Source organism: Marmota marmota, unplaced genomic scaffold (genome assembly GCF_001458135.2).
Source record: "Marmota marmota marmota unplaced genomic scaffold, marMar, whole genome shotgun sequence".
Classification (NCBI taxonomy): domain Eukaryota; kingdom Metazoa; phylum Chordata; class Mammalia; order Rodentia; family Sciuridae; genus Marmota; species Marmota marmota.
In genome coordinates, this window is record NW_026000185.1 from 17,807,971 (window position 1) to 17,880,059 (window position 72,089).

Consider the following 72,089-nt stretch of genomic DNA (forward strand, 5'->3'; position numbering starts at 1 on the left):
TGTTGGGCTCCTTCAGCATCCATGTGGAGAGCAGACTCACCTCCTCCATGTGGCCTTTCTTCCCTGATGAGTGACTGAGACTGCACCCCTGACATTGAACTTCCCAACCTTCCTAGAGATTGGGGTGCACTTTGCTGTGGCCCCCTGACTCCATTTCTATTATTACTTCACACTGACTTAGGGCTGAGCTACGACTTCTCTTACTAACTTACCCAAACTGGAAAATACATCCAGTCAACTTGGCTTTCTCTCTGTCCAGAGCCATCTCCCCCTGGCATCCCACCAGCCCATGTGCCAGATCAGTGTCTCTGACACTTCCCAGTTGATGGGCCTTCCATTCCCCATCTAGCATGCAGACCACCCTCCTCTGGGCACTGACTGCTACAGCCCTGCCCTTGGAGCAGAGCCAGAGGGATCACCGTGGTGCTTTGGAGGGTCACTCTGTTTCTCTCCTGGCGACACCACCCTGCAACAGAAGAAAGAGCTGTGGTGTCAAGGGGACAGAGATGGTGGAGCTGATGCTCTCGCAGACTGTGCAGGATTCTTCAAAATTGTGCAGTCTTGTCCTAGTGACCCGGTGCTCATTTTCAACACCTGCCAAAGCTCCCTCTCGTTTTGTCACACAGAGGTGGATTGAGGGCCTGTGTCTTCCTAGGTCTGACAGTGACCAAGGAGCAGCTGCCTAGAGGTGGAGGTGGGGGGTATGTGGACAGCACTTGGCCATGCAGGCCAGGATGCCCACATGTGCACATGAGGATGTTGTGTTATAGCTGGGAGTGGACCAACGGCCAAGAAAGAGCCGGCTTTCCCTTAGCGTGGAGTGAGGCTGAAAATTCTACAAGAGGTCTCAACTGGCTAGGTGCATGTTGGGAGGAAAGCATTTCTTCTTCCCCCCTGCTGAAGCTCACAGTGTGAATGAACCAGCAGCAGCAGGCGCCATGAGAAGGTTTATTTAGAGGTGCATGAAGGAATACTCAGAGCTGAGCAATTCACCGAGTGGCCAGAGATCAAGGTTTATCTACCACTTTAATTTAAATAAATAAGTAAATAAAAAGGTGAGGGTGGGCTTAGGATTTCAATGGAAAATATGGAAGTTTCTTTTGGGCTTTTGGATGCTAAGGGGCAGCTGAACTCATGCATCCCGGGGCTAAGGGTCAGTCTCTTCCCAAGTAGAGAACGGGCCTCGGAGGGGGTTAAATAGCAGCTGAGGTTGTGGGGCCTTTGCTTGTATTCAGAGAACGTTCTGGTAGCTGCTGATGGTTGAAATGTTTTCAGTTTCAAGTAATTTTCATGCCACTTTGGTGAGCTGTTAATTCCTTCATATATCTATCAAGGAAGGAGACTGGGACCTATTTTATCTCATCATCAATAGCTTGATTTTCATTTTACAACTTATTAGACTTATAGGCTTCCATTTTTTCGACTCTCGCCCTAGGTCTGTCAACTTTTGGAGGACTGGAGGTTTAGATGGTTATCTTTCACGAAGGGAAGGAAATCTGGCCCATCTTAATTTCTAACAGGGGAAAGTGTTTCATGGTATGTGTCTTGCCAACATGATGATGCTTATGCTGAGCATAGTCACGTGATGCTAGGTGGTACCAGGGCACCAAATTGCTAAACACTAGTGAACCATGCCACTTAAATATTGCAGAATCCTGGGAGCTTTTCTGTGAGTATCCAGGGGCTACCTCCTTTGTAGCTCATAGTGCTTACCTAGCATGTGTGAGATATGTGGTATCCTGAGTCCAATTGAGAGAGAGAGAGAGAGAGAGAGAGAGAGAGAGAGAGAGAGAGAAAGGTAGGATCACATATGAAGTCAGCGACAAATCTATCTCTCAAAGATCACCCCTCCCACATTATATCACAGATCTTGAACATAAAGCAGGAATTATAATGAGCCAAGCATTTTCACTCACAAAATCATGTGGATGATATTTGATGGAATATTGTTGGGTAGCATATCACTCAATCTCTTGGAAATAGTCCACACACACATTAGTCTTATCACTGTGCTTTTGTTAAGAGATATTGTATTTGTTATATACTGCTACATACAAATTACCCCAAAACTTAGTCATTGAAAACAACTTATTTTAGAAATTTTTAAAAAAGTACACAATGGAATACCATTCAGCCTTAAAAAATAGCAAAATGCCGTTGTTTGCGACAACGTGGATGAGCACATTATCTTAAATGAAATAAGCCATGTGCATGACCTCACTTATGCATGGAATCTAAAAAAGTCAAACTCAGAGGAGCAGAAAATAAAATAGAGCTTACCAGAGAGAGAGGAGATACTGGCCAAGGGACACAGAATTAGACCAGAGGAATAAGTTCAAGAGATCTATTGTACCTCATGGTGACAATAAAACGGTACTATATATTTGAAGTTCATAGAAGTATATTTTATATGAAAGTTATAAAAGTGTATTATATATTTGAAGATTGCCAAGAATAAGTTATTTTAAATTAAATTTATTTTTTTAAATGTTGAGGCAGGGTCTTGCTAAGTTGCTTAGGGACTCTCTAAATTGCTGAAGCAAAATTTGTAGTCCTCCTGCCTCAGTCTACCAAGTTGCTAGGATTACAGGCATGCACCACCACACCTGAGAATAAGTTTTAAGTCTTTCCAACAATTTATTATCTCACAGTTTCTGTAGGTCAGGATCTGGGTGGGGACTGGCGAGGTCCTCTCCCAGCTGAGGAGTCAGCCAGGGTTGCAGCTACCATAAGGCTTGGCTGGGGGAGGAACCTCTTCCAAGCCCACTACTATGGTGGTTGGTAGGAGCCAGTTCCTTGTGGGCTGTTGCACTGAGGGCCTCAGCTCCTCACAGGCTATTGGCTGGAGAATGTCCAGTTCTAAGATGTTCCCCTGATGGACACGTCCTGCATCATCCCAGAACTGTGAGTATGATGGGACATCCTTTCCTTGATTAGGTCACATTATACGGTCAAAGAGATTTCGTAAATGCAGCGAAGGTCTCAGTTGGCCTAAGGTGGGAAATGGCTTTGTCACAAAGGCCCTTTCGAACTCGACTCAACCCATATGGATTGAGTCTGGGTCCTGAAGTCAGAGAGGAGGGAGGTCAGAGCTTCAGAGCCTGAGAAGGATTTGCCCAGCACCACTGCCTTGCAGATGGAGGGTACCATGTGGCAAGTCCTGCAGGTGACCACAGCCCCTGGGAGCGTTCATCTCTCAGATGAGAGCCAGCAAGGAGACCGTCCTAGAGCCACCAGGAACCCACATCTGCCAACACAAAGAATGAGTTTGGAAGAGCACTCCCTGGATGAAACTCAGCCTGGCTGATTTCGGATGCGTGACAATTTGAGCAGACAGCCCAGCCAACCTGTCCTCAAGCTCCTGGCCCAGGCAAACAGTGCGATGACACATTTGTATTGTTTTAGTACATTTGTTATATTTGTTCAAATTCTTATGCAGAATTATAGACTGGATTGTGTCCCCCTTCAAATGCATGTGTTGAAGCCTTAACTGTACTGGGTGACCGTATTTGGAGCCAGGGCCTTTAAGGATAGAATTAAGATTAAATGATGTCATGGGTTAGGGTCCAGATCTGAGGGATTAGTGTCCTTATTAGAAGAGACACCAAAGTGCATGCTCTCTCTCTCTGTCTCTCTTTCTCTCCTTCTATGTACATTTACCAAGGAAAGTCCAGGACGATAGCCCTCACCAGATATCAAGCTGACCAGAAACTCAGTCTTGGACTTCTGGTTTCCAGAAATGTGAGAAAATACATTTCTATTGTTGAAAATACCCAGTCTATGGTATTTTTGTTATAGAAGCTCAAGTGGACTAATACATGCAGAGATAGAAAACTAATGAAGTAACATCCCATCATTTCACTGTAGTCTATTGATTAAAATGATGCTCATTTTACTTTCCAAGGAGGGCATTTCATGAAACCATATGAGAACCCCTGGGGACCATCTTAGAAGTCTTCCCACCACGATATATTTACAAAAAAGTCACTTAGCACGTGTGCCAATCATCAGGTAGGTGAACTACTCATGGAAACTGAGAATTTAGAGGCCTCCAATATGCAAAAGCATCTGCAGGATGGTTGTATCTTGCAATAAACATGAGAAGCCTTGGTAACGTGCTCCTCTGTTCAGCCGTCTGGCAACGTGGTACTCCCACATGTTATGTGGATGGCCCTGAGCAAATTATGGGCGTCTTATGAACCCCCATTTTCTTTTGTGTGCAAAGCATAAGGATTTTATGCTCATTGTTTGTAATAAGTAATGCTTTCCTGTCTTGTTTATCATTCTAGTATGATCCCTGCCCTATCTATGTCTTGTCAAGTCACCCACCAACTGCCACCATGGACCTCTGAACTGACAATGCCCTTAAGTGTCCATACCCCATGGAGAGCAAGGACTTTGGGTCAATTCCCCCAGCTTTGCCCTCTCTCAGCAGGAAGCGGCTTTCAGATGTCCTTACCTGTTTTTTTTTCCATAGAAATGGAATGTAGGAACTGGTGGGGAAATGTCACAGTGGTCCACCTCGTGCTTTGAAGACAGCCCTTGCCGCTCTCCTCTGGGACTTATTTTAAAATTGATCATGTTTCTTTCTCTTCCTCTCTCCCTGCTCCTCCCCAATCTCTCTCTCCCTTGTTCATCTTAGGGGGGACCCCATCACCTCTCTTCTCCATCCTTGGCAAAGTTACCTGTCCTCCAGCCCACACTCACTACGGGAAGGAAAGAACCCAGACCCAGGGATGGCACCAAGAACGGACTGTGTCCCCAATTAACAACTGAATGACAACAGAGAACATCTAGAATGTAGCCTGGAATCATCTCTGTAGTGGAATGAATCGGACCAAATCCTATGGACATACCTGAATACACCACAGCGAATCCCAACACCAAGTACATCCACCAGACTCTAATAGAAAGAAAGAAAAAAAGAAAGAAAGGAAGGAAGGAAGGAAGGAAGAAAGAAAACTATCATAATTGCAGAAAGATCTGTAGAGTAGAGAGAGTGGATTGGGGAGAGAGAGGAAAGTGCTGGGGTCAGAATTGCAGCCAATGACGCTCCATGCTTTTGTGATTCTGTCAAAATGTATCCCAATGTTACGTAGAACTAAAAAGAATCAATGAATCAAAAAAACTTAAAAAAAAAAAAATCCCTGTTCCCCGGGATGGGCAGAATCACAGCCTCTGGGACAGGAGTCCTCTGTGTTTCTCCTTTGCTAGCCAAGTGAGAAAACGTCTTTATCCTTTTTCTCAAAGAAATAAAGGAATGAAATAAAATCCTTCACCCACAGTATCATTAGAAGCATTGAGTATACTCCTGCGTGCAGAGATCAAAGCCCTGGGCCTAGCCCTTGGCCAACGCTTCCTAAATATCGCTTCCTAAATATCAACGATTATGATCATCACCATCGGGAAGGTGTCTTGGATGATCTACAATGCTGTGTGTGTGTTGCTATCTGCTCTTCTGTATTTTATATTGTTTAATCTTCACATCCCACTCTATGAGCTAGCTATCCATTTCCCTGAATCTACAAGTAACAAAACTCACTCAACCCCAGAGAGGTTAAGGGAATGGAGAACGCCTCACAGCCACCCGGACACAAAGCCAGGATTTGAGCCCAGATGCTCCCCGCTTTTGGCCCCGCTGAGCTGATAGAATGAAAGTGACCCTGGACTTCAGTACCGCAGCCCCAGGTGGCAAGAACATTCTCATTTTTTTTTTCCTTCCTTTGGGCCTAAGCAGAGGCTCTCCTACATCCAGGATTCCCAGGACGCCAGGACAATAGAGAGGATTAAGGTTTTGACTATTCTCCACTTTTCCTTTGTAAATTCGGACACTGCGCACCACCGGAAAAGCCAGGCCCACCTTAGGGGATGCCCACAGCTCTGTGTGAGAGAGCGTGGAGGGGCCTGGGAGGGTGGTTTTGCAGCCACGTTCTCCAGGTCTCTACCAGCCTGGCCTTTTTGTGTCTGGGGCTGAATCAATCACAGGCCGAGGGACAGCGCTGGGTGCAAGTTCCCCCAACCGCATCCGAGAGAAACACTGGGCCTCTGCAGAGATGTAGTCCATTAAGGAATTACCCCTTGCTAATGCTCTCCACTGTGAAGTGCTGTTCTGCTGAGACCTCCTGAGGGGCAGCTGAAAGTGTTTTCTTTCTATTCATTCCAGTCCCCCGGATTCCTCTATTTAATGAGGTCTTTGCTTTTGTCTTTAAAGAGTGCCCTCACTGTTAGCTGGAATGCCACTACTACAGGGAGCAGGGAAAGAGCCAGACAAGAGGGACAAGAAAGCCAACCCACTCACCCTTAGAAGACGCTCGCTGTCTCGGCCGGCCACCTCCTCTCTGGCTGGCCCCATCTCTGTCCTTCCTGACGTTTCCAATTTGGTGTTTCAGAGGCCTGCCACCTACTTGTTGAACCTGCCCTAGTTCCAGAGCCGACTCCCTCGGGGACACAGAGTTTATTAATAGTCTCCACCCCCAGGGACCAGCAGGGATCAGAATGCATTCAGGTTTCTCAGAAAATAGAGCTCACAGAACTGGCTAGGCCACTGGCTGCCTCCCCCACCCCTGCCTCTTCTTGAGCTCCGGTGCTGGGGATCAGACCCCGTCAGAGGACTCCCCCGGGAGACCCACATAGTCTCCAAGGCAGCACTTATGGGGACATGGGGCTGGCCTTAGTTCATCTTCTGTTGCTAAAACGGAATAGAAGTTCACGTGGCTCATGGTTCCAGAGGCTGGGAAACCCAAGATCTTCGTGGTACCTGGTGAGGGCCTCCCTGCTGCACCCTAACCTGCGGAGGGTATCACACAGGGAGACAGAACAGGCCAGCCAGCTTGGGTCTCTCTTCCTCTTCTCCTAAAGGCCACTAATGCCACTGGAGAGGCCCCACCCACATGATCCCATCTAGTCCTAATTACCTCCCCAAAGTCCCACCTCTAAATGCCATTAACTCATGAACTTGGAGATTCAATTTCCAACACATGGAATTTGCGCAGTGTGGGGGGGCACATCCAGACCATAGTGTGTTCCACTTAATGTCTATTTCCATCCCAGAGACGGGGCCTCCTTCTTGACCAGCCAGGCTACGGTCTTCCCCGTGACCCCCTTAAAGGCCCTAACCCCAGCCCCAAGCTCAACATTGACCCTAACCCTTCTTAATGTCCCTGGCTGTCCTCTGAGGCTAAATCTGTAGGGCTCCATTCTGGCTGCACGTTGGGACTGCCCAGGGAATCGAGATCCTTGGTCTCCACACCCAGAGATGATGATTCCACTGGTCTGGAGTAGGGTCTGAGATTTTAGCACTTTTGAAATGACTCCTCAAGTCATTCCAATGACCAAGTATTGATATTAAAAAAACAAAACGAAACAAAACATCATTTTAAAGAGAATTGAATGTAGAGACCTCAAGGCTGAGGACTCCATCTTTCTCAGGGAACATGAAATGTGAAAACAGAACTCTTTCACAGAGACCAGGTTATCTTCCATCGATTTGATGATTCCTCCCAGACCTGTTACCCTCTGTCCCCGATCCTTCCTCGGCCACCCAGCGGCTGAGGCTGAGGTTGCTGGTGGGTCTCCAGAAGAGGCCCCTGATTGGTCAGTTTTCCTTAGAGGACTGGATTAAACGGAATCTAGGATTGAGGGGCCTTCCTGATCAAACCTGGAAGAATCAGAGGCTGACATTTTGCGAACCTCACTATTCCCAGTCAAAGGACATCCTCGATATTATTCTGACATAAAACCCCTTCGGAAGACTCTCCTAAAGGGTCGTAATAAGAGGGACCCACGGAGCTGGGATTCTGGGAAGATAAAACGAACCGTCTAAGAGCCTCTGTGTTTTTGTTTTTATTTTTGCACGAAATGGGCCAAATGCATTCTTTTTTTTTTTTTTTTTTTTTTTACAAAGTCAACCAGGAAAGAAAGCCATCTGAAAATAAACCCTGGGAATGATGGTGATGTGCAGAGAGGGGACAGAGCCTGGAACGCGGGGTAGGAGGGAGCCTGCTAATGGCCAAAACGATGATCCATTTGCAAAGCTGAGCGACTATCGTGTTTGCTACCAACCATGTCCAAGTGAGAGCTCTTCCGGGACACCCAGTGGCTGTCGGTCCTTGGAATCAAGCCGTGTGTGTGAGGCTGCTGGTGCCTTTGGCCGATTTCAATGAGCAGATGTCGCCTCACTGTAGCTCAGCCGCATTTCCATACCAGCAGCCCAGACCCTGCCCCAGGCCACCTCTGAGCAAAGGGGCTGCGTGTCCCCAGAACTCACAGAGCCTCCCTGTTCCAGGTGAGAAGGGAGAATGGCTGCTTTGAAAACTGCTGTTGGGAAGGGAATAAATAAACCCCCTAATCCTACATTTCCCTCGCCTGCCTGTCGCTGACATGCTGTCTTGAACAGCTTGCTTTTTGCTGGGGCAATGTAAAGAATCTGATGTTCATTCATATTTGTCAGGTGCCTACTTTAGGTGTGAGATTTTTTTGTTGTTTTTTTGGAAGCAGTGATTACAACACCAAACTTCTTGCCTGCAGAATGCTTAGAGTCTCGTGGGAAACAAGTATACCAAAAGATAAATAAAATTTCAGGTAAGCATAAAAACGAGGCGCGAAACCATACAGGCTAGCTTGGGTACCAAACAAGAAGTCAGCACAAGCCACGAAAAAGACAAATAATTGAATGTAATCAAAATTAAGTTATTTGTGTGTTGCTATGGAAATGATACATGAAAAAGACAAACTGATTTTTTTAAAAAGGGCCAAGGATCAGAATAGATATTTCTCCAAAGAAAATATTCAAATGATCCATCAGCATTGATAAGTTTCCCAGCATCACCAGCCATCAGTCAAATGTCACTCAAAACCACAATAACACTTCATAGCCACTACGATGGCTGTAATCAAAGGACAGATGATAAGTGTGGACAAGGATGTGGAACAATTGGAGCCCTCATACACTGCTGGTATAAAATGCAAAAGATCCAGTGACTTTGGAAGATAGGTTGGTCTCAAAACTGAAACAGAGAGTTACCATATCCAACAGGTCCATTGCTAGGTATATATACCCAAGAGAAATGAAAAAAAATGTTCACATGAAGTTATATGTGAACGTTCATGTCAGCATTAGCCACAGCAGTCAAACAGCACAAACAACTCAGGTGACCACCAACTGATCAATGGGTAAATAAATGTGGCATATCCATACAATGGAGTATTATTTGGCAATGAAAAGTGATGAAGGGCTGATACAAGCTACCATATAGATGAACCTTGGAAACATTATGTCAAGTGAAATAAGCCACTCACAAAAGATCTATTGTATGACACCATTTTCATCAAGTGTTCAAAAAGGACAAATCTATAAAGACAGGGAGTAGATTAGTTGTTGCATACGGATATGGGGAGGCCAGAAAGTAGGTGACTGCTATTTTGGGAGTGGATTTGGGGAAGTGATAAAAGTGTTCTAAAGTTGATGGTTGCACAACTTTGTAAATATAGTAAGACCCATTTTATCAACCTTTTTGATTGTGTGTGTAAGGCAGAGAAGCCTTTTCTTCTTTCTGGAGGAAGGAAGAGAAAGAGCAAGTGGAAGAAGAGAAGGAAGGATCTCCTTTTCTGTTCTCAGCCATAGAAGAATTCAGGATTTGCGGGAAGCGGTCTGTGCAGAGAGAACAGATGATATAATGTCCCTAGATTTTTTTCTTTAATACTTCATGGTATAATAAAAAGAGCCATGGCTTGCCATCCAGGAGCATCAGAAATATGAGATGTTTTGCCAATAGATTCACATACATTTATGTATCATCCTTGTAAAGAATTCTGAACGAGGTGTTTATGATCCTTCTTTATAGGAAGCTGATATTCAAAGGACCTTTAACAACCACGCTACACTGAAGGAGTGACCTGGGATATGCACATTGCTTCTTTAACTCTGATGAGTCTCATTTATGAAATGGAAATAATACCTCCACCTGATGGTCCTGTAGATTAGGAACCTGTGTGTTTAGGAATTGTGCCTATAATCCTTGCAAGAATTTATAAGTTGTTTTATTTTAAACTACTTTTCTAGGGTTATTTCATCTTAATGTTTTACTTCCACCTTAGATTGTGAACATTTTTAGATTGTTGTTGAATGCTAATAATTTATATAACTTTTTAACTTTAACCTCATCTACACAAAACCACATTTTGTCTTTGTAGTCTATTGGAAAATGGTCCCCCCCCCCAAATACATCCAACTCCTAATATCTGGGCCCCAGGAATGTTACTTCACTTGGAAAAAGGATCTTTTCAGGTGTAATTTAGTTAAAGAATTTGAGATATTTCATCCTGGACTGCTCATATGAGATCAAAACCTAACAAACATGTCCGTAAATCTGGAAGAGGGAGAGAAAGATGGTCTTTCAGAGCCGTCAGTTTGACACAACCACCACCTTGATTTCAGACTCTCTTCTCCAGAACCGTGAGAGGATAAATTGTTGTGTTCATTTAGTCTACAAGTTTATGGTAATTTGTGCTGGTAGCCAAAGGGAACTGATCCTTAGGTGTTGTATCTTGTAATTCATTTTGAACATGTTTTCCTTTACCACATTGAGCATAGTTATACCAGCTGTTTTAAAGTCCTTATCTGATAATTTTAACATTTGACATGTTTCAGGGTTGGTCTCTGTTGATTGTGTTTTCTTTTGAGAATGGGTCACATATTCTTTAGTCTTCCTATGTTGAGTGTGGGTCCTATGGGATTGTATCCAGGACACAGTTAATGTGATGTTCTGGAGTCTGTTATGTTCCTCCAGAGAATGTTGCTGTTTTGGAGTTGCATTAACTTAGTTAGGCAGCTGGGCAATAGCTCAAATCTCAGTTTCAACATTCTAACTTGATCTGAACTGCTTGTAGTCTATCTCACGCATGCCTGGTCCAGGTATCAGTCAGAAACTTGAGCAGGGTTTGTAAACAGAATTTAGGTTTCTTCCTTTCTGATTCTCTCTATTTTTTGAGATCCCTATCACTTTTTGGGAGGTCCTGGCTGTGCCATGTTTCATTCCCTTGCTTCTTAGGTCAAAAGCTCAGTGACTTTTCTATAGTTTTAGCCTCACTACACCATGACTGAGGTCTGCCACCAGGGCAAAATCTCCCAAATGAGAAACTCATCTAATGAAAAAAATCTTTTGACTCCCCTCCAAAATCTCTCGCTTTTCCCCCAAACTCCAGAGCTCTGAGGTGATTGATTGTTTGGGGAGCATTTTGCCCAGAGTTTATAGCTATTATCTCGGGGAGGATCAGTATTTTTGACTCTACTTTTCCATCCTGGAAATGGAACCTTGCCTTTAATCTATAGGTGGAAAGTATACAAAGCACTTAGATAATATCCCAAAGTAGCCTTCAACAACAATCATCTCTGATGATCCCCATCACAACAATGTATTAGGTAAATATTATTATAATCCCCATTGTTTAGACGACGAGAGATAGAGTTTGAGGGTTCTGAGAAGTTGACTCATCTGTCAGCACCTTGCAGCTAGTAATGGAAGCTTTATCAAGTGGAGTGGGTTTCAATTTGAAGACTTGGCTAGGTATTTCTATTCCTGTTCTCCCTTGGGATTTTTCATGACCTTGAATATCTAAGCTTCATTGATTTCCATCCATAAATGGGCATTCCTAATTGCATTTATGAACCCCGATGGTTTCTTTTTATTAGAAGAAATGAACTTGAAGAAGTTCTTGAAGAGTGTGTGGCTCAGGTTCAGTTTGGGAGCAGATACAGTAGCCAACAATAATTACTATTTAAGTGCAGAACAAAAAAATTTAAAAAAGACCCACAGACTCTCCAAATCCTCTAGTAAACTACCACAAAAACACCTAGCCCTTTACTAACTATAGAGCTCTGATTAGTAATTTCCCTTTGAATCTCAGTTTTTTTTTTCTTCCAACTACAAATTGGGTACAATAATTAATAATTCCTAATCGCAAACTGGGGAACCCTTGGGGGAGAAAGCCGACCTTCACTGACATTGTACTTCACAACGGCAGGAAATGGATTCACATCGACAGGACTTGAATGGTGGTCTCCAGAAACCGACCAAAGAGAGAGGAGACGAAACTCGGTAGCAGAGATGGATAGGGAGTCCCTAGAGAGGACTTGGGCTTTGGTCAATGATCAGTCCTCTGACAAAGTTGCACATGATTTTTGGAAAAGTGGCTTCTTCTTATTATTTGATGTTTCATTTTTATTTTTAATTTTCCTACCCTGGGGAAAAAAGAAAAAAAGACCCCTCAGCCACACTAGAGTACTAAGTTGTTACAATGGAACAAGCCACAAGAAAATAGAATGTGTAATTCCCCAGTTTCTCTAGGGACAGACTTGAATAGACAGAGCGGGTTGTTTATCGTCAGTTGATTTACAGTTAGAAGTGGACGTCACTTGAATGTGTCTTCCCAACACCTTGCGTTAATCCCCTAGGCAACCGTGTTGGGAAGAGGGGTCTAAGGGGGTGCTCCACTCTCACGAGAGGGTCAGTGCCAGTTATTAAAAAGCTCGGGGTCGCAAGTTTGATCTCTTGTGTTCTCTCACCCATTCAATGTCTTCTGCCATGTTTTGAGCAGCAGGAAGGCCCTCACCAGAGGCCGCCCCTTGATCTTGGGCTTCTAGCCTTCAGAACTGTAAGACATGAATTTTTTTTTTCTTTCTTCTTACTCTTTGCTTAATTGAGATACAACCTCACCATGTTGCCTGGGCTAGTCTGGAACTTGTGATTCTCCAGTCTAGTCTCCAGCTGGGATTATAGGTATGCATCTCCTCTCTCGTAGCAATAAACCTAGTCTCTGGTCTACTTTCAGAGCAAGCACAGAATGGAACAAGACACATTGGCTCCAGGATTCTCTCTTGGGGTTGTTTGTATGGGAACTTGGGAGGGTGAGAGCCAAGTGTGTGGATTCATTTTCGTCAACTGTCAATGTGATGGTGGGGCTATCCAGGAAGTCACTCCTACTCAAGTGTCGATTTCATGTCTGTTCATGTGGCCATTCTCTCTCTAGCACCTCTTTTTCTATGACATTGGTACTGCCTCTTCCCCAGAACAATTATTTCCTGTCTCCTATGTGTCCAAGGAGCACATCCACAAGCAAACACAGAGCAGAGCATGTGCAGTTGGTGCCTTACGAAAGTTTAAGTGAACTCCCTCTAGCTGGGAAAATCCCAGTTCCCCGGTCAGACCCACCTCTACCCTACACGGCACAGCTGACAATGGTTTGTCTGGGAAGGTCTCCATCACTGCGTCTGGTGACAGCTGTCCAAATGCAAGAGGTATTATGCATTTGGAAAATGAAGTTATTTGGCCAAATTGATGGTGTGTGACTGTGAGTGGCAGATGACTGTCGCTTCTTATGGTTTCCAAAGCCGACATGTTGGAGAGAAGTGGATTTCATGCCGACACCCTTTCCCTGTGTAGGGAAGAATAATGTTATTGTAAGTGTGGTCAGTCCTGCCATGAGACTAAAAGCTGGTCATGGTCTTCTGCCTTTGTGATGTTTTTTTTTGTTTGTTTCTCCTTGAACTCTCTGTCCACAGAAGTCCAGAAGACCCATGACCATTGAAGGATCCCCTTGCAAGCCATCTCTCACTGAATCTGCCCAAAGTGGTTACCAACCTTTAAAAAAAAATTGTTCTTTTTAGTTATAACAACAGTAGAATGTGTTTTGACATATCCTACATACATGGAGTGTAACTTCCCATTCTTGTAGTGGTACATGATGTGGAGATACACTTGTTGTGTATTCATATATGATTACAGGAAAGTGATGTCCGATTCATTCTACTGTCTTTCCTATTCCCATCTCTTCTCTTCCCCTCATTCCCCTTTGTCTAATCCAAAGTACTTCTATCCTTCTCTATTTACCCCCTGCTTATGGTGTGTTAGCATATGCACATCAGAGAGAATATCTGGCCTTTGGTTTGAGGGGATTGGCTTATTTCACTTATGATAGTCTTCAGTTCCATTCATTCATGGGAAAATGCCACAATTTCATTCTTCTTTTTGGCTGAGTAATATTTCATTGTGTGTGTGTGTGTGTGTGTGTGTGTATCACATTTTCTTTATCCACTCGTCTGTCGAAGGGCACCTCCCATAGCTTAGCTATTGTGAATTGAGCTGCTATAAGCATTGATGTGGCCATGTGAACACAGCATGCTGATTTTAAGCCCTTTGGGTGTATACCAAGGAGTGGGATAATTGGGTTAAATTGTGATGGCTACTTACCTTTGAAACTATGGTACCCGTTACAGCCTTGGTCTGGTATGGGTTATTCTGGATGGATTTATATACACGTGGAGCAGTGGCCAATGGGAATCAAAGTCCACTCATTCTCATTATTAGGACTGGTGCCGGACAACCCAGTGCAAACCTTCCAAAGAAGCTAGGCAACCGTATATGGCCAACTCTATTTCCTAAGGTAAACTCTCTTTTGGTCTCTCTCTGTCTTATAAAACCAAAAACTCTCACCTTGAAGCTTATGTTTTCTGATCAATAAGATCAGAGTGAGGTCAGCTGGAGAAGCCCAGAGGGAGCTTGCTGCTTCAGCCTGAGAGCGACGTAAGGAACAGAGGCCGTGAACTCCTGCGTGGCTCTGATCACGAGCACTCTGCTCATGACCAACCATGACCAGGCAATGTCCTTGACTCTGGCCCCAGGTGATTGGCATTTCTCCATTCTGAGGAGGAATGAGGGTAGGGATGGGAGAAGGGAGTGTCAGTCGCTGCTTCCCCAGTGGCCCAAGCATTCCCAGGTCTTCACTGATGAATCAAAGGAATCTTAAAACAGGAGAAAAATTCACCGTAGCATAGAACTTGGGGAGGATGCTACCCATGATGGAGACACTCAAGGACTTTCTCCTAAATAGAGAAAGGATCAAAGTGAAGGGGGTCACTAAGACCTCGTCCAGCTCTTCTTCCTAACATCAAAGTGGAAGACAAACAGAAGGAAGGTTTTCAGAACTCTGCTGTCATCCGCTGGTTTGGGAGAACAATGGTTGGAGGCGAGAAGAAGCTGAGACACACTCCATGAGACTTCTTTTCACGGCTGTTGAACTCTGTGGATCTGGGGGCCGGGGGCGGGCAAAGGCTGAGTGGAAATAGAGCATCAGGAAAGACTGCAGCTAATCCCACACTGGGTGCTCAGAACCAGGACAGGCCAAGTAGATGTTGTCCAATCCTGGATGACGTTAATTTTAAAGAACATTGGCTTGATAGTCAAGGGATTGGACCGCATGGCTTCTTCCTACCCTAAGAATAGTGGATGGGATGCATTAAACCTAAATTCATTCAACTACGTTTCAGACTCGGCACTCTGACAATCTGTGGATTTTTGATCCACTTCCCCAAGGGAATGAAGTAGAATTTACGCTAGAAACGTGCTTTCAGGGACAGAGTGAGGGATGGAGGTTGGATCTGATCCAACACGTCACCTACATTGGAACATTGTAGAGTAAGAGGAATGCATCCTCGAGTTTCAGAAAGGCTCAGAATCGGGTGGGGACCGAGGGGCACAAACTAGGGTTACAGTGTGATTAAGTACAGTCCTAGACCACTGCTCCAAGTGCTTGGCACAGCTCAAGGGAAGCTACAGAGAGGGAATGATTTTTGAACTTGGCCTTCAGTATTCACTCTTGGTATTAACGTTCCAGATACTATGAAAAGAGAGTGAATAATCTAGAAGGATTGAAAAGGCGGGAAGAATCCAGGGAACTGTGGTAGGTCACCAAACTGGAAAGGTTGGATAAAGTCAAACCATTTACCCTGCCAAAGAATTTATTTACTTCATTCTGCAGGAATTCAGAAGCCATTATATGTATCTCTCTTTTTTTTTTTTTTTGAAACTACACCCAGACAACAAAATGGATTGAAGACTTCTAGACAAGGTGATAGAATGAGCACATGCAAAGGTCTCAGCTCTCCAATCCTAAAATGTTGAAATGATCAACAATCTGCTCCGAAAGTGCAAAACACATAGATGCATTCCAAATAAGTAATAACAAACAACAACAACAACAAACAAAATCCCTCTCTCCCAAAACCACCTCTGAGTTTCTTCCATGGACCAAAAATAGAGTGGAAGCCCACTGTGTCAGGAGGAGCTCATCCCACCAAGGTTAGGGGGCACAGGAACACAACTTCCTGGAATCAGTGAGGACTGAATGTTCACTCACTTGGTGGGAGCTGGGGACATGGTCTCTCTGGATTGATGCACCCTGAGCCACGAGAGAGGGTACGTACTCGGACCTTGAGGCCAACCTTCCTGAGATTCCTAACTAGTGACCTTGACAGATCACTCGTCCTTCCTGAGCTTCAGTTTTCTCGTCTTTAGGATGGGGATGCTGTTGGTATCATTGTGATTCTGTTATGGAGATTAAATTGTTCAACCATGTACGGTGATGGGCCCTTGTTGAACATAGTAGGAGCTTTGTAAGTTTAAGCCATTATTAGGGGGAAACCCTATATAGGTTGTCTGAGAGTATATCAAAGGAGAGACAAGGGAGTATATTGGTCTAACGTGCATGTGGTTGGTAGTATATTCATTCTGATTCCTACGGCTTCTTATCGAGGCATTGAAGAGGCCAAAAACCATTCAAAACTAGTAGGAGTAATAATACCTATTATTTTTTTAAAAAATAATTTATTTTGCCATGTAGCATGAGTTGCCCCTTTCTTTCTTTCTGGTACTGGGGATTAAACTCAGGGACACTCGACCACTGAGCCCCATCCCCAGCCCTATTTTGTATTTTATTTAGAGACAGGGTCTCACTGATTTGCTTAGCACCTCGCTGTTTCTGAGGCTTCCTTTGAACTCACAATCCTACTGTCTCAGCCTCCCAAGCTGCTGAGATTACAGGTGTGCTCCATCATGCCCAGTAGGAGTAATGATTATTAACCATTCTCTGTTCCATGCAGATCTAGTGAAGATTAATAGGTCTTTTTCCACGTTCTATGTTTCTGATTTCTACAGTAAAAGTGTTAGACCGTGGGTAGCCTCTTTGGGAGTTTAGTGAAACCTATAAATTCAGTCTCAAAATAATGTACTTAAAAAGCTTAAAATAAAATACATAAAGGAAACAAATTATATCAAATTACAGTTATCAAAATATGTATTTTGGGAAGAATCCAAATGTGCAATATGATAATACATGTGGTTTTTATTAACACACTATATAAAAATGATCTATCAGAGGGTCTAATAGTTACTTTAATTTCAAAGTGAAGATGCATATAAATAATACATATGCAGTAACATTAAGATGATATGAAAATATTTGTGATTTTTATTAGTGACAAAATTATGGATACCAGAGTCATATTCAGAATTCAAGTTTACTTCTTTAATATAAGAATTTTCTTCTTCTTCTTCTTCTTCTTCTTCTTTTTTGGTACTGAGGGTTAAACCCAGGGCACTTTATCACTGAATGACATCCCAAGCCCTTTTTATTTTTTTATTTTGAGACAGGGTCTCACTAAGTTGTTTAGAGCCTTGCTAAATTGCTGAGGCTGGTCTCAATCTTGCGATCCTCCTCCCTTAGCCTCCGAAGCTGCTAGGATTACAGGTGTGTGGTACTGCGCCTGGCTTAATGTAAGAATTAAGCCTCATGTAAGACATCTATGAAATCATTTTCAAAATCGATCCAATAGATCTTATAATACCTAGATATGGTGGTGGGGGTTATCCAACCACTATCTGATTATGTGGCACGGAGAATGTGCTCAATAAATATTTATTAATGAATGAATGAGTGAACAAATGAACAGAGTTGGTTAACCTGAGAAACATCAAATGTTTATGCCCAACATTCCCTGTTTTCCTTCTTCTTACTATTTCTTTTCATTCCCATTCATACATGCATTCATTCACGGCTTTTCTTTATTTATTTTGCAGCACTGGGAATCAAATCAAAGTGCTTTACCACCAAGCTTCATCTCCAGTTCTTTTTTTAAAAAATATTTTATTTTGAGACAAGACATCACTAGGTTGCTGAGACTGGCCTCAAAATAGAGATCCTCCTGCCTTGGCCTTCGGAGTGGTTGAGATTACAGGAGTGCACTACTGCACCTGGCTCACTGCATTAATATTTCTTGAGCAGCTACTACATGAAAGACACTAAGATCTGTGGAGGACACCAACAGGAATGTGAATAAGGTGTGCATCTGGCCCTGAACGAGGACATTGCCTGGGAAGATTGATAGGAACCAGAAAAACCTCACATGTGTTCAGCACGTGACCTTTTTTTTTTTTAAATCAATTGCCTATTTTTTTCCCCCTTAAGAGTTCCCTTTAAAGCCTGGGAAACCATCATGGCTAATTTCAAAGTTGGCAATAATGAAATAGCAGCCAGGTTGCAGTATCTGAAAAAGAAACCTGTCACACACAGGGCTTGTTCAAACCACGCAATTTACAGAGCCGAGTTTGGAAGAAGTAGGTCAGTTTGCAGAGTTAGCAGCCATAAGATTCTGCAAACAGCTGCCTTCGCTGGAATCTATGTTTGCTAAGGGGGGAAAAAAAAAAGTCACAGATGGGACCTCTTTAAAATATTCTACAGAGTGGTGCTCGCCGTTGCATTTTTCAAAGATTGTTTTATGAGATGTTTCCATATTGACTTATGGAGAATTAGGTCACTTCTTCCACCAAGTCTGATATAACACCTGACTGGGATGTGCAAAGACTATTCTCCGTGTGGCTCCTAGGCTCTCGATAAACCCTGCTGTGCTGATGGCTGAAGGAGTCAGCTGTTCAGCACCCTTGAGATGCTGGTTGGTAGTGTGGGAAGATCTCCTCCTTCCAAAATGGCCAGCTGGCCTGTGATGTGTGTGCCCACAGCTGAACACAGAATCCTTCCTATGTTCCACTTTCCTACTGGAGAAGTCCACCATCTATAATAGGGAGTTGGCCACCTACAACCTGCTGGCTGCTGCCTGTTTTTATAAATAAAGTTTTATTGAAACTTTATTTATAAAAACAGGCAGCAGCCAGCAGGTTGTAGGTGGCCTCACCCATTCATTTATGGATTGCCTATGAAGCCTGCCATGCCTCAACAGCAGGGTTAAGCAGATGTAATGCTCTCTAGCCTGCCGAACCTAAAATACTCAATGTTTGACCTTTTTTAAAGGAATTTGCCCACTCTTTGTTGCAAAGGCCAGGAGTTCAAGTGTGTCTTTGAGCTCCCGGGATGGCGAAGATTTCCAGGACATGCTGAGAGATGGTGGGAGTCAACTCTGTGGGCTGGCAATTCCCACCAGCCTCTTTGTTTTTTCAATCTTAAATCCCATAAACATGCTAGAGGGGATCCAAGGCGGCTCCATCTAGAGAGGAAGTATTTTTGTCTTGTTGATGGCATGGGTGAAATAAGACAGGTCCATAAATAACTATAATACAAAGATGAAAGTAGGAAGAGAAATACTGAGAAAATGCTTTGGGAGCTCAGTGTGGCTAAAACTACCTTAGACCTAGTTGAGTAGAAAATCTTTACAGGAAAAAAAAGGTATTTAATCAAGGCTTTGAGGCAGGAAGAGCATGTGAATAAGAACTCCATCAGAGGAGTCAGAAGGTGTGGAAGGACTTGGGACATCACCCAGTGTCTTGGGTCTTTTTTAATCCACCTATCCATGTATCCAGTGAAGATAGGTTCATTTTCCTCTATGTTACAGGAATGGCTTTATGGACACTCAAGACCAACTCTTTCTCTGATCTAAAATGTCCCGAGGAATATATAAAGAGTTCTACAAGAGAAAGTGGAGAAGATGATATATACACATGCTACCGGCTTCAAGGAATTTCTCCTAGAGTTAGAGAAGCTGGGACTAGATTTAAGGAAGACAGTAAGGTCCATAACGGGAGATGGCAAAAGTTAGAAGAGGAGCAGAGCTGCTGTCGTTCTCAAACTCAGAGGAGTGATGTCTAGAAGGAAGGATCCATCATGGTACCCGTGGGAAGCTCCACGTGGATTTCATTCATCCATCAAGAAGCAGCTGCCTCCACAGTCCACAATGTTAACATCCAGCAGGGAGCTGCTAAACAGTGTCTTCTCTGTGACAATATTTCCCTGATAGAGTGGGCAGGCACACTAGGAAGGTTAGCAGAGTCATACTGTCTACTGGAAGCCGAGGTCACATTTCATCAAACAGAGAATAAAGATAACTGGTGTCCAGCTCAGTGACTTCACCAAACACAAAGTAAAAACAAGGTAGAGACCTCCCATAACACTGGCTTCCTATCCAATACAACCCATTAGGTCCTGTCATGATTAAGATACGAGGTGACCCCTGAAAGTTCACGTGTGAGAAAATGCAGGGATGTTCAGAGGTGAAATGATTAGAATAAGAGAGCTGTAATCTAATCGGTGGATTAATCCATTTACTGGATTAGTAATTGGAATGGATTTATGGGAGCTAACTGTAGGTAGGTAGGAGGTGGCTGGAAAATTTTGGTCGCTGGCTGTTTGAGTCAGCTTTCTCATTGCTGTGACCAAGGGATTATGGTTTCAGAGGTCTCCGTCCACAGATGGCCAACTCCATGCCTCAGGGCCCAAGGTGAGGCAGAACATCATGGCGGAAGAGTGCGGTGGAAGAAAGTGGCTCAGGGCATTGCACCAAGAAGCAGAGAGAGCTCTGCTAACTAGGACAAAGTATATACCCAAAGGCACAGCCCCAATGACCAACCTCCTACAGCCACACCCCACCTGACAACAGTCAAGTCCTGTCAGGGGATTAGTCCACTGATTGGATCAAGGTTCTCATAACCCTATCATTTCACCTCCAAACCTTCATGGGTTGTCTCACACATGAGCTTTTGGTGGGGGAGATACATCATATCTAAACCATAAAAAAACCTGACTAATGCAGGTCCTTAATTGATCAAGAAACTATCATGACACTCTTTATGCATGCAGGTGGTTGATGGCCATGTGGAATAAGTCCCTCCACGATCATTTTCATACATATAAAATGTATGACAAGGATGGAAGTCTCTTCAATCGAGGCTCAAAAAATAAGGGAAAAAAAGTCAGTTGGATTCCATAGAAAGATAATTCAACATAGAAAAGATAATATAGGATCCCCAAAACAAGGTATCTCAGAAAAATAGAAGTTCATCTTATGTAACGTGGATTTTCACTCTGTGAAAATAGAAAAGGGATCTCTCAGCAGTCCGAGATGAAACATGGTGGCCCGAGACAAAGAAAAAATATAAGGAAACCAATCACTGGCCACACAGAATTTTAAATGGCACAAGAAAGCTCAGGCCGTGGTAAATATTCATGAACTTGGGAAGCTCGAGAAGGCAGAGTTCAAGAAAATGTGTTGGATCGACGAGAGAGAGCGTAGGTCCGAAGGACAGAAGAGGGAAAATTCAAGGAATTCAGATCTGGTCTTTGGCAAGAAAGGGAGAGGAATAACTGTTATGTAATAATCAAAGACAAAATCCAGCACAGCACTCCTGAACAGAATAAAAAAAAAAAACAAAAAAAAACCCAACCTCCAGGGTTCAGCTAGTTGTGGGCAAATTTCACAGAAAGAAACCAACTCTGAGCAGCTATCTATATATATATTCTTTATATTTAAGGATGAAGGAAGAATTCTTTGGGCATGGAGTCTCTATGAAATCGGTTACCTACAAAAACAGTTGGTTAACTGGCAAGATTTTTTCCTCTCTTTTTTAAGTGTGTCCCACGTGTCCCCTTTCCCTTTCCTCATTCTTGAAAAGGAAGAAATCTGTCCAGACTCCTGCCCACCACTTCCTCCTGGATCCTTGCTGTGGTTCCTTGTGGTCCCCCATATTTCCTAGTACCTACTGCCCATACCATATGGGTCACACTGCAGGCTCCTGGATTCCTGGTTCATAAACGTGTTTTTTTTTTCCTGTTTACTTTGACAGTATTTAAATCTCATCCCTCCCTCCCTCCCTCCCTGCCTCTGTCCATCCAACAAGTATTTATTGAGCATCTACTTTGCAAACTACTGCCTCAAGCACCACCCATATATTGACAACCAAAATAGACTGAGTTTCTACTTTTCATAGAACTGAAACTTGTTTAGGAACTTTCTTTTAGTGGGGAGGGGGGTTGGTTGTGAATATCATTAATAAATATTAATAAATTGATAGCCAATAAGTCATAAAGAAAGGAACAAATATATGATTGATTCTGTGATAAGTTCTGTGGAGGAAAAATAAAGAGAATGGGGAGGAGGCAAAGAACGCTTCTCTGATAAGTTGATATTTGCACAGAAACTCATAGTAACTGAGGAAACAACCCAGGCAAAACTGTGGGAGAGGAGGAACTGTGATTATACAAGATCTGAACTTGAACTTGAGGAAGAGGAGCAGGCAGGCTTCTCTGGCTGAAGCAGAGTGGGGAGGGGACAGGGGTTTGGGATAGGTGCTCAGACTCGAAGGTAGGTAGGGCTGAGACCCCCAGGGCTATAAAACAATGGTAAGAGATTGAATTTTGCATCTGTGTGAGATGGGAATTGACTGCAGCATTTTGAGCAGAGGAGTACATTTTGCATTTACATTTTAAAGTAAATTGCATCCACTCCGTGGCTGCCATGTGAAAGACTATGTGGGCAGGCAAGGGGAGAACCGGGGAGAGCAGGAGGGAGGTATGCAAAGATCCAAGAGAGCCGGGCACCTGTAATCCCAGCGACTCGGGAGGCTGAGGCAGGAGGATTGCAAGTTCAAGGCCAGCCTCAGCCACTTAGCCAGGCACACGAGAAAAGGGTGCAATCCAGAGACCAGGTAACCGTGCATTATTTCAAGGTTGCTGCTGGTAAACTTTTTTAATAAGTAGAAGACGCACACTGACTTAATGATAAAAGCATAATAGAGTAAATCCGCAAACCAGGAACCACGTGGGATCCGTTATCAAGGTTAAGTATTGGGCACTGCACATAATTCTGCGAGCTAAACTTTTGCGCAACGGGTGGCGCGGTGGGTTCCCTTTTGTGAGCATCAGCACCGACACAGGTGTGAGGTGTGACAGCGTTAGTGTGGCCACAAAGTCACCAGGCAGTCAGAGGAAGCTGCAGCTCCATTGTAATCTCAAGGGACCTTGATGTGTGTGCAGCCCGACGTCAGCTGGAAGGTCACGCAGTGCAAGATGCACCAAGCAGTTGTTCAGTCCTGCGCTTCCTTCCCCCTGAACCCCTTTCCCCTGAAGTGGCTCCTCCTCCCGCCCCCACTGCCAAGTCCCACACATCCAGGAACTTTCTGAAAGCAGCTGCAGGAATTCCATTCGCCTCCGACGGGCCCCTGGGGTTGGCTTTCTGAGTGAATGTGGATATGGGCCTGGGAGTCCCTCCAGGAGGGTGCACCCTGCTCTTATTCTCTGATTACAGCAGCCCTCACTTCTTATGCGCAGAGGAGAGTCACCGGACTCCAAAAGAGTGTTCTTGCTTTCCTGAATCAACAAAAAGAAAATCCCAGCAAGTCTCAGTTTTTATTGTTTTCATTTGTTCTTCTTAGGTACACAAGACAGCCGAGTGTATTTGGACATACTACACACACATGGAGTATAACTTCTTCTAATTAGGATCCCATTCTTGTGGTTATTCATGAGGTGGAGTGTTACTGGTGATGTATTCATATATGAACATACCAACGTTATTTTCAATTTATTCCACTGTCTTTCCTATTCCTATCCCTTTGTTCCCCTTTGTATGATGCACTGAGCTTCTATTCTTTGCCCCCCTCTTGTTGTGTTTTAGCATCTGAGTATCAGAGAGAACATTTGACCTTGGGTTACTTAGGATTGGTTCATTTCACTTAGTGTGATAGTCTCCAGATCCATTCATTTACTGACAAAAGTCCTAAAGTCATTCTTTTTTATGGCTGAGTAATATTCCATGTTGCTAAACCACATTATCTATATCCATTCATCCGTTGAAGGGCACCTAGGTTGGTTCCATAGATTAGCTATTGTGAGTTGAGCTGCTATAAACATTGATGTAGCCTTGTCACTGTAGGAGGCTGGTTTTAAAGCCTTTGAACATATACCAAGGAGTTGTACAACCAGATTAAATGGTGGTTCCATTCCTAGTTTTTTCAGGAATCTCCATATGGATTTCCAGAGTGGCTGCACCAATTTGAAGTATAGTTGTACCCTGTTCCCCACATCCTCACCTACATTTATTGCTTGTATTTTTGGTAATTCTGCCTAATCCAAGATAGGGAGATCTTTCCATCTTCTAAGCTCTTCTTCAATTTCTTTCCTTGGTGTTCCATAGTTTTCATTATAGAGGTCTTTCACTTCTTTTGTTAAATTGGTTCTTAAGTATTTTATTTTATTTTTTTTTGAGGCTATTGTGAATGGGATTGTTTTCCTAATTTCTCTTTCAGCCGATTCATCTTTGGTGTATAGGAATACAACTGATTTATGGGTGTTAAGTTTATATCTTGTTGCTTTGCTGAATTTGTTTAAGAGTTCTAGAAGTTTTCTGATAGAGATTTGGGTCTTTTAATATAGGATCATGTCATTGGCAAATAGGGATAGTTTGAGCTCTTCTTTAATTTCTTCCTTCCTCCCTCCCTCCCTCTAATTGCTCTGGCAAGACTTTCAAGGACTAGGTTGAAGTGGTGAAAGAGGTCATCTCTGTCTTGTTCCAACTTTTAGAGGGAATTCTTCAATTTTTCTCCATTCAGAATGATGTTGACTGTGGGTTTAACATACATAGCTTTTACAATGTTGTATGTTTCTACTATCTTTAGTTTTTCTAGTGTTTTGAATATAAATGGATGTTCTGTTTCACCAAATGCCTTTTCTGCATCGATTGAGATGATCACATGATTCTTTAAGCCTACTGATGTGGTGGATTGCATTTATTGATTTCCTTATGTTGAACCACCCTTGCATCCCTGGAATAGAAACCCACTCGATCATGGTGCAGTGTCTTTTGAATATGTTTTTGTGTGCAAGTTGCCAGGATTTTCTTAAGAATTTTTGCACTTGTGTTCACAAGGGATATTGGTCTGAAGTTTTCTTTCCTGGATGTGTCTTTGATTTTGGTATCAGGATGATATTAGCTCATTAGAATGAGTTTGGAAGGGTCCCCTCCTTTTCTATTTCATGGACTAATTTGAGGAGGATTGGTGTTAATTACTCTTTTAAAGTCTGAAAGAACGTGGCTGAGAGTCCATCTGGCCCTGAGCTTTTCTCTGTTGGTAGGCTTTTGATGGCATCTTCTACTTAATTGCTTGAAATTGATCTGTTTAAGTTTTCTGTGTCCTCCTGATTCAGTTTGGGTAGTTCCTGTGTCTCTAGAAATTTGTCAGTGTCCTTCCCATGCTCTTCCTCCCTAGCCCATTTTGAATCACCCCCCTTATATCAGAGAAGACATTCGGCATTTATTTTTTAGGGATTGGGTAACTTCACTTAGCATAATCTGCTCTAATGCCATCCATTTCCCTGCACATGCCATGATCTTATTATTTTTTAGTGCTGAGTAATATTCCATTGTGTATAAATGCAACATTTTTTTTTATCCATTCATCCACTGAAGGGCATCTAGGTTGGTTCTACAGTTTAGCTATTGTGAATTGTGCTGCTACAAACATTGATGTGGCTGTGTCCCTGTAGTATGCTGTTTTTAGGTCCTTTGATGGGGAAGAGGGGTGGGAGGGAAAGGGAGAGAGAAGGGGAATTGCATGGATGGTGGAAGAGGACCCTCATCATTGTACAAAATACATGTATGAAGATGTGAATTTGGTGTCAACATATCTTGTATACAGATATGTGATAAATTGTGGTATAAAGGTGTATTAAGAATTTTAATGCAAATAATTATAATAATAATAATGAGAGCTCATGTAAAAAAATAAATAAATATTTTTAAAAAAGAAATTTGTCTATGTCTTCAACATTTTCTATTTTATTGGAATATAAATTTTCAAAATAGTTTCTGATTACCGTTTGTATTTCAGTAGTGTCCTTAGTGATAGTTCCTTTTTCATTACAGATGTAATTTGAGTTTTTTCCTTCTTTCTCTTGGTTAGCTTGGCTAAGGGTTTATCGATTTTATTTATTTTTTCAAAGAACCAATTTTTTGTTTCCTTGATTTAAAAAAAATTTTTTGTTTCAATTTCATGGATTTTGTCTCTGATTTTAATTATTTCCTGTCTTTGACTGCTTTTGGTGTTGATTTGTTCTTTTTTTTTCCTAGAGTCTTGAGATGTAATTTTAGGTTATTTATTTGGTGACTTTCTATTCTTTGAACGAATGAGCTGAACGCAATGACCTTTCCTCTTAGAACTGCCTCATAATGTCCCAGAGATTTTGATAAGTTTAATGTCGCTATTCTCACTAACCTCTAGGTATTTTTTTTAATTTCACCCCCGATTTCTTCTGCTATCAATTGGTCCTTAAATAGCATATTATTTAGTCTCCAGTGTTAGAGTAGCTTCTATTTTTATTTTATCATTGATTTCTAATTTCACTTTATTATGATCCAATAGAGTACAAGGTATTATCTCTATTTTTTGCTATTTTCTAAGAGTTGCTTTGTGGCCTAAGATATGGTCTATTTTAGAAAATGATCCATGTGATGCTGAGAAGAAAGTATATTCAGTCATTGAAGGATGAAATATTTTATATATATATATATATATCTGTTAGCTAAGTTATTAATTATATTTTTTAATTCTATAGCCCCCTTTTTTTTTAGTTTTTGTTTGGAAGATCTGTCCAGAGATGTGAGAGAGATGTGTTAAAGTCATCCAGTGTTATTGTATTGTAGTATACTTGATTTGTGAAATTGAGAAGGGTTTGTTTGATGTTCATAGATGCTCCATTGTTTGGAGCATGAATATTTACAAATGTTTTATCTTATTGATGTATCATTCCCTTAAGCAGTATGAAATGACCTTCTTTGTCCCTTCTGATTAACTTTGGCTTAAAGTCCACTTTATCTGATATAAGGATAGAAACCCCTGCTTGTTTACAAGATAACATGTGAGTGACATGTTTTTTCCTATTCTTTACCTTTGGTCTGTGGATGTCTTTGCCTATGAGGTGAGTCTCTTGGAGATAACATGTTGTTTGGTCTTTTAATTTACTCTGCCAGTCTATGCCTTTGATTGATGAGTTTAGGCCATTTACATTCAATGTTACTATTGGGAAATGACTTTCATTCCCTGTCATTTTTATTTATTTTTGGTTATTAATTTGAAGTAGCTTTCCTTTGATTGATTATTCTTGAAGTGTAGCTCCTCAATTTCTGGTTTTCAATTTTATTTTTTGTTTCTTCTTCTTGAAATAGTTTATTGAGTATATTGAGTACTGCATGCTTGTACTTATGAATTCTTTTAACTGTTGTTTATCATAAAATGTTTTTTTTTTCCATCATCAATTTTGAAGCTTAATTTTGTTGGATATAGTATTCTTGGCTGGCATTCATTTTCTTTCAGAGCTTGGTAGATATTATTTCAAGACCTTCTAGCTTTTAAGGTCTGGACTGAGAAATCAGCTGAGTTCTAGACTGGTTTCCCTCCATATGTGCCCTGTTGCTTTTCTCAATAATGTGCCTTGGTGTGGGTCTGTTGTAATTTTGTATATATGGGGTCTGGTATGCCTCCTGTATTTTATTTTTCATTTCATTCTTAAGGTTTGGAAAATTTTTTGATATTATTTTATTGAAAAGATTGTGCATTCCTTTGGTTTGTATCTCCAAGTCTTCATTTATCCCAATCAATATATTATATTTGATATAACAAATCGTGTTGTTCCATATTTTCTTGGAAGTTCCCTTCATGGTCTCTTAATATCTTTTCTCCATGGTCAACATTATTTTCAAGATTATATATTTTGTCTTCATTGCCTAAAACTATCTTCCAAGTGGTCTAGTCTGTTGGTCTTACTTTCCATTGAATTTTTAATTTGGTTTATTGATTTTTTCCTTTAGAGGATTCCTGATTGATTTTTTTTTTCAGAATCTCTATCTCTTTATTGAAGTGATCTTTCACTTCCTGTAGTTTCTCTCTGATTTCACTCTGTATATTGTCCTTTACCTTGTGGATCAGTTTAACTATGTACAATGTAAATGTCTTCTTGGACCTTTCTTCCATGGTGGTCTCGATGGAGTCTGTTACTGAAGTATTGTGGTTTACTTGGGGTGATTTCTTCCCTGGCGTTTTCACGTTGTTTGTGTGTCTACCATCTAACAGTATGGATCTGAGACGGTAGAGTTTCTACCCTGTGGATTCATAGTGTCCCTGAAGGTTTCCAGGACCCCACTGTTTAGGGGGAGACAAATAATAACAACCACCAATGCAAATAATAGACAGCATTAAACTAGATAGTTTCTACGATGACATCTACAGTGTTAATGGTCACGGTGAACAGAAACGATATGATCGGTTATTGCCCACAGTAAAAACAGTAAGTTTGCAAAAGGGTTTATCATGTTTTTAATGGTGAACAGAGAAAGAAGAGAAGAGATGTAGAATGTGCTGATTATGATGGGGGGGGGGAAATAGATGTAAAAAATTAAATGAAGAGCAAAAGAGAGAACAATGGAGATTTGGCTGCTAGCAGAAGGAAAGAGAGAAAGAGAATCAAGAAAACAGATAAGTGAGGGAAAAATACATAAAATATAAATTTAAAAAACATAAAAATATGTTAAAAAATAAAAAATGAGAAAATACATAGCAAAACCAAAATGTACTAATCAAACATCCTAGCCCTCAAAAGACAGCCATAAAAAAATAACCGCCTCCAAAAAATGCTGGAAATGAGAAAAAAGAAACACATATGTATGTGCATCAGTGTCCATGAACCATTCAGGGCACAATTAAATAGAGAAAAGGAAAAAACAAAAGTTCTCAATGAAAAGTCAAAGAATTTTTTTTTTCTGTTGGAGTTAAAGAAAATAAAAAATTCTCGGCTTCTTTTCAAGTCAGTATCAGGTGGGGTGGGCGGGGTGTGGGGTCTCCTCCACCCTGGGGGTGGAGCCCTGAGGGTGGGAGGGGCTCTGGAGGCAGAGGCGGGGTTTAGGCCTGGGTAGGCTCCGGGTCCTTCCTTGGATGGGATTGGTCTGAAAACTCTAAATCAGCACACCTCCAGGGCCCAGCATCTGCCAATCCACCTGGGAGACCCTGGGTTCCACTAGTGTGGTGCAGGAGCCAATCCTTTGTCCTCTTGGTCACCCACAGACCCTGCAATTCCTGGTCTCCGGGGTTCAGTCTGCAAACTCAATCACTGCCCACCAAGTCCTTTTAAATTCCTGGACAGGTGTGTCCCTCAGTATGTCCTGCAGACAGGGGGACTCAAGGGGACCGGGTTTCCACGACCTTCATTCCCCTGTGTGAGTCCCTGTCTGCATCTGACATTCTCCTGGTCACTTAGGCACTCTCTAAGGTGTTTGATGTGAGTTTTCCAGGCCAGTGTTTTGGGCCCAGCTTGGGCTTGCCAGGAGTCGGCTCCCACAGCTGCTGGCCCCCACGGTGCAGCTGTGAAATGGCCTCTTCCTCCGTGGGCAGCTGGAGAGATGCCGCTTCCTTCCTTCCCACACGAGGGTACTGTGCAGAGTGCCTTTCAGGTTGGTGCGGCAGTGTCTTTGATCTCTGGTCTCTCTGTTCCCAGACACACCACCGACCTCCTAAAAATGCAGGTTCCTTTAATTCCCTTATCCCTCGGCTTTGCTCAGAGGAACAGGGTTGGGGGAGGGCCACTCTGGCTGTCACTGCCAGCAGCAATGGTGGCGCTGGGGATTTCTCCCTTATTTTATTGCTGGGAGCCATTAGCCAAGTAGGTATGACAATTTCCTTGCCAGTGTACCCCATGTTGCTTAGTGGAAGGACTCGTGGAAATAGGACATTTTGCAGTGACATTGCAGTTAGGTGACCTTGCTCAAGGACCAGGGCGGATCCGGGATTAGGGTGTTCCTGGTTTAGGATAATCGGGTTTAGGGTGTTCCAGGTTTAAGATTATTCCTGCTGGGAATAGGGCGTATCCTGCTGCCTGAGTTCCCCTTGAGTTCTCACGGGATTCAGACAGTATTTTTGGGGAGATAGAAGCCCAGTGGAGGGGGATTTGGGCAGAGAACGTGGATTTCCCCAGAACGTGATTGTAGACGGCTGGTGTGAGTTCGGGAATAAAGAGTTGCTGTTTGAATCTACAAGCTGTGTGGTGGCTTGTGATTGTGTGCCCAGCCAGACTGCGGCATTTGTGCCCAGCCAGACTGCGGCATTTTATTATATCCAACCTCCTGAGTCCCTGATCTGCTTCGAATGTCCACTATTAATTCCATGTAACCTCCCCCTTTTCTTTTCAACCACTTTAGTAAGAAGCTGCCTATCTGCTTCTTGGTCTCATGCCACAGAGCAGCCAGGGTCCTCCTCCAATCCACCATTTTGTTGGTTTCCTGTAGGTCTTGGTTTCTATTAATCCCAACACATTCACCCCGTAATCCATTTGCCCTATATAACTGAACTTAATTCTGCCGGGATCCAGGTATTATAAGTGTTGTCTGTTTTGTTTTTTACTGTCTTTATCTTCTGTATCATTATTGTTTTTAGATAGAAGACAGAGGAGCCGAAGCCTGAAGCTATGAGCCACTTAGTTTGTTAAAACCAAGATGTCCCTTAGCTAGGAAACAGTAGAGGCCATCCCATGGTGGACAGAAATAGGACCAGGAGGGCACCCATTATCACTGCAAAGGAATCTCCAGAGCTGGATGCGTTCCCCAAAACAGAATTAGATATACATGATTAGTTAATGAGGGAAGAGAATGAGCTACCATGTAGCCCACTTGAATTATCATAAAATATCAATTTTGTATGAACTAATGGGGGAAAGTCTGCTGTGTACTCCAGACACACACATCTGCTTTGTTTTAGAGATCAGCCGCACTTGTGTGCTTATCTTTGGTTTTATACATCCATCAACACTTCAAGTTCAAGGCCAAGGATGATAAAGATGCCCAAGAATTAGCCAAGTTTGTAGATTGTAGAAATAAGGAGGTGTTTTTCTTTCTTTTTTGGGGGGCTGATTTTAGCTCATAATAATAAAAATACACTCAAAGCATTGTTGTTTAAATTCTTGCAGGACTAAAAGGAAAATGTGACTGTAAATCTGAAACTTTCTGGCTCCATAATTACCTTTTTCCACTGGAGTTTACTTATACAATGAATTTTAAACACTTTGATGAGATGTTTAAAACACAGTAACTAAGTTATCTTAAAACATACTGTGTGTTGTTATGGAATTTCCTGCCAACATAATAAAATAAGAAAAGACAAGTTATCAAGATGCATATTGGAAAAACAGAGACAACGTTCTTATCCTTTTTTAAAAATAGGAAAGTTTATTTTGAAAGCCCATGAAAACCAACCTTAAAACTAATGATGGAGTCAAACGCAAAAGAAATGTACAAATGTAACAACTTTCACATATGCTAGGAAAAAAAAATGAGACTATTGGCCAGGTTTAAAAAATGTCATTCATCTAAAGACCTCAAAGCAAAATATCTAGTCATGATCGTAGTAAGCGTAGAATTTTCATAAAGAAAAAATTAAACTCGACTGGAAGATACAAAGAAAGACTTAAACAATAAACAGACTTAAATAATAAAGTGACGTGTCAAGTTCTTAGAAAGATGGAATTTCTGAGGATATCTTTCCAATTTTCCAGTATTAATCTCTAAGTTCAGGGAAACCTTAATGCATATACCTATGTAGATTTTTAGTGTCTAGAAGGATGGAAAAAACAATTTTACAACACATTTGAAAGAAAATAGATGATGGGCTGAGTGCAATAGCTTATCCTTATAACCCCAGCTACTTGGGAGGCTGAGGCAGGGTGTTTGTAAGTTTGAGGCCAGTCTGGGTAACTTAGGGAGACCCTCAAAATGAAATAAAAATCACTAATGATGTAGCTCAGAGGTAGAGCACTCTGGGTTCATTTCATAGCACCACAAAAAATAAAAAGGGGAAAAAATGAAATGGACTATTATAACCAAGAATATTTTTTTAAAAGAAACATAATGTGATACTCTAGGTATTTAAACATATTATAAAGCATAAACTATTGAAACTCTGTGGTGCATATGAAAACTAACAATCTTTGGAACCAAATAGAAGCATAGAAATAGATTTAAATACCAAAAGTCTAATAATGTTCATGTTTAAATAAGTAAAAATGTGATAGATTGTTTAATAATTGCTTGTGGGGTTAATTATTTGGGAAAAACTTCAAATTCCTATTTAACACTATGCACCAAAATAAATTCCAGATAGATTGAAGAATTCAATGGAAAAAGTTAAAACATAAAGTGATGTGTTTGTCAGCTTTTCATCACTGTAATTCATACTTGAGGTAGGCTACTTTTTAAAGAAAAGAGGTTCATGTAACTCACAGTTCCGGAGATTCAAGGGAAGAGTGCTGACGCTGGCTTGGAACTGCTGAGGGATTCATGGCCATGATGCCATAACTGGCATCATGATGGTGAGAGTGTTTGGTGAGGATAAAACCACATGGTGAATCAGGAAACAGATTCAGGGGGTGAAGCTCGGGGTTTTATATCAACTCACACTAGCAAGGAGCACTTTAAGCCCTTCTAAGAGCAGCATTGTCAATGACAAAATGATCTTCCACTAGGTCTCATCTCTTGAGGCTTCACACCACCCCTTAATACCCCCACCCTGGGTACCAAGCTCCCAGTGGTTTATACCCTTGGGGTGTGGATACTCTTAACTCATACCTGAGTCATAGTAAACTCTGGGACAAAACTGTTGCTAAATAAGCAATATGACATTTAGCCTGGGTTGACCATTTTGTATGCAGCTCTCAATCAGGATTCTATACCTCTGGACCAGTTCTTAGATATTTTGAATATCACCTCTCATGGAGATTCCCATTTATCTGAGAAAGTTGGTGTGATCTAGTTAGAGTAGGTTCCAGAAAATTATTTATGATATGCCGAGAGGCTCCCCAAGAAGGGATCTGACTGCTGGAAAAATCAGTTAGGTATGATAAATCAGACCCAACATCCAGGCATCATGTTTGACATGAGGAGCTGCTTGGGGATCTAGTATGGTAGCTATCACAAAATCTTGTCTTGTTAGTCCCATGAAATAAGTCCTACCGCCTGGTTGGAAAAAAGCTGTGCACAAAGAGAGACATTTCACCAAAACTTAAAAAGCAAGATGGCCCCAGAATTCCCCCCCACTGTGAGTACCACTTCTAACTGAACAAAGCACAACTTGGATGTGCGTGGGGGCGATTGATGGATATGTTTTGAATCAGGATTGTCTAGAGGAAGTGGCAATAATAAATGCCTCCCAAATCTCAGTGAATTATGATCACAAATGTTTCTTTCTCACTCATATCACATGTCCGCTATTACTCGGCTGTAGTTCCGGAACATTATGGCTTCAGCCAAGGGTCAGGTTAATAGAGACTCCCCTGTTGGGGACCCCACAGCTCTCGTGGAAAGGAGGGAAGAAATATGGCATGCACACCCTGTCTCTTCAAGTTTGCATCTGGAAGTGACACTCTGCTTCTGTCTCCCTGGCCCAAGTTAGCCATGTGACAACACTTGCTGTCCGTGGAGTGAGGAAGTGTCACCCTCCCGGCTGGGGATTGCTAGGACAGGCACAGGTGCCTTGGGTGGATCAGTAACAAGTATCTAACGCACTCCCTTTCCAAAGACGACCTTGTGGTTCAGTAACCCACAGGGCCCTGGACACTCCTGGTCCATTTGGGAAATTGTCCTATGGCCCCAGACCCAGCCGGACACGGAGGTTTCCCAGAAGCCCTCTGCCTGCCCTTCTCTTTCTGAGGTGAACCCGCAGCCAGCGGAGCAGATGTTGGCTGCCAACGTGGTGCCAGTGCCCAGCGTGACGGACAGCTCCTCTGTTTGGCTTACTCTTCCTGACAGAGTGATAAATCCTCCTCCTAATCAGTCTCCGTGTCTCCCATCCTCTGTTGTACCGACCCTGCCAGGGAAGGATGTGCTGGAGTTGGTGGCGAAGAGGCAGCGGCCACACCCCGCTCTGCCTTTGTTATGCCAAGTCATGCCCTCGCCGTCTCCCAGGCACGAACTCGAGTTCCCGGGGACGGCGTGGACAGATGATGGAGTGCACAGGAGTCTCGGGTGATTTGTTGGCAGTCCTTCAGGCCGGTGTATTCTGTCAAGTGTGCTAGGGAATACATTGGGTGTGCCCGGCTGGGGGAAACTGGGGCTCGGAGGGAGCCCTGGGGGGGGTCAATCGCTGCACACACCTGAGGGTTTCCAGCCGTGTCCGTGAGATGGGCTGATGCAGGTGCTTTCATACAGGGCTCGTAGGAAGCTTCTGCTAGAGGAGGAATCTTAGGAGCTGGTGACAAGGGACGCTCACTCCCCAGTTGCCCCCATCACCGTGGCCTGAGAAGAATCCAGTTGAACACAGAATGAAGATTTTATTTCCTTTTCAATCAGGGCCATGCAAAATATATATATATACCCACCCCTAGGATCTTAGTCACAGTGGCAGAAAACTGGAAGTTGGCATTGCTCTGAGGCTGATTGTCTCATGGGAAACAAGAGGATCCATGTTGTGAATAGCTAAAGAGCATGAGGGAGTCCTTTGGGCAAGTGCTGGTACCACAGAACATTCGAGAGCCCACGGGTGAAAGTACAGGCTGGGAGTCAGGTGGGGACAAAGGACGTGGTCCTAAGCTGATTCTTTTTTTGTACCTGAGGACCCGAGACGCAGACCAAGTCAGATCAGGCATCCCAGCACTCATCTGGAGTGAGTCTAGGAATGGCCCGTGGATAGTTCAGGAACGTCCAGGGCCATGCAGAATGGACAGAGTTCAGACGGGGACTCCCCGGACATCGATTGAACACCACAGACCCCGCAATATTCAAGATGCATCCTTGGGAGAAGATTGATCAGGTTTAAGGCTTGCTTTGGGGACATGAAACAATGCGGAAGTTAACTAACCTCGTCGTCTGGCCAGGAAACTGCCGCTTTAGAACTTTGCTCTAAGAATCCAATGAACCAGCCACAGAGACGATAAAAGGATATTGATAAAAGTGTGCTTGGCGGTGGCTGATTTATTTTTCCACATGGGCTATCTTGGTCAAGGACAGTTTGTCAGAAATGGGGACCCGCTCGAGCCTCCTTCAGGAAAGGGCATGGTTATGTGAAGCAAGGTGGGTGCAGATCTCAGCCTGAGCCTTGAAATCTCTTTATTTTCTGAAACAACTCATCTTCCCCTCCAAGTCTCTGATCCTCCAGTGGCCTCAAAAGCTTTAGCCACACCAGCTCTTCCTCCAGGGCCCCACCTTTGCGGGACAGTTTGATGCTATTCTGCATGAAGGTGTTAATAGACTGGATTTCTGGATTTCATTTCCTAATCTCCACTGGATGTCCGTGGGGTCCACCCCCATGGCCTTGCCTGCAGATGGTCTTCATGCTCCTGGTCATATTGACCTTGGTCCTCCTGATGTTCCCCACCATGAAGCCATTTCCCCTCTGCTTTCTTGATGGTGAGGCTGGAAGCAGGGTACAGGGAGTCTTTTTGGGTCACAGATAATGCACTCATGCATTCTTTTTTTTTTTTTTTGAGGGGGTACCAGGAATTTAACTCAGGGGCACTCAAACACTGGGCACACCCCAGGCCTATTTTGTATTTTATTTAGAGACAGGGTCTCACTGAGTTGCTCTCACTTTTGCTGAGGCTGGCTTTGAACTGGCGATCCTCCTGTCTCAGCCTCCACAGCTGCTGGGGTTACAGATGTGCACCACTATGCCCGGGTCACTCATGTATTCTTATTCACTTTTTCTGGTTAAATGTCTCAGACCACACTTCTCTGTTGACACCTGAAAATACCTTGAACATTGGGTTTTGAAAAGAAGAGGTGTTTGCTGGACCACTTAGATGCCTCTGTCCTTTGAGCCAATGACATAGAAGTAACTCCTATGAAGAAAGGGAAGGGAAAGAGGAATGTGTATACACACAGACCCCAAATGATGGATCAGCATGAAAGGAGCCTGATACCTCAGCATGCCCAAAGACTGTATGCACACATGGTGGAGTTTCATGGGGAACTGGTGATTCCCAAAACACCAAGGTGGCTGCTCTTTGTTACTCTCTGGTTGGGGACACATGGAGGGTCATCTTGGCTCTTCTGCCTCTCGGGGGAATCTGATTCACTCTGTCTTAATAGACTGATTTCTTCTTGTTGCTTATGTACATAGTCTCAGTGGCTGCCCCAGCACGGTAGCCACACTCCTGAGATGACATGACCATCTTTTGAGAAGCCGTGGGGAGCCACCTGCAGCCTCTGGCCACAGCTGCAAATTCCTGGGATGGAGTCTCCTCTTGTTCCTCCTTGTGATGGGCCCAACTAGCCGTGGCTTAAGACCCATGGAGGCACAGAATGCAAACAGGACTCTGAAGCCTATGGTTTTTGGTGAGCATGGTTCTTGGGTGGAGCAAGTGGACAGGCACTCGGAAGGGGATCTATCACAATTTCTCAGGGATGATACTGCACGTGGATGCTAATATGACAGATGTTGCTTCGGTTGTAACAGTAGACACCATGGGCTAGCTCACTGATAATGCAAGGACGGTTATGATGTGTGACATTGAGAACCTTTTAACCCCAAATTTAATGACATTTTCTTGTTTATTTATTTATTTGGTATGAGGGATTGAACCCAGGGTCTGAGTTAACCACTGAGCCATGTCCCCAACCCCTTTTTAATTTTTATTTTGAGGCAGGGTCTCTCTACATTGCGTAGGACCTTTCTAAGTTGCTGAGGCTGACTTGGAACTTGCAATCCTCGTGCCTCAGCCTCCTGAGCCACTGGGATTATAGGCTGGGTGTGTGCCACCATGCTTGGCTTTAAGAACCTTTTTCTAACTACAAGTGGGAGTAAAATTAACTACCTCCCAGAGCTCTTATGAGAAACGAATTTATTAAGTTCATACCTCAGTCATAACATTTTCCACACATTCATCATCGATAGCTATGGACACAGCTATAGCTATATGTATATTTGTATCTACGACTATATCTCTTTCTACTTCTATATAGTCACATGGTTGGTGTTTGTGTATTCTTTTAGAAATGTATTTTACCTGTTGGTTTGCATGAGTTTTTTCTTTGAACAGAAATGGCATCCAACTGTATGTGACTTTATTTTTTCCTTGGACAGTATTGAGGACACTCCTACAGATGAGAATATTCCTATATAAACACACGTAAATATTGAACGGCTGTACGGCATGGGTTGCCTGGACATTCCATTGTTTATTTAACCACTCTGCCATTGGAGAGTTCATCTCCAGGGCTATGGTCTTAGTCCAAGTTGCTATAACAAAATACCATAGACTGGGTGCCTTAAACCATCAAGGTGTACTTCATACAGTTCTGGAGTTTGGAAATCTGAGATTAAGAGGTCAGCACAGTTGGGCCCTGGTCTCTTCTCCTTGTATCTTCACATGGCACAGAGGTTGAGCTAGCTCTCTGGGTTCTTCTTCATGGAGCAGTAATGCCATTCTTGAAGGCTCTGGCTTCTGACCTAAGTACCTCCCAGAGACCTCACCCCCACCAAATGCCACCCCACTGGGGATTAGAATTCAGCATATGGGGTACAGCTCAGTGGCCAAGCATTTACCTACTGTGTGTGAGGCCTTGGGTTCTGTTTCCAACACTTCAACAAAAATTAAAATTTAAATTTAAAAATGCAGAGGTGGGTTCATGTCAACATGTGAATTTTAAGGGAACACATTCGGTGCATAACACATACGTGCCCCTTTGTACCCAGGTGTTTTTCTAGGCTATTTACCCAGCATTCTGCATCGTCCTGGTTACTAAAAAAATTAAACATTTCTTCATTTGCAATTTTTATTCTTATGTGTTGCTTGTTAACATTCTTTGTCCATTTTTTTTTTTTTTGTACTGGGAATTGAACTCAGAGGCACTCAACCACTGAGCCACATCCCCAGCCCTGTTTTGATTTTATTTAGAGACAGGGTCTCACTGAGTTGCTTAGAGCCTCGCTATTGCTGAGGCTGGTTTTGAACTGGCCATCCTCCTGCCTCAGCCTCCTGAGCCTCTGTGATGACAGTTGTGCACCACAGCGCCCAGCAGTATCTTGCTTTTATATTATGATACACTAACTGTCCACACCTCTATGGGCATTTCCTTAATATATTTTGCTATCTTAACATCGGAGCCACATTTTGACAAGTTTTAGCTTTTGAGGATGCTCTCCCGGAGCTTCACGGGGAATGGAGAGGAATTTCTACACACATAACCAAGACAATGACTTATTTCACCCGCGTGGGCTCAGACGCCTCCTCGGGAACTCTGACTCCAAGCCTTCCTTGTTGACTGAGGCTGTGGAGGGCTCCTGCTCACCTACAGGAGCCTCGGGAAGCTTTCCCACTCGCTCTTTATGAATAAACAGTAACACTGATTAATAATCTCAGAGAAAGAAAACTCCGCATTTGATCCCAGCCCGGGTCTACTTCTCAAACCCTCGAGTCCCCTCCTAGGATCTGTCTCTCCCCAGGATAACGAGGACAGGAGGATCCATTTGCTTCTGGGCTGACCATGCCTTGGGTGTGAAAACATGTGGCTTGTCCCCCACGTGGCCTCTGCAGGACAACCACTCCACGGCCCTACAGGAGTTATTCCAGAGCATCTGGGGATGTGGTGATAAAGGCTCATGGGCCCTGCTATGGCCTTGCTAGCTTTAGAATGTTCCAAGTCAGTCTCGGAACCATCAAATTTTTTATCCTGAACGGAAACAAGAAATACAAAGTCCAGTCTCACCCTGGATCGCAATATATATATTTGGGCTGGATTTTGTTATATGTATATTTTTTTTGTTTCTGAGGCTGCTTCCAGCTCCAGACAGTGAGCTCCTTCAAGGCAGAGACAGTGTCTTCCGCCTCTTTGGATCTCCTCGGCCCATGCGGAGCCCAGTATGAAGCAGTTAGACCTTTATAGTGGCCTGCACCCGAGTGGCTGGTCCTGTCACCAGCGCCAACATCGCCCTAATTACATAAAGCTATTTTTTTAGCCCCTATCGCTCATCACTCCACTTGCTCCTTGGCCTCCCCAGGAGGCCGTTGTATAATTTCTCTGTCTCCATACGGCTCCATTGTCGGTGTGACCCCCGCCCGTCTCCATTAGCGTCTTTTACATTAAGTCAGATAACTGCACGGGGCAAGGGGCTCTTCTCCGATTGATCAGCGAGCCCCCGAGCCGACAGCTGAACCATTGACTTAATTGGCATGAAATAATGAAGCCATCTGCTCCGTGGAGTTGATCTTTTAAGTGTTACCCTCCTATCTGCTCTGAAATTTCTTGGCCACTTGGAAAGACCATGGATGTCAGATGGTAGGTCACATTAAAAAAAAAAAAAAGTTGCTGTGAGGCAGAGAGCAAGGGTTTAAGGGAAGTTGAAGAATGGGATGGTGCTTTTGGTGAGCTGCCTTTTCTTTCCTCTTAGCACTTATTGGTAGCTGCTATGTTGCATATTAATCTGCTCATCTGTGTCTCTGGAGAGAGGCTAAGCACCCATCGGGAAGGGACTTGGTTTCTTATGCTTCCTGTTGAGACCCAGTGCCTAGAATATGGGACCTACCTCCTTGTGGCTGCCAATGAGGTTTGATTTTGCAGGGACTTAGATTTGGTGTTGCAAGTGGTCCTCTGGGCATGCCCGGTACATGGAAAGAGGATGCAGAGGTTAACATGGGGAGGGATCTAAAGATCAATCTGAAAAGCTCCACCCTGTAATAAATTTGATTTGAATGTAGGATGGACTTGATATTCAAGGGGCCTCATCCAGAGAAGCAGGGAGAGGTGGCCTCGCTGGGGGTGTGTGATGTCAGTTTGATGAGACGGACTTTCGGAACTTGTTTAATCTTTTTGAACCTAGTACTTATCACCTCCAACTTATAAAAATTAAAGAGATAATGCCTATTAAATAATAGCCAACACTTAAAACACTTACCACATGGCAGGTAATCTTTTAAGTATTCTGGAGATACTGATTCATGGCAACTCTTGGGATAGGGAACCATTATTATTCCCCGTCTGGATAAGCTGGAGATGATAAAGCTTCCCCACCAGGCTGTGGATGTCAGCAACAGCTCACCCTGAAAGCATGTCATGAGGGGCCCTGCTCTAGCCAGGGGGCTGCAACCAGTCTTGTTTTTAATGCAATGTCCTGGGAGCTGGTGAACCCCAAACCTCCCTCTCCATGCCCTCCTTTCTCTCGGCTTCCAGTTCACCCAAATATTCTCAGATTTCCACTCTAATTTCCCACTGCGGCTTTGTCCTGGAGCATTGAAGGACTTCTGATACCTTGGTAGTTCCCTTTAAACCCTGTCCCCAGTTGTGGAAACAGGCTGTCTGCTTGGACCCAAACACAGGGCCTAGGTCTTCGTTCTTGCAACTTACTTACTACCCTGTCTGACCCTCCCCACCATCTCCAATGTCTAGAGGAGTGGAGCGAGGTCGGGCCAGCCTGGATCGACACACTGGTTATCTACCCTTACACACCCGGCCTTTCATGCACTCCGGAGCCAGCCTTGGTTGGAATCCCAGCACCACGCTTCCCAGTTGGGAGGACTTGGCACCTTTCTCATGATCACGGATGGGCCGGCGAGGCTGGAGGAGGCAGTATGCCCAACCTCTCTCTTACAGCTATACCTTACCCTTCCTGTCTGGGCCTTCCTTGTTCCAAGCCCTTCTCCTCTATTGGAACAGAACCGTGGGTAAAACCTTCTCTGGGGGACAAAGGACTCCAACAGCATCCATGATTTTGAGAGTGTTTTCGTCAGTTTTTTTTTTTCTGCAAAGACCAAAAGACCTGACAAGAACAATTAGAGGCAGAAAAGTGTATTTGGGGGCTCTCAGTTTCAGAGGTCTCAGTCCATAGACAGCTGACTCCATTGGTCTGGATCGGAGAGGACAGGGTGGTAGGCGAGTGGGTCAGAGGAAAGCAGCTCAAGACCTGGCCCCAGGAACCAGAGACAGAGAGAGCTCTGCTCAACAAAGACAAAAATACAAACCCCAAACGTATGTCCCCAGGGGCCCACCTCCTCCAGCCATGCCCGACCTGCCTACAGTTACCACCAAGTTAGTCCCTATGGGGGGGGGGGATCAATGCACTGATTAGATTAAACCTCTTACAGCCCAATCACTTCATCTGCATATTTTCTTGCATTTTGGGGGAACACCTCCTCTTGAAACCACACCAGAGGGCAAAGGTGTTCCAGGAGCAAGGGAGAGTCTAGACTACGCAGAACAGAATATTTCATGCAGGGAAATGAAAAATAGAAAAACATATTTTTAAAATTTCTGTTTAAGGGACATCTCTGCAGTGCTCTCTGTACGTGCAGTGGGCTAAGCATGGGACACATGTCATCATGTTATGACCTTTGGTCTCCTCAAAAACCCTGCACGGTAGGTTCTTTTAAACCCATTTACAGATGGAGAAACTGAGGCACAAGAGGATGAGTCGGGCCAGGGCATCACAACACAGAAGGTGAGGTCAGTGTTGGGAACAGCTCGACACCCTCGGAACTTGCTTTCCTGGTCCTCAAGTCTTTGAAAAGTGTCCCAAGCTCAGCTTCTAGAAGTGGCAGCTCCTCCCTCCTTTTGTCCCCCTCCTTTTCTGTCTTTAAGTTCCTCATTTGCAATGACATCCCTTCCCTTTGCGACATCAGTTTTCTTTTCTGACCATATCCATCGGTCTCACATTTTATTCCTTCATTCAAGTAGTTATTTAAATTCCACCGTGTCGCCAGGCACCGTTCTGGGCCCCCACGACCCTGTCTTCCTGGAGGTCACATTTTAATTGAGGTGGGGAGACAATGAACATATCAGCTCTTGCACACTCTCAGCCATCGTAAATAGTAATGAGCACCATCAAGGAGACAGGGCAGGCTGATGCAGGAGGTACCAGGACCACCAGGGCAATGCTCTTAGAGGAGGGACACAGGTGCTCAGATTTGAGCAATGAGAAGAAACAGGCGACTCAAAACAGAAGGGCAAAGAATTCCAAGTGGAGGGACTAGCAAGTGTGAGGCATTAGAGGTTGGAATGACCTTGCTACACTCCAGACACGGAGAGTGGGGAGCACAGGGAGGGGGGCAGGGAGTGGAGAGATGTGCAGAGCTTTCTGTTACCTACCAGAACATTCCAGAAGTTACAGGTCTGACTTTCCCTTTCCAGACTTGGTTTGTGCCATGTCTTTAACTCGTGGAGATCAATGCCTCAAGCCCGGTGGAAGGAACCACTTGACCCCAGGAGAACTCCAGGTTCAGCAACTTCCTACAGTTGATCTCATTTCTCACAGAAGACTCCTTTGAAAGAGTGAGTTAACTCCTCTGCTTGGTAGTGAGAAGTGACTTCTGTTCAGGCCTCCCTCTAGGAAGGAAGCTACGGTGGCTTCTTGAATCCTGGCTGGGTTGCAGTTAGTCTGAACAGGTGGGCAGAGAACTGGACATTAGCTGGATGATATTCCGTATGGGAAACTTGTAATCAATAAACATCACTGGGCTGGGGATATAGTGCAGTTGGCAGAGTACTTGCCTCAAATGCACAAAGTCCTGGGTTCAATCCCCATCACCATCAAAATAAAAAAAACAAAACAAATGTTACCAACCCTGTGGCTTTTGATCTCTGGATGCCTCTCTGATTCGAATCTGCCTGTCCTTTGGCTTTCCCACATCCTTCTACCCAACCACCCAGAGTCAGACTCCTTGGGAGCCCAACTGGGTGGGTTTTAAAGAAGATGCTCTATGTAAGGAAATACATAGAGGGTACTAAAGAGATGTGGCCTTCAATCTGGCCATTCTACAAACATGTACAAAGCATGCTAAGGAGATCCTAGATGCAACTAACCAGTTTTAGGAGGCAAATCTGTCCCTTGATTTAGGATCTAGGATCTGATTCAAGGATATCTTCAGTGTGTATTTTCTACATATTTAGACACAAGAATGGTTGAATTGTGTCCAGTCTCTCTTCAGAGCATTCTTTCTACAGATTTGTCCACTAGAAGAGCTTTAGAATAACAGAATTTAATCAATCTACCTATCTGTTATAGTTTGGAGATGAGGTGTCCCCCCCCCCCCAAAGCACACATTTGAGACAGTGCAAGAAGGTTCAGAGGAGAAATGATTGAGTTGCAAGAGTCTAAACCCAATCAGGGATTTAATCCCCTGATAGCTATTAACTGAGTGGTAACTGAAGGCAGGTGGGGTGTGGCTGGAGGAGGCGGGGCCTTGGGGCGTGGCTTTGAGGTATATATTTGTATCCAGCAAGTGAGTCTCTCTCTGCTTCCTGATCACCATGGGAGCTGCTTCCCTGGGCCACACTCTTCCCTGGGCCACACTCTTCTGCCTCACCTGGAGCCCCAAGGAATGGAGCTGGCTTTCTGTGGACTGAGACCTCTGAAACTGTGAGCCCTCAAATGAGCATTTCTTCCTTTAAAAATTGTTCTGGTCAGGTACATTAGTCACAGCCATGAAATAGCTAAGACATTATCTATCTGGGTATATGGATATGTATATGCAGATTATCTAAGATAGATAGTGAGATCTATGTGACTTCGCATATGTATGTGTGTGTGACAGAGAGAGAGAGAGCCAAATGGACCCAATTCAACCCTTCTAGCCATGCAAAGACCTGCAGAGAGGCCACGCTAAGGTGCTTGCTCCCAGTCAACCATTCTAGTGAGCAACATGCATGAGAGCCCACCCCAGATCCTGAGTCCCCTCCAGCTACCCTGCGGTCACGTGCGTTCAGGGCACACGGCTGTGTATGTGCTCTGGCACTTTCTCCAATCTGACTTGGCACAGTAGCCTCCGAGGTCTTTGATGACTAGAAGCTGACTGCGCTACCATCCAGAGAAGCCCTCAGGTGAGGTCAGCAGTGTCACGTGACCTCTTAGGCAGGAGCCGAAGACGCATAGGCCTCGAAAACACTTAGGGATCAGAGGCTAAGAAACCTGAACTTGGTTGCTCGCTTGGGGGGCTGACGGGCAATGGCAGCTTTCTTTATCTGGGAAGCTGGAGGGCAGCTGGTCGGGTGGGAATTTGAGTTCAGGTAAAACTCTTGTGAGGGTGGCAGAGACATCATCATTGTCTGACAGTCTAAAGAACCTGTCTAGTGCCACTCATCGGGTTTCCTGCTTGCTTAAAGCCTTTCATTCTTGGGTTCTTCCTCTTGCACAACTTAAATCTCTCTCCTTTCACACTTGGCTCTGCAAAACCTGGTTCCTTCTCTGTGCTCACTAAGTTCCAGCCACACCAGCCGCTCTTTTCTTGTTAACATCATGCTCCTTTCTGCCCCTGGGCCTTTGCACATGTTGTTTCCTTTGCTGGGAGTACATCCCAGCTGTTCTTTAAATTTTATTCTCCCTTCAGACATCAACTCAAACGTCACTTCTTGCCGTCTTTTCCCTGAAAGAAGTTTTCTTTAAGGAAAGATTCCTCATAGGCACCCGGTAGTCTTTCTGCGCTGTACTTTCGTGGATTTATTTATATCATTCTCTTGTTTGTTTGCTCATGATCTGCCTTCCCCACCGGCATGCAATCTCCAGGAAGGCAGTAACCACACAGTCTCTTTTCTTTCTTTATTATTGTATCTTCAGTGTTAAACGTAAGAGCCGGAATCCCTCAGGTACTCATTAAATATTTGCAGAATGTATGAATGAGCCCTTAGAATGTGGCCATTCAAGTTGAAACTATCCACCTGTGAAATTGGGGGGGGGGTCTCAGTCCAACTCCATTCATTGCATGGCCCGTAGTAGGACCTTTGTAAATACTGCTGACCACCTGACAGATGTGGAAAGAGGAATGAGGGATGTTGTCCAAGCAGGCTCCCTGCCCTTGGTCTCTCCTGTCCAGCCTATCAGCTCAGCCCCGGGCACCCCTCAAACGTCTGCATCCACCTGCACCCTGGGGTCATCTGAGATGCTCTCCAAATTCTGCCTCCAGAACCCACTTGCTCTGGGTTGCTTCCTCTCTGTGGCTGATGATCTGCATTCGTTCCCACCCCTTCTCTTTGTACGCGTGGTGGACTGAACAATTCCATGTCCTGTCCCTAAACACAAGCCAGTCCTCCTCTGGGACTCTGATATCGGTCTTTTTTATGTGGGGGAGGGGGGGTCTGTCCTGGAAGCCTTGGATTGGTCCCACTTTCTCCCAAGCTCAATTGTTATTTAGAGACCACAGTCCTGACCACAGCCGTTGGGTCCCAATAAAGGTGTGGACCTGGGATAGCCACTCACCACTCTATTATTGCTCTTTAGGACATTTAACTGGTCACCCATTAACTTATAAAACCAGAAAACAGAGTGGCCTGCATTTTAACTACCCAACAGTCCAGGGTCCAGAGCCAGACCTCTTTGCCTGACCAGATGGGCCATCTGTGGATCAGTTACATTGGCCACTGGCCACTCCATCCTCCTGGTTTATCGTCCTGTGGGTGGCCAAGTGTGGTGCTGGCCTCGTTTCCTGGCAGGTCTTGGCTGTGGGAAGAATTGTGAAGGACCAGGGATAGCAGAGTGTTGGCATCTTGGGACCTGGGACGGGTCCTGCCACCCCATAGAGCCGCTTGGCGATTTCCTCCTAGGATATGAGCTACTGGCCTGATAGGCTTTGGGTCTGTGCAAAATCATTCCTAGACTTTTGGGGAAATCACGTTTGCTACTCAAAGACCATATCCTAGTTTTCCAGTTTGGGCAAAATACACGGAAGAATCTGATATGAACTTCTTGAGACTTCTACCTTGGCTAAAGATTAGGACCAGCTGGGAAGTTTTAAAAAATCCTAGTGACTAGCTCCATCGTAGAACAATTAAGAGAGACTCCAGGTTTGTGTGTGTGTGTGTGTGTGTGTGTGTGTAACACACACCCAAGATTGAACTCGGGCCTATTTTATTTAGAGACAGGGTCTCACTGAATTGCTTAGTGCCTCACCATTGCTGAGACTGGCTTTGAACTTGCGATCCTCCTGCCTCAGCCTCCCAAGCCGCTGGGATGACAGGTGTTTGCCACTGCATTGCACCTGGCCCAGGCATCTGTATTTTTAAAAGCTCCTCAAGTGATTTTAGTGTGCACCAAGGCAGAGAATCACTGATCTAGGACAGTGCTTCTTCAAAGTGAATGTGCATAAGAGTCACCCACAGGACAAGTTTGCAGAACCCCGAACCCCAGCTCCAGAAACTGCAACTCAGCCTTTCTAGAGTCAGGGCCTAAGAAAAGGCATTTCCAACAGGCTCCTGGCTGATGCTGTTGTTGCCTAGCAACAAACCACACAGCGAGAACCTCTGTTCTAGAGCTTCGTTCGGTACCAGGTGTATAGACCACCATGCGGCAGCCTAGGTGCCATTCAGGAGCTTGCTAGAAATTTAAAAAATCTCAAGTCCTTCCCAGAAGGGTCAGAAAAGAACTCATATTTTAAAGGGGCCCTAAGTGATTTGTATGGACACTAAGAACTGAGGAGCATTAACACGCAGGAGGTACAAACTGCAGTACCAGAGCCAAATTAGCCTGCAGGTTGGTGTTTTCTGGCTTGCACTGTAGTGTATTGAAATCTAGAATTCATTGGCAATGCTTAAAAACGAGAACTTGGCTTATCTTGAAAAGTTGGCACCCCTAGCCACACTGGGTCTCCACTCGAACATGATAACAATGTTCCAGAGACGGAGTAGACATGTTTTAAGCTGCTGCAGAAATAAGCGCATTCCCCAATGAGGGCTTCAGAGCTAAGCATGCAGCTCCCAGCTCCTGGCCCCACCCTTACACTGGTCCCCAGTAGAGCACCCCAGCTCCCGAGCATTGTACCTCGAGACAGTCCATTGTCTCTCTTTGTACCTCACTCTGCTCATCCATGAAATGGCTTGGTAGCACCTACCTAGGGTTCCGATAAAGATCGAATGGGGGTGGAGATCATGCTTTGTAAGCCCTGTACCTCTCTTTCACACACGAGAAGTTCAGGGTTCTCAAAGTATGGCCCTTGGACCATCACCATTAACATAACCTGAAGACCTACATGTGGCTGAAATTTTGCAGGTGACCGAGACCTAGGGGAAGGCTGAGTATGTATAAGGTGCTGCTTCCACGTCCCTTTTCTCTGTAGCGGCTACACCTGCTCCCGTGGGCTCGTCTCTGTTCCCCTGCTGGGACAGAATCCCCGTCGTTCATCTCAGTTCCAACAGACTTGGTGTCTGAGCTGGGCGTTCTCAGGCTCAGACAGACCATGGTCACTTTCCTCAGATGGTCCCAATCCAGACCATGCCCACTCTGCCTCGGTTTACCCAGCAGGCCTTTAGAGTTCTGAATGGGAAGATCCCCAGCCAAAGCTTTTGCTGTTGGCCTGTACTGACTCTGGGCTCCCCCCGCTTGCCTGGGATCCTCTCCCACTTCATCACAGCCACTGAATTTGGGCATCTTCAGATGATGATGTCTCTTAAGTAATGCCCGAAATTGCTGGGGCCTTTGGGGCCGTGTGTACCGGGTCCAGCTCACCATCCTGCGAAGGTCCAACTCTACAGCAAGGTCATTTTCTGGACATCTGTCCACACTGGCTGAATTTCCAGAGCCCAGGATACTTAAGACTGAGGCCCCCCCTGAGTTATGCAGAAAAGAATCGGGGTCCCCTGCCACTCAGGGGAGGACACTGACGTGCCTGCGTGATATCCTTCAGGCCAGAGAAGTTACTGTAGGCAAAGTTTCACCCCAGAAATGTGCGGTATCTCGAGTGGGAACAGAGCAGGCATTGAAACATTGGTTAAAAGGAAAGTAGAAGGCAAAATATTTTCCTAAAAGTGTGGACGGATCTGTACAGGGAGATATTGCAGAAGGGTCCCCTAGGAACTCTTGCTCTGACGGTTTTTAAAGGGTGACTCAGCTAGAATGACTCACTCACCTGGGATCAATTAGGTATTAACACCGTGGAACACAAGGTCAGACTCTGTGATTTTTTTCAGAACTGCTTCTAAGCCGAGGAATTAGTCCATAACAATGATAATAATGATAGCTGTTCTCTCTTGAATGACAGGCACTATCTCGGGTTGTGTCTATGCATTGTCTCAGGCTCAGCACATTTTCGCTGTAAAGGGCCAGATAGTAAATATTTCAGGTTTTTGTGGGCCGCAGCACCTCCAGCCTTCCTGCGTAGCCCCAAAGCAGCCGCAGATAAGACACAAACAAATGGACGCCTGTGTTGCAATCAAATGTTACTTGTAAAAAGAAAAAGGGCAGTCGGCTGGGTTTGGTACATAAGCAATGCTTTCCGTCTCCTCTGTGCATTATCACATTGACCTTCGTGATACCGTGAAGTAGGTACTTTGATGATTCCCTGTGTTACAGAAAAGGCCGCTGTATTTTGGAGAGATGGAGCAATTGGCAGGAGATCCAGAGATTCCAGGTCAGGGTTTCCTATTATCAAGGGGAACCCTCTGTCCTCAGAGGAGTGTCCTTGTTTTGGGGGTCACACTGTGACCACAGGCTTAGTTCTTCAGCTATTTAATAATTATGGGGCAGCTGCAGGTACGAGGCATCTGCTTGATTTTTTCACAGTATCATCTCATTTAACAGACAGGAGAGCTGTAGAGGTAGGTGCTATGAACCCTGGTGAGGGCGAAGGTTCCCAGAGCATGAGGAGGGTGCTCAAGGTCCAGCTGAACTGACAAGATGAGCAGGGGTCAGACTCGAGGACCTCTGGATCTAGGTTTAGAAATTTGTGCTAATTTCTTCTCCAGACCATCTTGCCTTCAGATTTAAAAAGTCTTTGACAACTTGTCAAAGTGATACATGTTTATTGCAGAGGAATTGGAACAATCATAAAAATAAAGACAATAACATAATCCACCACCCCAAAAATAGACTCCACTGCTAATCAGACACTTTTCTTCCATCTTGATACATGATTCTTTTCCATGTACAATTATATAACAAGTGAAATGTCTTATAAGTTTGTTATTTACACTTGAGCATGCATTTTCTTATGTGATAAGATTTTAATAAAAGCACTATTTTAATGAGTGTGTATTTTCCATCACATGATGGGACATGATTTTAACAATTTACATACTTTCCATTTTTTTTTACTATACAACTGCTTTAGTTACATTATATTCAGAAAGAATTTAAGAAATAACAACCGTATTTTCAATTGTATATTCAACGTATACAATGTGAGGATTTGACAAATGTATGTATTGTTTAATCCTTCATACAATTGAAGTAACACGTTCATCACCACCCATAGTTACCATTGTGTGTGTGTGTGTGTGTGTGTGTGTCTAGGGAAGTAACACTCATTCATAGAAACAAAGAGTAGAACTAAAGTTGAGGACTGAGGGGTGGTGAAAATTTGAAAATGTTTTCAAAGGGTGCAAATAGTCAGGTATAATATTAAAAAGTTCTGGAATCTAATATATAGCATGGTGACTATTATTTATAAAACTGTGTTTTTTCCTTGAAAATTGGTTACATTCTTATATATAAATCTTTAAATCTCCAGTCATTTTCCTATCACAAATTCCCAGAAGCAGTTTCAATTATTTTAATATTGATCCAAAGGGTTTTAGTTATTTTTAAAGTTTCTTTATGCACAATTCCAGATTGGATCTTTTAGAAATTTGTGCTCATCGTCATTTCTCTAGATAGGTCAGATTTGCCTTACTCCAAATCAACAATCAATATTTTAAAAATTTGTTCATAATTTTATGTATTAACATATTACAGTTTTACACTGTCTTTTATTGATAAGCAATGAGGTTTTATGGTTTTCTTGTTGATTTGTCAGAGCTCTCTCTATATGAAGGACATTAATGGTTCTTTTCCTGTTAAATATATAACTTCCAGATTTTATTTGACTTAGCAGAAAGGTACTTACTTGAAATCTTATCTCTAACAAAGGATATGCATTCATTACCATTGAATAAACTCAGCAGCAAGAGTGTTAGAAATAAGTATTCTTTGTCCTTTATCACAACTTTTACTTCTATGAGTAGAATTTGCCAGGTGACTAAAATTCACAGAGTTTAGCAGCTTCCCCTAGATCTCTGGAACAGGCTACACACTTGAGGGTTTATCTTTGCATATGTGAAATTCAGGGTTAAAAATAAACCCAGAATAGGAGGCACCACATGACACAGAAAGGAGTTTATTGGGACTGATGATTGGCACCAAGAAAAGGGCTGCCTTTGTTCTGTGGACAAAGTCATTAGTTCACCCTTCTTTCAGGTAGATACAAGGAGGCAAACAAAACATATAATAGACACTTTACTGAGAAGGCAACTTAATACAAGACTGGTAGAAACCTCATTTTCAATTTTTTTCAGTAAATTTTAGCAAGAAGTGAAATATTACACGGCCTGACATCCCCCACCCCCAATCCTCAAGCCTCTTTTGTTGTGAGGAGAAATAATCCTTTGTATAAGGCAAGTCTCTTATTTGGGGATAATAAAATTTCTTTCTATGTGCTGGCATGGGGTAGGGTAATGAGGTTCAGTCTTGGTACTATTGATATTCTGGACCAGATTATAATTATGTGTTTGGGGGACTAAAGAATGGATTAGCGAATGAGTGATCCGATCATTGCATTTAAATATTGGAAGAATTATGATTGGAAAAAATTTGCTCTTATTTCCCCTTTTGTCCACGGGGATAAAGTAATCACAGAGAAAATATATTGGAATCTGCACAGGAAGTCTGCGTTATAATGTGTCCTATGCAAAGGAGGGATGCTCTCCCTGCAGATTGGTGAGATCTCATCCATGGAGACGCAGCATTCAAGAGACTGGATGCCTCTAGGCAGGGTGCTAGGCATCCGGTACAAGACACTCATACCGAAGACGGAGGATTCAAAGTTTCAGCGTATCTTCTGCCTGGCAGGAGTCTGTATATCTGGGCTTTGTTGTATTTCTTTTTACATATTTCATATTCAAATAGTATTTCCACATGAGGAACTTGTTTCTCTTAAAACAGAAGGCAAACTTTTCTAGAGTGTTCAAAAAACCATCACATGTGTCACAAAAACTAGCTTCTCGGAGCCTCTGGAGAGAGAGACAAAGATACATTGAAGAATTGAAGTCAGGGGGTCTTTTGTTGAACTGAGCTCCATTTCCACGGTCCTCAGATGGAAGATTCTTTGTGGTCTCTCTACCATGTGGCTGAAAGCGAGTGATCCAGTCAATTCAGCAGGGAGGGTGCAGCAGAGGTTTGTGTGTGTATGTGGGCATGCACACACACACACACACACACACACACACACACACTCACACGCTCAGCTACCGCACTCTGGGGCAGTTTCCAGTTTCCATAGTGGGCGGAGATTTCATACCAATCTGAACTGAGCTCTGGTTTTCTGAAGCCTTCCCTTCTCTTCTTCTCACTAGAAGCTAGAGGTCAACAGAAGGCCAGGGCCAGCAGGAGCCTTTTCCACCTACGGATATGGATCTGCAGAGGACAGAAGTCAGCCAGAGACGAGGGAGGGCCCGCAGGAGCCTTGGGCTGGCAGGAGCCAGGGTCAGCAGGAGCCGTGAGTCAACAGGAGCCATGGGTCAGGAGGAAACCACGAGTGGGCAGAAGCCGAGCGTCCTCAGAGGCCATGAGAGACCCTGTTCAGCAGGAACTTTTGTTCTGCAGGGCCTTGGGTTAGCAGGCCTAAGAACCATTGTCCATAGGAAACACAGGAGACCCACCAGCACGTGATGGGACCAGGGGACAATGGACACACAAAAAAGATGGCAGATCCAGACTTGGAGGTGGCTGTGGCCATCAGGTTGTGGAAGCCACAATTACACAAAAGTGACAAAATAAACCAGAGGCTGGGAGAGAACACTTAGCAATAATAGCATCGGCAAAGCACATAAGATAAGGAAGTCCCCATCCTGATAGGGTGGAGAGCGAGGTGCTCCTGAGATGGCATGAAATACCTGGTGTTTAGAAGAGTGCCAAATCACAGTGACCTAGTTCTTGAAGAACATTCTAGTCTCTGTGAGAGCTGGCCGTTTGGCACCTGAGAGTCTCATCTTCCCTAACTGCCCAGTTTCCCTCCTCGTAAACCACTACTATGGTACTAACTTCTTCTTTAGGGTGGATGCCTACAGGGAAGTTTTCAGACATAGTATTCAAGATTGATAGGTTCTGGACACCCCATGACGTTATCCCTTCATTATTTCTCAAAAATAGTGTCTAATTTGTTCCCAGACACCTTGTAACTAAAGTTCTCACAAAATATATTCTTAAAGGTACGAAGTTTTCAGGGAAACTGAGAACTACTAACGTTTTCTACCCATCAGGAGAGATGTCCATCACATAAAGTTCAGATAAGCAGATTAGGCCCAGGTCTGCCCCACTGACCAGCAGACCCACTCTGGAGCTCAGGCCCTGGCCTAGGACTGCCCCTGCCACCCCCCACAGGAGCCCAGGTTCCTGTTAGGCCCAGTCTCCCCGCCAGTCAGTAGACCCACTCCAGAGCTCAGGCCCAGCACCACCCCCTGGGCCCACCTGGGAGCCCAGGCCTGGCCCACCTCCATCCCTGGACTCTGCAGCCATCAACGTAGCCCTCCCCACACAGTAGCATCCACCTTGGGACAACAGACAAGGCCTCGAAGCAGCTGCATCTCAGAACAGGCAGCCCCAGACCAGTGTAAGGCCCACTCTTGCAGCCCCATCTCTGAAAGCAATGGCATCCATCTTGGGACACCCCCACTGCTATCTCGAGTCACCTTTACTATGCCGCCACCACCTTTAGTCACAGTAGCTTCCATCCCAGGGACACCGGCAGGGTCAGGAAGCCTGATACCAAGGTGAGGTGCAGATAATCTGCCTGGATACTGTAAGATTATAGGGTAGAAATTCTCACACCTGAGTTCCGCCCTGTAAGAGAGGAGGACACATAGACAACATGAAAAGTGCCCCCAACCCACCAGGATACTGCCATAATAGAATCCATGGATGAAATGTCTGAGAAGGAGTTCAGAAGGTTCATAATTAAAATGATCTGTGCATTAAAGACAGACCTAAATGAGCAAATACAGACAAAAATTGATCACTCCAACAAAAAGATAAGGGAGCAAATACAGGTAGTAAAATATTACTTGAAGAAAGAGAGATTCTGAAAAAAAAAACCAATCAGAAATCCTTGAAATGAAGGAAACAGTAAACTGAATAAAAAAAAAAAACTCAATAGAAAGCATCACCAACAGACTAGATCGCTTGGAAGACAGAATGTCAGATAATGAAGACAAAGTATACCATCTTGAAAATAAAGTTGACCACACGGTGAAGATGGTAAGAAACCATGAGCAGAATATCCAAGAATTATGGGACAGCATCAAAAGACCAAATCTAAGAATTGTTGGGATAGAGGAAGGCACAGAGATTCAAACCAAAGGAATGCACAATCTCCTCAAGGAAGAATATCAGAAAATTTCCCAAACATGAAGAATTAATTGGAAAATCAAATACAAGAGGCTTACAGGACACCAAGTGTACAAAATTACAGCAGATCTACACCAAGCCACATTATAATGAAAATGCCTAGCATACAGAATAAGGATACAATCTTGAAGGACGCAAGAGTCAGGCATCAGATCACATATAGGGGGAGACCCATGCGTATTGCAGCAGATCATTCAACTCAGACCCTCAAAGCCAGGAGATCCTGGAACAACATATACCAAGCTCTGAAAGGAAATGGATGCCAACCAAGCATCTTCTATCCAGCAAAATTGACCTTCAAATTTGATGATGAAATAAAAAACCTTCCATGATAAACAAAAGTTAAAAGAATTTACAGTGAGAAAGCCCATACTACAGAGCATCCTCAGCAAAATATTCCAGGAGGAGGAAATGAAAAACTACAATGAAAATCAGCCAAGGGAGGAACTACACTAAAGGAAAATCCAATCAAAGGAGAAACCAAGTCAAGTTTAAAACCAAAAATGAAACCAAAATGAGAGGGAATACAAATCATATTTCAATAATAACCCTGCATGTGAATGGCCTAAACTCATCAATTAAAAGACACAGACTGACAGATTGGATTTAAAAAAAAAAAAAGACCCAATAATATCCTACCTGCAAAAGACTCATCTCACAGGAAAAGACTTCCACAGACTGAAGGTGAAAGGGTGGGATAAATCATACCACTCACACGGGCCACGTAAACAAGCAGGGGTTTCCACCCTCATATGAGATAAAGCTGACTTCGAACAGAACTAGAGAAAAGGGGTCAAGAAGGACATTGCATTCTGCTTAAGGGAACAAAACATAACAATCAACAAAACATAACAATCATAAATATCTATACCCCAAATAACGGGGCATTGAGGTTTGTCAAACAAACTCTTCTCAAATACAAGAACCAAACAGACCACAACACAACAATACAGGCTGACTTCAAGACACCTCTCCCACCACACATTCCCAGACAGCATAAATATATGGCTGAACTAACATTAATGCACATCACCATCTTATCAATTACATAATAAAACAAAATTTCAAGTATCCAAATATTAAGTTACACAGCTCAAAAGGCATATAAAATATTAGACGTCTGCTCAATTCATCAGCAGAAAACCACTTTTTTCTTTTTTTTTTTTTGCAAGAGGTTGGGAATAAAAGGAAAAAAATCATACTTCAAACAAAAAGTTGGTAAGCAACTTCTGGTAATTATGAAAAAAACTACAAGAATTTCAGAAATTTTATGACCAAGAATTGTAGTTAAAATTAGCTTGTAACTTCTTGTAATACAACAGAGCAGCTCTACCTTTTAAAAAAATATTTACTACATTAAAGAGCATATATTCCAGAGGTTCTGCATGAGAAAAAAGCAACATTTTACTAAAAATATTAAATATCCCCCTCTCTTTATTTTATTCAGGCCCTCCCTGTTAAGTTGCACCTCAAAGTGCAAACATTAAATTAACTGTAAGACTTCTTTTGGTCTGGAGACTTAAAGACATGTGCTTCTGTAAAAACTTAGGTTTTCAAAAATGGAGGTTTCCCATAACAGCCAAAAAGAAGACTTAAAAAAGACATTAAATAATTGCCTTAAGACTTGGTAAAAATTAAAGAAAAAACAAACAAAAAAACCCCCAAACCTCAAACAAACAAAACCCAAAAACCCCAATAGGTAACAGCAAACCTGATGTGTACCCGTATGACTGTGGGAGATGTAAACATAAAACTGAGCAGGCAAATAATCCTACAGGCCCTAGAATGTTTGAAATGACTGAAGGAATGAATCACATAAGGTCTAGAGGGTTCTTAGTTCCTGGAATTTTGGTTTTGTACGATTCTAAAAATATACAAGTATTGTGCTGGGTTATTTTGGCACCTAATCTTTCTAAATTTCTTATGTAAGATTCTGGCGTGGAAACAGATTTAAAGACATTAACTCAGTACGGCATGATTTCAGGAAAGGTCAACTGGTACAAATGATAAGCACATTTTAAATGGTGAACAGCAAGAATCTTTTGCTAAGTGTCCAAACAGGTTGATCATAACCCAGACACAGAGGTTGAAATTCTGTCAAGCTTGTGGCCTGGTAAAACGGCCAGACTTATTCACCCAGCCAACATGCTGTCTGACATGTACTACAAATTAGGTACCGTCTTAAGTTTCACTTCCAAGGCAATAGCATCAGGCTCCCCAGTTTTATTGAATGCGACAGTTGTTTCTATGACCATTGGAGTCTTTGAAGCCCAGCTGCATGTTAGGATGATACTTCTCCAAGTACAAAGGTTGCTTGCTATTAACACACCGCCTTTGTCTTATGAATTGTACTGCATCTCCATATTTCATTCTGCCTTCAGTCAATGACAAGGCAACAAGCACTGGAGCTCTCCCAAGGCCTGGCAACACAATGAACAGCAATACAACCACCAGGTTCTTCACGAAACTTAATTTCTATAGGACTTAACCAGTCATGGACAATTTGGTTGGATGGTGGTGCACCATCATCAAAAGGCCAATCAAGAACATGGATGCCTTCTTTCTCCACAAGAGTCGTATCATAAGTTGCTTCACATACTCTTCCTATTGTGCTAACACCATACTTCTTAAGTTCCTCTATACATTTGTTGAAGGTTGCATTGGTTGGATTGTGTGTAATAAGAAATCTCATGTTCTTGTCCGTGACTTCCACAGGAGCAGGGCGGTTCATTCGAGCCATGTTCATTTAGTTAAAAAAAAAACACACTCATTAGGGTTATGAAAGAATTTAAAAAATTGATTATAGAAATGATGCAAAGTAACTGAAGTCTACCTCAATAGACTGCACTTGATATTCTCGTGCTTTGAGTATGAGTTGGGAGTAACGGGAAATGAAGTGAACCTCCTAACAAGAAGCAGTGATTCTTCAATCCAGGAATACTGAGGCAGTAGAAAAGAAGTGCCCTGAGGTTTACCAGATCCAGGTTAGAATGCTTGTAAAATTCTCGGTGGATTTTCAATTCAATACATCTGCGTTTAATAAGAGGTTAACAACCACTCTTATGGGGGCTTCTTGGTGGAGTAGTAGTGAATTTCTACAGTTCCCTTGTCTGCATAGACATCGGGCTGTGCCTGGCAGTAATCTCCACTGCCCTTAGAAACTCCATAAATGTGTGACCAAGAACACCACAGAACTGAGGAATATGTTTCCTCATTGAAGATTGTGGCCTAGTCATACAGCTGGTCCCGACGTGGTGGTGATACAGGTGGAGGCAGGTGCACCAGACTGAAGAACTCAAAAGTCTTAACACCAAAAACACAAACAACCCAATCAATAAATGGGCTCAGGAGCTGAACAGACACTTCTCAGAAGATATACATTCAATCAACAAATATATGAAAAAATGTTCAACATCTCTAGTAACTAGAGAAATGCAAGTCAAAACTACTCTAAGATTTCATCTCATTCCAGTCAGAATGGCAGCTATTATGAATACAGACAACAATAAGTGTTGGTGAGGATGTGGGGGAAAAGGCACACTCATTCATTGCTGGTGGGACTGCAAATTGGTGCAGCCAATATAGAAAGCAGTATGCAGATTCCTTGGAAATCTGGGAATGGAACCACCATTTAACCCAGATGTCCCACTCCTTGGTCTATACCCAAAGGACTTAAAATCAGCATACTACAGGGACACAGCCACAAAAATGTTCATAGCAGCTCAATTCACAATAGCTAAACTGTGGAGCCAACCTAGATGCCTTTCAGTAGATGAATGGAGAAAGACATTGTGGTATATATGCACAATTGAATGTTACTCAGCATTGAAAGAGAATAAGATCATAGCATTTTCAGCTAAACAGAGGGAGTTGGAGAATATCATGCTAAGTGAAGTAAGCCAATCCCCAAAAAACCAAAGGCCGAATGTTTTATCTTATAAGTGGCTGCTGATCTATAATGGGAGTGGGAGGCATGGGGAAAAATGGAGGCACTTTAATGGGGCAAAGGGGAGGGAGAAATGGGGAGAGGGCTTGGGGGCATGAAAGATGGTGGAATGAGATGGACATCATTACCCCAGGTACATGTATGACTGCACATATGGAGCGATGATGCTACATCATGTACAACCAGAGAAATGAGAAGTTGTGCTGCAAGTGTGTACAATGGATGAAAATGCATTCTGCTGTCATATATACCTAATTAAACTAATTAATTAATTATTTAAAAAGTTCAGATAAATGCTTGATTATGTAGAGCAAGAGGTCACAGGAGATTAATACTTGCCATCCCTAGTACACATCTCTATAATGTAAGCCAGGGAAAGAAACCAATTCAAACTTACTTGTCAGTAGAAATAAGGGCATGCAAATAGGAAATGTAGAAAGAGGTGTGGTTTCAGGTGTGGCTGGATCCAGGGGATTGGTGATGTTGGTCAGGATGTACACACCTATTCTTTTTATGTTGTTGATGTTCTTTTTAGATATACATGACATGTAGAGTATATTTTGACATATCATACATACATGGAGTATAACTTCCCATTCTTGTGGTTGAAGATGATGTGGAGTTACACTGGTTCTATATTCACATATGAATATAGAAAAGTAATGTCTGATTCATTCTACTGTCTTTCCTAGTCCCATGCCCCCTCCCTTCCTTTCTTTCCCCTTTGTCTAATCCAATGAACTTTTATACTTTCCTTTTTTTATTGTGTGTGCACATCCACATTTTAAAACATTTGGCTTTCGTTTTTTTAAGACAGAGCATGATAATCTCCAGTTCCATCCATTTGCTGGCAAATGCCATAATTTTATTCTTTTCTTTACGGCTAAGTAATATCCCATTGTGTATATATACCACATTTTCTTTATTCACCCATCTGTTGAAGGGCACCAAGGTTGGTTCCATAGTTTAGCTATTGTGAATGGAGCAGCTATCAACATTGATGTGGCTGTGTCCCTGTGGTTTGCTGATTTTAAATCCTTTGGGTATATGCCAAGGAGTGGGATAGCTGGGTCAAATGATGATTCCATTCCAAGTTTTCTGAGGGATCTCCATACTGCAGTCCCACCAGCAATGTACGAGGGAACATTTTCCTCACATTTCACCAACAATTATTGTTGCTTGTGTTCCGATAATTGCCATTCTGACGGGAGTGAGATAAGATCTCATGAACGCACCTATCCTCTACCCTCACCTCTGCTCTGGTGATTGATAGCTCTGAAGTGGATGGTCAGGTCAGGCCCACGTCTCGTGTGCCCCCTTGATGCAGATAAAGCCGGAAATACCACCCCTCCACCTGCTCCAACTTGGGAAGAGTCATGGTTTAGAATGGGGATGGAGTTGGCAGATCCAAACAGATGCTCACAAGGTCCACTTTATGGACACGGGGGCTTCAGGACATGACAAACACATACAAATTGCTTTTGAAAGGCTTTGGGACTGAGTGGACATTCCGATTTCTAACTTCCGTTTCCTGTGTCTTCTAGAATCCGGACTGTAACTTCCAGTGCTTCAAAGTTACAGGCTGGTCCCACACGTGGAGCCCACAGAGAGGGTTGCCTCTTAGTCTTAGGAGCAATGCTTGAGAACTCCTTGTAAGTTTCCTTCTTAATAACGGCCCAATAGCCGTCCCTTTTGTGGGGTGAGGTGGACAGCTTGCCAGCCTAGGTGGACGTGCGTCCCGTTCTGGAGGTTTCTGTGAGAGCAGCTAGGGTCTGCTCAGGTGCAGCACGTGGCTGGCCCCGTGGGACAGCGGAGGAGGTGAGCCCGTGTGGATTTCCTCCAGGCTCCTGTAATATCTCCCTGAGCAGAAACAGCTGTCCCCAGATGCTCGGGAGATTTCAAGTCATCCCTGCCCAGACTTGTTCCTCTCCTGCATAAAAACCTGTTTCCAGAATCCCCCTGCGCCTGGATGCGCACTCCTTCCTCTGTGTGGGAAGTCAGCGAACTGTTCCCCCGGGAAGTGTTGGAATGGGCCCTGAGTGCCCAGGCGCCTGGGGTCAGAGCGACGATGGAGAGGATTCTGTCCCCAAGGCAACATTCCCTGCACAGGCTTCCACCAGGCGCCCTGGGGAGCCGTGGGTGTTGACTCCAGACTGCGGTGGTCAGGAAACCGCTTTCCACTGCAAACTCGATTCTCTTTTTCCTCGTGGCCTCTCTTTGGCGGTAAAAATCAGTCGGGTCTTCCACAGGCTGCTCAGAATCTGCCTCCCTTTCCCTCCACAGAGCCCGTCTTTAAGGGGACTCAGTGTGTCCTCGTGGACCATGTGATTTGATGGGGGACATGGAGGTCCAAGGAAGCCACAGTGAGGCTGTTTCCAAAAGTTCCAAAGCATTCAGAACGCTGGAGAGCCTCAGGGAAGGAGAAGGAGAATTTATCAGGGGAATCCAGGAAATTTAGCAAGAGAAGAAATAGTCAAATTAAATCCTTAAAGAACAGGAGTGAGGCTGGGCTTGGTGGCACATGCCTATAATCCCAGCGGCTCTGGAGGCTGAGGCAGGAGGATTGGAAATTCAAGGCCAACCTCAGCACATTAATAAGGCCCTCAGCAACAGAGTGAGACCCTATCTCCAAATAAAAAAAGTAAAAAATAAAAAGGGCTGGGGATGTGGCTCAGTAGTTAAGTGCCCCTGGGTTCAACCCCTGGTACAAAAAAAAAAAAAAAAAGAAAAGAAAACAGGAGTTTGCCAAGTGGAGGTTAAAATGGGAAATATTTTGTAGGAAGAGGGGTACCAGGGATTGAACTGAGGGGCACTCAACCACTGAGCCACATCCCCAGCCCTGTTTTGTATTGTATTTAGAGACAGGGTCTCACTGAGTTGCTGAGTGCCTCGCTTTTGCTGAGGCTGGCTTTGAACTTGTGATTCTCCTGCCTCAGCCTCCGAGCCACTGGGATGACAGTCGTGAGCCACCATGCCCAGCTAGTGGGAGATTTTTTAAAAGTGAGCATGTTGGTGTTCACTTTGCGCCGGTCACTGCCCTAGGTGCTGTGCATATGCTCACATGTACCGTGTGCAAGACTTGCACAATATTCACATGTATTAAGTCATTTAACCCTCCCCAAAACCAAATGGAGTGCAATATCACCCCCATTTTATAGACAAGGAGACTGAGGCCCAAAGAGCTGGTTATTTGCCAAGGTCACATTGCACGAAAGCATGTGATAGGCCTAGAGTTGCAACCTGGCCATTTTGACTCCAGAGCCTATGTTCTTAACCTCTTTGCAATCAGACCCTAGAACCAAAGGTGAGAAGGCACCAGGGGGCTTAAACCCACCTCCCAATGCTCCAACATTGCTTCCTGCTACAGGCTCATTTCCCTCTCCCAGACTATGGGATGGATATAGTGACTTGCTTCCAAGGACTAGAGGTGGCAGTGTTCGGCTTGGAAGATTGTATGTCTTCTGCTTCATCCTCCCTCTCTCGGATCACTTACCTTGAGCAGGGCCAGCTACCATGATGCAAGGACACTCAGGGAGCCCTGTGCAGAGGTCCCATGGATAGAGTGTCCGAGCCAGCAAGGAGCTGAGGCCTCCCGCCCACAGCCACACAGTGCGTTTAGTAGCAGATTGACCCATCTCTGTCCAGGCTCATGGGGATGCAGCCTTGCCAACCTTTCAACTGCATCCCTGCAGAACCTCTCAAATAAACCACTGCAGATTCTGACCCACGGATACCATGGAAAACAAATGTATCATTCCAAACCACTAAATTTGGAGGTGATTTGCTGCACAGCAACAGATAGCTCACACAGGCCTGTGAAGGCCGGTGTCTCCTGTATGCACCTGCAGCTGGTGTTCTGAGGCTGAAGCTCAGACGTGATGGAGAGCTAGCAAAGTGAAGAGAGACTCGCAAGAGAGATCAGACAGCGCAGCTGCCACTCTGCCTGCTCAAGTTCACAGGGCCCCCTGACCCAGAGCAGCCCTCTGGCTCTCCAATCCCCCACCCCTCCCGTACCCAGCCTGAAAAGGCTGTCATTCTTCTTCCCACTACTCTATTGCTTTCCTGTCATTATTCTGTGTTGTGCACCCATTGGTGGCTGGGCCTTTCTTCCTGACTACCGCAAGCTCGGAGAACGCTGGCCTCTCATTTTAATCATCTTGGTCCTGCACACAATCCTTTGGTCACCGCAGGAGCCCCGTAAATGTTTGGGGGGATGAATGCTACCCGCTCGGACACCTCGTGCCTGCTGGCCTGGCTGGATTCCATTTCAGCCCGCGTGCTGTTTTGTTGTTTCTGGTCTGCAGAATAATGTCCATGAGAAGGATGGTTTGAGACCCAAGAGGCAAATTAGTTTAAAGTTCCAGTAGATGTGCTGGACACTTTTTAACAGAGTGGCGCGAGGTGATTAACTCCTACACAGTCTCAGGAGCGATGCATAAGAGAACTCTCATGGTGGGCCGATGGAAACAGAGCCGGGGTGTGCATATTCCTGGGTGTAAGTGTGGGAGACCAACCTTGCACTTGACTGAGTCACACTCCCCGGCTGGGTGCTGAGGCGCTCAGTCACAGAAATGTGGCAGAGCTTTCCCCACCCTTCTTGGGTTCGAGTGTTGGTGTCTCATGCATGGGTGTGTCTTGCTACAGCCCCATGGGTGAAGCTATGCTCCCCTGTTCCTTTGTGATATAACCCCTTGCCCTGTTTAGGATAGAATCTTCCATGGAAGTGCTTTGTGCGTGTCCCCTTCTCTTACTGTGCCCTTGGGTGTGGCCTACCCAGGTGTCAGTCAACCTGCTGACAGTGACATCATGAAGATACTCAGCCTCCTGAAACCTGACCCCTTGCCTCATTTGAATAGCTTCTCCTCAATAAAAGGGGTCAGCATGTGTGTGCTTGCTCTCTCTCTCTCTTTCTGTGGACCTTAAAGTCAGAGGCGCCATCACAGTGATCCCAAAGAAAAAGGTATTTGTGTCTCTTGTGTGGTTATTTTGCACAGCCCAGTCAGCCCAGTTCAACTGGAGTGACCCCCTAGCCTTTTAGTCGCGAGAACTGAAACCCGGCACATAAGGAAGGCTGGCCACCAAAGGGAACACACAAGCTCCAATTCCCACATAGCTTTGGAATTGAGTCCCCTTTGCTGCCTTGTTTGCTACTATTTGCTCAGTTTCTATGCAGAGAATATGCTTGATATGTGTTGGTTGAGAGAAAGGATGGGCTGGTGTAGGTCACAACTAATATTCATGACATTCAAGTTCTCTAGGCCCATCCTGCAGATAAGGAGCGGGGCTCATTTAGGAGGATGTTTATGAATAGACAAGGACTCTATCCGGTCACAGGAGGCCAAGGCAGGCAGGTCCTAGCACAAACAAGAGGTCAAGTGTATCCAAGTCCTAGGAAACCCAAGGCAGGGGCTGAGGGAAATAAAGTACAAATAAGAGAAAAATCCAGCCATCGGTGGGTGGAGCAATTTTTCATTGCTGTAACCAAAAATATCCAAGAACAACTTAGTGGAAGAAAAGTGCATTTTGACTCACGGTTTCGGAGGTCTCCATAGTTGGCCTGCTCCTTCATTCTGGGCTCGAGGTAAGGTGGATCATCATGGCAGAAGGGCATGGTAGAGGAAAACTGCTTAGTTCTCTCTGGAGGAAGCAGAGAGAAAGGGGATTGGGTCATAGAAAAGGTAAACCCTTCCTGGGCACTGCCCACTGACCTATTTCCTCCAGCCATGCCCCACCTGCCTATAGTTACCACTCAGTCTATTTAAATTATCAATCCAGCAAATTGATTAACCCACTGATTAGGTTACGTCTCTCATAATGTAATCATTGACCTCTGAACATTCTTGCATTAACACAGGAGCTTTTGGGGGGACCCCTTATATCCAAACCATAACATTACACCCCTAGTTCCTAGAAGCTCATCTCACAATGTGAGATGATTTATTCCATCTCCAAGAGTCCCTGTAGTCTCAATAGTTCCAGCAGTGCCCCAAAGTCCAGGTCCAAAGTCTCCTATGAGATTCAAGACAAACTTGGCTGTGAGCCCCTGTAAAGATCAAAAGCAAGTTATATATATATATATATATATATATCTCCAATATATGACGGCTCAGAGTGAATATTTTATTATGGTTTATATGTAAGGGGTTTCCCAAAAGCTCATGTGTGAGACCATGCAAGAAGGTTTAGAGGTGAAATGATTGGGTAACGAGGTCATTAAACCAATCAGAGAATTAATCCCTGATAGGGATTAACTGAGTGGTAACTGTAGGCAAGTAGTTATGGCTGCAGGGGGGTCTCTGGGCACGAGCCTTTGGGGTATATATTTTGTGCTTGTTGGGTTGAGCTCTGTCTCTGCTTCCTGCCACCATGTTCTTCTGGCATCATGTTCTGCTTCACCTTGATCCCTGAGGAATGGAGTCGGCCATCTGTGGACTGAGACTTCTGAGCCCCCCAATAAACCTTTCACTCCTCTAAAATTATTCTCGTCAGGTCTTTTGGTCACAGTAGCAGCGAAAACACATTTCTCTTCCAAAAGTAAGAAGTAGGGGTGCAAAAGAAAGGATGGGAGAAAAACAAGAGTGAAATGAAACCCAGAGGAGCAAACTAGTCCCGTAGCTCCATGTCTGGCACCTGGGGCACATGGTGGCAGATGTGATCTCCAAAGGACTGGGGCAGCCTTACCCCTGTGCATCCTAACCTGGGAGTTATGACTATCTATGTCCCTGAAATTCATTGCAATGAGCTCCTAAAATCCACATATATAAATATTTATTTACATATAAATATGGACACACACACACACACACACGCACGCATACTAAGCACTCTATGCAGAATGAAAAGCGTTATGTGTCTTGGACATAAATCCCACAAATTCACATGAACGCCGATGTGATCAATACCTTATAAGCTGTAATCTCTTTAACAACCACACCTTCATTGACCCCAATTTTACTCTACACCTTTCTGGCCAAACTGCAAGTTCTTCAAAAATTTCCTCTCTCTTTTTTATTTCTTCTCTCCTGATTCTCATAATAAACCCGGCTAAAAGCTGCTGTCACCACCTATGTTACCACCTGAATGTTCAGCTCACTTGATATTTCCTCCACCTGTTTAGTTCCAACACTTTCAAATTTCAGCCCCACAGTCTCAGGACATGGGAAAATTGTAGGTAAACTCTTTGCCAGATTGTAACATGAATGGCCTCCAGTCCGGTTTCCAACAGAGCCCTCCTTCCCCTCTGAAATCTTACGAACCCAGTCTTTACCGTCTACATGTCTGTTGGCATTGCAATCTTCTGAGGTCCCACCAGAGTCACCCATGAAGCCCCACTTACAACATTCGAAGGCTTCTCCCCCTCTGTGTTTCAAGATTTTTCAAACTTCTCCCACAAACAAGTCCCCAAGTTACTGAACCATGTAATCGAGTTATACAGGATAATGACACCACTTCTTGGCTTCGGTGTCTGTGTTAGTCACCTTTTTGTTTCTGTGACCAAAATATATGACAAAAAACAACTTAACAGGGGAAGAGTCCATTTCACCAAAATGAACTCTTTACAGTTTCAGAGATTTAAAGCAATGGTTGACCAACTTGATCACTCTGGGCCCAAGGCAAGGCAGAGCATCATGGCAGAAAGACATGGTAGAAGAAAGCTACTTGGTTCATGGAGGTTTGGAAGTATAGGAAAGGAGCAGGGGTCACAGAGAAGAAAAACCATTCTTGGGCATGGTCCCACTGACCTACCTCCTCCATTCATGTCCCACCTGCCTCCTACTACCACATAGTTAATCCATTCAAATTATTAACCCATCAAATGGATGATGCACCAATTAGGTTACGGTTTCCATGATCTGATCATTTCACTTCTGAACATTCCTGCATCAACAGGAGTTTTGGGGGGATACCTCATGTTCAAAACATAACAGGGGACATCTCTTCTTTGGACTCGTAACTCTTTTCTCCTTCTTATTTTAATAATAGTTCCCTGAGTTCCAATGGAAAAACAACCTTTTGCTTATTATTTGTCTCTACAGTTTGAATGGAGCTACTTTTCTCCTTCTAGATCCTGGCCCAGAACTTACTGATAGACCCTCTGTATACTGCTGGCAATATGATTGGTTCTGAAATGGGCAAGTTACCCAGTCAGACCCAGGAAGAATCAATAACCGAGAGTTCACCCGGGGCACAGAAAATATCCAGCTCCAGGAAGCAAGACTGAGTTGGTTCCCAGTGGTTGCTAAAGATGAGGATTCTAATGTTCTTCTGAGCACTGGACTGGACACCTGAAGGATTTTGGCATTGGTAACTATGCATGTTAGGAGGCCAGGAAGTATTGTCATAAGCCACTGTGATCGATGGATACCTTCAGTTCTATTAAAGGTGCCAATAAATGAAGAGTCCATATTGACAAAAATTGTGAGCTGAGATTTGAGCTCCAATCAGCTCAGAGTTCAAGTAGGTACATCCACAGATACGTGAAGCAGGAGAAGTCAGGCTCAGCATCTCATAAACTGGGTCAGAATGTAGGATCAAAAACTTGGTCCAGGCAGTTGGAAGGATTTAACAGGGAACGCAGGCTGGTGATCCATTGCTCCAATATCCAAGACCACAGCCAACACAGATGCCACTCAGGAAATCCCCTTGAATTTTTACTGAAAAACATGGTTCTGGGTGTCCAATCTGCTTATGCAGAAGACAAGTGGCCAGTCACAGGTGGGATGTAAGGAAAATACCCAGAATTCCTGATCCACCCACCATGGTAACATGTAGCAATTGCAAGGAGAAAATGATAGATTCTCATCAGGCTGTGTGATACCATAGGAATAGGCAATATATAATTCACAAAACTCCAATAATGCACCATATCCGTTGATGTGAGGATTAAATAATGCATTCAATGTGTTAACTGTCAGACTGGTATTTTTTTTATTACTAATGCATTTGTGTATCTTTTCTTGTTTGATCATTTATGTATCTTCTTAGGTAAATATTTTTCTGTTCATGTCTTGACACTTTGGGCGAGGCAGATATCCTTTTATGTTTATTTGTCAGATCACTGTACACATTAAAAGCATTTGTATTTTGCAAATTTTTTGAAATATCTTTCATGCAGACTTTGGATCCTGTAACTTTTGTGACTTCATTTAAAAAAAAAAAAAAGGTTTTCCCCTTTATGTAAGTCAAACGTTTTTCCAAATAATTGAGCAACAATCTCCAAATCATTATCCCTATAAATATGAAAGGCCAATTTTGACATATTCTACATTTATTAGATTTTTATCTTTCTTTCTTTCTTCCTTCTTTTTTTTAGATACTGGGGATTGAACTCAGGGATGTTTAACCACTGAGTCACATTCCCAGCTCTTTTTATATTTTTATTTAGAGACAGGGTTTTGCTAAGTTGCTTAGGACCTTGCTAATTTGCTAAGGCTGGCTTTGAACTTGTAATCCTCCTACCTCAGCCTCCTGGGCCACTGGAAGTACAAGCATTCACCACGATGCCCGCCATCTTTGATGTATTTCTGAACAGTCTAGTCTGTTCCACTGAAATATGTATTCCTTGTATCATCATTTTTCTGTTTTAATCCTTATAGCTTTATGAGACATATTAATATTCATTGAATTCTCATGGTTCTTTTTACACCTCAAAATTATCTTCCCTATTTCTGGTATGATACTATTCTAGATGAGAATTAGACAGTTATTGTCAAGATCCAAAGAAATCCTTTTGGGACTAAGATTCTAGGTAATTGGAGATAACATATTGAAACATTTTATTTATGATTTTGGTGTTTTTTTTTCTCATTTATCTTACCCTTAGGATATGTCTTGGTAAAATTATATAACATCATTTATACAGAAATAGTGTGATTCTTGTTCAATTATTTGTCTTTATATGTTATATTTCTTAAGAATGGAAGTTTTCAAACAACTCAGTTTCTCACCAGTCATTCCTGGTACTGCGAACCTCATTAAAGAATAATTGTTGATGATGAGAAAGCTTGGTGGACAGATAATTAGAGAGAGAGAGAGAGAGAGAAAACTGACTACCCGCAGTTCGTTTGTGTAGTTGATCATCTTACCAAAAAAATGAAACAAAGAAAAACTATTACCACTGTTTTCCCCTTTAGCAACAATATATTAGTGATGTAAATATAGAAGCATAATTAATGAAACTTATATTTATTTATTGACCTGCTTTACAAATAACTATAACACTTTTGGAGCCTGTAGGTGTCGCTCAGTGGTACAGCATTTGCACGGGGCCCTGGGTTCCATCCCCAGCAATGAAAAGGGAAAAGAGAAGGAGAAGAGAAAGAGAAGGAGAGGGAGAAGGAGGAATCACTTTTATTTTTCTGCTTTCTTGTTAGTTAGGGTGGCCATGCATCCCAGTACAGTTTACTACCTACCCCCATCACATCCCTGCAACCTCTGAAGCTTATTCATTTCAAAAGCAGCTGTCCTGATTCCAGACGTGAGTCAGAAGGGAGAACAGGGGAGTACCACCCGCCCTCAGGTGCAGCTGCGTTGCTGTTCTGTTTGGCCCAGTGCAAGCTCAGGCACAGCCACGTTGACCTCCTTGTTGAATCAGAGCCCTGGGAACCCACGTGTGGACTCCAGGATCATCCCTGTTCAGCTTGCATCTCGTTGCTGTTTTGAAAACATGAATTCCCAGCGTAATGCTTTCCCCAGGGGCTGCCTCGGGTACCTCACCAGAAAATCAGGGATGAGAACCCAGAAATGTCAGAAATGGAAGAACCTTCCAGATGCATCCCAACCTGTGAGTTATGACTACCTAGGTCCCTGAAATTCATTGCGATGAGCTCCTGGAATCCATATGTGTAAACATTTATTTACATATATATAGCCACACACACATGCACATAAACACACACTCACACATACACCAGACACTCTATGCAAAATAAAAAGTCTGTGTGTCTGCGACATGAATTTCACAAATCCACATGAATTCCGATGTGATCAGTAACTTACAAGTGGATCTGAAAGCGCCTCCCAAATTCACGGTAGCCTTCATTCATTCTGCATTTGTTCAACAAATACCCCCTTTTTCCTTGACCCCTCAGGCCCCTGAGCACACCACATCCGTTGCAATTTCTCAGGGGAAAACAATTTATTTTCTCATACTTCTGTACCTCGGAGGGCAGAAGGTACGGATGTTGTGGTCCTTGTGAACTCTCTCGGCACTTTGAGACCATTGCTTCACCTCATTAAAAAGGACACAGAAAGAGAGAAAACAAAACCAAAATCTGTTACTGTGAATATCAAGCTGCTCAATTCGATCATCTTATTTCATCTCGTCACTTTTATCTAACGATATTCTGAAACTTTTTCTTTATATCATTCTTGTATATGTGGTCCCTTTCCACCCCCAGTGGCTGCCATCATCTGGGCTGGCCTTGATGGTCAGCCAGTCAACCTCTATGATGTACCTCCAGTTGACAGTTTTCTTATCTCTAATAACTTTATTCTCCACTCCAGCTCAGCCGCCAGCACCCTGTCACCAGGCCCTGCCACTCCAAACCACTAGTTCAAGCATGCACACCTGCTGTGCTTCCAATGTACTTGCTCAAATATTTTTGATACTATTTGTTCTTTTCTTTCAACATTGCCAGTTCAATAATTCTTGTCTCACTCAGGACCCATTCAAAAGAATGATACTTATTTGAACTAAGGAATTTCATATTAAAAAGTAACCCACCTATCATCCCAATGACTGAGGAGGCTGAGGCAGGAGGATCGAAAGTTCAAGGCCAGCCTTGCAACTTAGCAAGGTACTGTCTCAAAAAAAAAAAAAAAAAAAAAAAAGGGCTAGGGATATGGGTCAGTCATTAAGCAGTTAAGTGCCCTGGGTTCCGTTCTCCATTCTGTAATTTTGCTATCTTTCCATTTATGAGATCCTTATCTTAGGTTTTTCATAAATTTTAATTTCATTCACTCTTTTTGGAAAACTTTTACATTCTGAAAAACTGTTCAGCTATTTTAGATCCAAGTTTGGCAACTTATTTTTAAAGTTGAACATATACTTATCATAGGCCGAGCAAACCCACTCCTGAGTATTTATTTACACAAGACCTAGGAAAACTCTGGTTCAAAAAAAAAAATTCTGCAGGTGAATATTTACCGCAGCTCTATTTATAACCGCCAAAGCCTGGAAAAAAATACAGATTTCTTTTATCTGGTGAATGGATAAAGAAACTGTGTCACATCCATGGGATGGAACCATTGATACACATAATGATCCAGGTGAATCAAGAAGGCGTTATGCCAAGTGAAGTAAGAGAAGCTCAAAATGTGACATGCCATAGGGTTCAGTGTGCGTGGCATGTTGGAAAAGCCACCATTATAGAGGACAGATCAGTAGTTGACATCAAAAATCCTCTTTGAATTTAAGTGGATAAGCTTTTCCATCTTAAAAGACAAAACAACCTCTCAAAAATAAAAGGTCCCACTCTCCCCTGCAAAAGATCGCCGGTTTTGCTCTTGTGTTCGCAGGCGTTTTGTAAAAACAGTCATCTAGACCCATTTCCTCGACGACCTCTCCTGTCCACTCTGCGACTGGCCTCGTCCCTTCTTTTGCATGATGCAGTGCAGCGGGCAGTTCTATGTGCTCCTCTTTCTCAGTCTTGCTCGGTTGCATGCCCAAAGAGTGCAGTCTTCTCTCTTCTTGAGTTCAGAGCCAGTCTCCTGCTGCACAGTGCAGAGGCAAACACTGTCCGTGGGCTTGCCCTATAATTGCTCCAGATTCTAGCACCGAGCATGCCGCACAAGAGGAAAGAACCTTTCTGGAAAGGAGCTTTGGAACAGGAAACTAGAAAAGGTGGTGCTATCCCAAGCCTTCGGAGAAAGTCAGTCTTTCTCTGTAACGGCTGTACCGCCATGCATCCCCAACTGTTGGAAAAATAAGACAAGGACGAATTGCAATTGCACCAGAGCTTACCAGTGCCTCTTACTTACTTAATGTTTGCTTCTCTAAAGAATTCCCCGCTTTTACAGCACCTTGAGGGAGACACCTTCCCCTCCCTGGCGTGGGTTCGGATTCTGAATTGACTGCAGATTCCATGTGCAGCCTGTTTGATTGATTGGTGCTGATCAGCAGGCAGCAGCATCACTAATTATCCTCAGGACGTAATACAGTTGAAGAGTCATTAAGGACTCTCTAAATTTGGAAAGCATCCACCTCCAAACAAAAGGACTCTTCTGGCTGCAGCCAGGAGGAGAATGCACAGTCAGGCCCCCGGGGCCCTCTTTGACTCAACTTGGGCTTCATTTATGTCCTAGCAACTCTGCTAATGCAGGTCATACCCCTAATTTTGCCCAGTGACAGAGATGAAGCCCTATTCCGCTGAAATGCCAACACTTCATTTTTTTTTTTTTTACCCTTTCTTTAATAAGAATTTGGTAAGCTTTCCTTTTGTGTAGAGCACAGGGATTATATAGGAGAAGTAGATGGAATTGGCTTAATTGCAAGACACCATCTGATTCAAAGGACACAAGATATTTCCCCGTCAGCCTGTTTCTGATGGCTAACGTTCCACTGTTGAATACGCAGAACATTCTTGGTGAAATTAAGGCATCGTAATAAAAAAAAACTGGGTGGGAGGGGGAAAGACATTGAACTTGACATCCTAACTCAGATCGTGTACACAAAGCCGTAAGTTCAGTGGCTGCAGCATACAGAGCCCTCAATAAATGAGAGCTATTATTTCTATTACTAATAATTGCTGGAGCATTCACTAAGCAAATCTTGGTTGAGCATCCAGTTGGTGTCAGGATACTGTTGTAGATGTCCAGTATATGGAGATGAATTGCTGTAATTCCTGCTCTCAGGAAGCTCAGGTGAACCGGGCAATAAAGCACTTAGATAAATAATTAGAATCCCACATAATCCGTGCTAGCTGCAATAGAGATATCGATCTCTGTGTGAGAGTGGAGATGCACACAGGTAGCTTTGTGCAGGACAGGGAGCACTGTACAAGAAAGGTGTGTCGGAAAGGACCTTTAGGGTTTTGCCAGGTGAGGAATGGGGCTGTGGGCACCTCTGGGCAGATGAGAGGCTTGGAAAAGTCAAGTTAACCTCACAATAACAACAGAATAACAAGAGAACAATAATTAGTCCACTGGGCTCAGCTCATAAATTTCATGGTGAAGTATAGAAGAAAAATGAATTGAAGGCAGGCACAGTGGCACATGCCTGTCATCCCAGTGGCTCTGGAGGCTGAGTCAGGAGGATCGAGAGTTCAAAGCCAGCCTCAGCAAAGGTGAGGTGCTTATTAACTCAGCGAGACCCTGTCTCTAAATAAAGATACAAAATAGGGCTGGGGATGTGGCTCAGGGGTTGAGTGCCCCTGAGTTAAAAAATCCCCAGGAACTAAAAAAAAAAAAAAAAAGGTAAAATGAGTGGAAAAGCATTTTGAAGGATAGAAGGCCATGCCTAGGTAAAGGGACCTAATCCTGCAAGAAATACAGTACCAAATACACAATGCAATTTATTGTTTAGAAAGACACACCCGGGGACAGTGAAGGCCATGAATTGGTAGGTATGGTCCGAGGCTCCTATCTGGTCTTCTGTCTTTTTATTGTATTTCACCTGAACTATGAATTTTTTTTTTTTTTTACAATTTGGAATAATTGAAATTTGATCACAAGAGGAAGAATATTTTTGTGGCACATGAAAAATCACATGC

At 43.6% G+C, this 72,089-nt stretch overlaps 1 long non-coding RNA gene and 1 pseudogene across 1 annotated transcript; both read right to left on the reverse strand.

Annotated features, from left to right (window-relative positions):
- Nucleotides 1-27,352: 27,352 nt before the first annotated feature.
- Nucleotides 27,353-44,923, reverse strand: LOC125612280. The gene is made up of 3 exons (XR_007342575.1): nt 44,913-44,923; nt 40,424-40,426; nt 27,353-27,493 (listed from the first exon to the last, which is right to left on the reverse strand). It is a non-coding gene; the product is annotated as an uncharacterized LOC125612280 (long non-coding RNA).
- Nucleotides 44,924-55,655: 10,732 nt separating this feature from the next.
- Nucleotides 55,656-56,185, reverse strand: LOC107147163 (annotated as a pseudogene).
- Nucleotides 56,186-72,089: the final 15,904 nt, after the last annotated feature.